Raw genomic sequence first — 63,315 nt, 5'->3', positions numbered from 1 at the left:
GCCCAGCATTGGTTACAGGAGCAACAAGGAAAGAAAGCACATGCTGCCCAGTGGCTTCTGGAAGTTCCTAGTTCACAAGGTCAAGGAAATTGAAGAGCTGCTGATGTGCAGCAAATCTCACTATGCGGAGACTGCTCACAATGTCTTCTCCAAGAACTGCAAAGCCATTGTGGAAAGAACAGCCCAGTTGGCCATCAGAGTTGCCAATCCCAATGCCAGGCTGCACAGTGAAGAAAATGAATAGTCAGGCAGCTTATATGCATGTTATATTCATGTTAATAAAACCATAAAACTAAAAAAAATGAACTTCCATTGGAACTAAAACCCATAAAAGAACCAACAACAATACACTACACCTAAACAGGACTCCTACCTGCTAAAATAGAAGATGTAAATAAAATTAAAAGATCCCTAACACAATAACCCAAATGTCCAGGATACAATAGAAAATCACTCATCATAGCCCAAACCAGGAAAACAACAATGTAAAGAAAAGACAATCAACTGTACCAATACTGATATGATTCAGATGTTAGAATTTATCTCACAAGGATTTTAAAGCAGTTGTAATAAAAATACTTCAACAGCAATTGCAAATTCTCTTGAATTGGAAAATCTTAGCAAAGAAATGGAAGTTATGAGAAAGAACCAAATGGAAATTATAGAAATTAAGAATTATTGTAAAAGTTAAAACTTGGATGAACTCAGTAGTAGAGTGAAAATGACAGAAGATCAAATCAGGGTACTTAAGGACAAATCAATAGAAGTTACTCAATCTGAACAACAGACTGGAAGAAAAAAAAGAAAGAAAAGGATCAGGGACCCATGATACAATAACAAAAGATCAACGTTTGTATCATGGGAATCCTAGAAGGAGAGGAGAAATGTGGAACTGAAAAGTATTCAAAGAATAATGGCTGAAAACTCCCCAAATTTGGTGAAAGATAGAAACCTACAGATTCAAGAAGCCGATAAACTCCAAGTAGGTTAAGACCAAAGAGATCCATAAGACACAACATAATTAATCTTCTGAAAACCAAAGACTAAGAAAAAATCTGAAAAACAGGGAGAAACAACCAGGGAGGAACACCAATTCAAGTTCTATTTTAGTATTGCCTATAAAGGAAACTATGGAGGCAGACAGAAGTCACGCAACATTTATAGAGTGCTGAAAGTAAAGAACCGTCAATCTTGAATTCTATATGTAATGAAATTACCCTTAAGGAACAAAAGGGAAATGAAGACATTCTCAGATGAAGGGAAACTAACAGTAGCACATGCAGACACTGAGCAGTAAGAGTGCTGGGTTGAAAATATGTAGCCAAGGGCTGGGGGCGCTGGTTAAGCTCAGCTGGTTAAATGGCTCAGCTGGTTAAGTGTCTGACTTGGGCTCAGGTCATGATCTCGGGGGTCCTGGGATCGAGTCTCGCATCGGGCTTCCTGCTCAGCAGGGAGTCTGCTTCTCCCTCTGCCCCTCTCCTTGCTCGTGCTCTCTCTCAAATAAATAAAATCTTTTTAAAAATTAAAAAAAAAATTATTTACTCAGGGAGAAGGAGAAAGAGAGGTAGTGAAGGATGACCCTGAGGTTTCTAACCTGTATGTCTAGAGGAAGAATCTAGATTGAGGTGATTCCCCAAACTGAGATAAACTGGAATCAGTTAATAATGAGTTTATAATTGGACATTTGATTTGTTCTTTAAACTTTTTATTTTGAGATAATTGCAGATTTACATGGGTTTAAGAAATAACGTAGAGATCCTGTGTGCCCTTTACCCCGTTTCCCCAGGGGTAGCACATGGTAAAATTATGGCACAGTGTCACCAGGATATTGATATATCGATATCAAAACACAGAACAGTTTCATCATTGATAAACTGGATGACATCAAAATTAAAATACTTTGCTCTATGAAAGACTCTGTTAAGAGGAAGAAAAGACAAATTACAGACTGGGAGAAAATGTTTTGCAGATCACATATCCAACAAAGGATTTGGTCTAGAATATATAAAGAACTCTCAAAATTCAATATTAAAAAAATGAACAGTCCAGTTAGGAAATGAGCAAAAGATATTCACAGACATTTCATAGAAGAGGGTATCCAGATGACAAGTAAGCCTATGAAAGATGTTCAACTTCATTAATCACTAGAGAAATGCAAATTAAGACCATATGAGATGTCACTATGCACATATTGGAATGGCTAAAATGAAAAATATCAAATGCTGGTGAGGATGTGGAGAAACTGGATCACTCATCCACTGCAGAAATGTAAATGGTACAGCCACTCTGTAAACAGATTTGTGGTTCCTTTTAAAATGGGCTTACCATACAACCTAGCAATTGTACTCTCAAGTGTTTATCCCAGAGAAATTAAACTTATTTTCATGCAGAAACTTGTAACATATATTCCTAGCTGCTTTATTCATAATAGCCAAAAAAGCTAGAAACTACCCAAATGTCCTCCAACAGTTAAATGGTTAAACAAACTGGTACATTTATACCTTGGAATACTACTCAGCAGTGAAAAGGAATGATCTTTTGATGTACACAACTTGGATGAACTGCAAGGAAATGATATGGAATTAAAAAAAGCCAGTCTCAAAAGAATGGATACATACCGCATGATCCCATTTATGTAAGACTCATGAAATAACATAATTACAGAGATGGAAAACAGATTAGTGACTGCTGGGGGTGGGGGGCAGTTAGGAATGGGAGGAAGAGGGGGGCTGTCACTAAAAGGGGTGGTACCATGGAGTCTTTTGATGATGGTATAGTCAACTATGTATCTTGAATGTGACTGTAGTTACCCAAAGCTACACATCTAATAACATTACATAGAGCTACACACACACACACACACACACACACACACACACACACACACACACAAGTGCACGTATAACTGGTGAAATTTGTATACGCTCTTTGGATTGTACCAACGTCAGCCTCCTGGTTTGATATCGTATTACAGTTACACAAGATGCTAACTTTGGGGGAAGCTCGGTGACGGGTGGAGGAGCCCCCCCCCCCCCGCATACATTTATTTGCAACTTCCTGTGAATCTAATTATTTTAAAATAAAAAGTTTATTTATTTGTGATGAGAACACTTAAGCTCTACTCTCTTTCAATATAAAAAGCTTAAAAAGGCTCAAACCCAGCACGACCGGTCATGGCAGTCATGCAGCGTTGTCTTGCCATATGTTTTGAGATACGTTTGACAATTTCACTGATGCTGTTCCCTATAAATGAACAGAGTACGCGGAAACTTCAATGAAGCATTCTTTTCCAATGCGCTGTATTCACAGAGAGACTAATGGCATTTGTTCTCTGTGTTGTCTGGACCTTAATCCTACCACGTGCTTCTGTTTTCCATTTTGACAGAGCTGTACTTGGGGCTGAGTCATCTTAACCCCACCTTCCTCCCCTCTAGGATGGTGGCAACGGTGTTATGTTTTAAAAAGGCGTTCCTCTCTCTTACTCTCTCAGAGAAACTTCTTTTCATAATCCCAAATAAAAATGCTTATTGCATTCTCCCTTCTTCATGCCCCACTCTGTCCCCATTTTGGGATGGGACTTAAAGCCTTTGGGTACTTTCAATGTAACTTACTCATTTTATGTTCCAAGCTTTATTGTAGCATCCTAAGATTAAGCATTCAGCCACTTAGGAGTGTCTTGAAATTCTAAGCAGCTAAGAAATCCTAGGGCTTTCTCTTGTATCTTTTCCATGGTGAGTAACCTTGTATTCAGGGAGAGGAGAGGGAGAGAAATGGAGAAACATCAATTATACAGAACTATTCTTTGGAAAGCCTGAGTGTCCATTTATCCTTCTCCCCAGGGGCAAAACACACACACACAACTTAGTCATTCCTAATAATGTGAAATAATACAAAATGCCAACACAACCGTACTTGAATAGTGACAGAGTAAAGTAACCTTGGCACAACAAGAAAGCCCCTTGAGACCTCCTGTTTACATTTTACTGCAACAAATCACTTCCCCTTAGACTCACGTAAAGACTCAAAGCTGATGACAAAAGCCAGCAGCCATTTCCTCCTCGTTTGGAGAGAGGAAACAGAGAGCTCTAAGTTCCCTTATAGTACAGATGGGCAAAAATCCATCCCTTTAACTGGGTCCCTTGTGCTCCATCTGTGTAGTTCTTAGGGCTTTGCTATCAACCATGATCACTGTATTTCCCAGTAAGAAGCAGCCGTGTTAAGACATACCTATTCATCTTGGGAGAGAAGATATCTTGTTGTATTTTTGATATAGCGCCTTGAATTCTTGAAGGGAAAAATCAGAAAGATTTATGTCAATGCCATGGGGCTGATACTAAAGTAGAAGGTCTAGCTCCTAAGGCTGGCTTAGGAAAGGCTTACAGACCAAAGCCAGGGAGGGTTTTTTTTTTAAAAAGATCGCAGAAGGCTTTTTTTCTTTTTTTCCTTCTTGAAGGGTTGTTCCTAAATGAAGGAAATCGTGTACCCTTCCTCCTTTTTGCTTGTACCTTCAGTATTTTTTTTTTTAAATGAATTAAAGCTTGAGGGAAGATGCTACCAGATAGTTTCTGAAACTGACGCATGGTGGCTTTGCTATCCAAGGAGCAAATGGATTAGCTCCTGGATGGTTCGCTCCTGTCGTTAGCTTTGTTTGCTCTGGGTGCTTTCTCTTTTACCAGTTGCTGCATTTTGCATGATCTCTCCCTCAGCCGCTTAGGGGGTCTCTTCTGAGACTGACTCTACTCTGAACACAGACGAACTGGGTGCAAGGGAGGAGCTCAGAGTAGCCACATGCCTGCCAGTCCATCTCGGACAACCTGCGGTCATAGTGGGGTTTGCGATCACCAAGCCTCTTCAGAATGCCCTGGTTTTCCACGGTGATTCTCACTAGTTCCCGGTTCCTTGTTTCTCTGTTTAAGCTGAAAAACACAAAATCCTGAGATGGCTGGAGAATAAAATTCCCCTCTTGGATGAAGTCGTGATGTCATAAACCAGGCTGCCTAAGTGCAGGGAACAGACTTTCCTGCTGAGCCCTGAGACACCCCCCCCGCTACACCTGTTGAACTAGACTACGCTCTGGGGTCCGTGCACAACATTGGCAGGTTTCTATCAGTGGTTCTCAACCCTGATGTCCACTAGAAGATTCTACTTTATTGGTCTGGGTGCACCTTGGGCATTGGCATTTTGTAAAAGCACCCCAGCAATAATTATGTGAAACCAGGACTGAGAATGTCTGGTTTATATGACGGGGGAAGGTCTTGCCTATGGACACATCACAAAAGGCTGGTGACGAGTTTTGCTTCACCTCATCTCACCTTTCAATGGTTTCAGATACACAGGATATAGGAAAGGCACCTTGACACGCCCTCCTACACACACACACACACACACACAATCGACCAAATTCTTTCCCTTGCATACACTTCTTTTGTAGCCCTGTCTACACTGCATTATTATTTACAGAAAAGTCTCCCCTAACAGGTCTTGAGTTTTTCGAGGCTAGGAAACATATATATCTCATTTCATCTTTGTATTCATAGCACTTAGCACATAGTAGTTCCTCAGGAAATATTTGAGGAACCGATTCTTAAGAATGCTGTGTCAAAGTCCCAGCTACAGTCACCATTTTACAAAAGCGTGCAATGTTTTCTTGTGACAAACTCTGAATAGAACTCCAAAAATTCTCTTAGGTGCAATAAAAGTTAGCTCTTTACCACTAGAAAAAGGTCCCCGTTTTGGATAGTTTTCATTCTCCTTAACCTGGTCTCTGGCTACCATCAAGATACCTTCTCTCGAGTACACCCCCTGCTCAGGAGAACCTCGCACTAAAATCCAACAAGGGGAAAGTCAATTTTGACTTCCCAAACATGAAGAGAGGAGAGAGAACACTACCTCTTGGAAAAATATTCATTCCAGCAATCCACCTTGGCAGGGCCACGATGGGCATTTGCGATTTTCTGACACAGTTGCTTGTTTTCATATTCGATTTTGTCGATTCGCTTTTGTTCACCCTGGTAAGAAACCGCATCCCCACCATGGTCACATCGTCCAACACCCAAAGGCTCCTCATCACCCTCCTCTGGGACGGTGGGAAAGGGGCAAATTGAGGGCCGCAGTGGAGCCTGGGAGGAGAGCGTAGGGATGGGTGGTGTGCAAAGGACAGGGAATCTTAACAAATCTCTGGGTGAGGAGGGTATTTATAAGTCTGGGAAACTGGGCCTCTTCAGGACATCGATAAAAATCAATAAAGTACATCCACAGATGGCAAGAACAAATACCTGTAGTTTGCTCAGTTTTAAAATGTGATGTGTGTGCGTCACTGGTGGTTTGGTATCGACAGTAGGCTTCACTAGAGGATAAAAGAGAGCCACGTTACTACACAGGGGTCCTCTTACCTCGGAAAACCTGCTCACGTTCCAGACAACTAACTGCCCCGACTAATAAACATGACGATTTTGAGTTCTGACCTTACTCTGGTTCAGGAATTTTAGGTTAGTTTAATTTCCCAAACTGACATCTTTGAAGAGTTTTCAGCACAAATAACAGAATGTGAGGACCAGAACAACTAATAAAACAGAGATAAATGTCCTTTGCATCCAATGAAAGATTCTCTCCCATCCTTTCCCAGTACAACTAGCCTGTTGGGAGCTGGAGTCCTACTCTCTCTCTAGCTTACTCTGGCTTTAAAGAGTTTAAGTGAGCATTTCCATCCATTGATAAGTTTTGTCACTGATGCCAACGTCCTCTTGACCCAACCCAGCAGAGAAGGCCATATCATCACAAAGCCATGTACTGGTCTGGTTTACTGTCACTATCTCTAAGGTGTGGACCCTTCCAGAACTCCTAATCGCAGTGTCCCGCCCCAACTGCCCACATACCTATTTGTATTCTATTCTTGTGAAATATATAGTGGCCAAAGTCCAGTTTCTTTCTGAAGGTTGTGCTCTGTCTGTGATTAGAAACAATTACAGGGTAGGCTAGATAATCCAGGGAATTGTTCATCTTCTCTTCCTAGTCTCACTTCAGAAATGAGGCACCCAGGCTCCTCTGTGAGGTACTTAGAGGTCCCCATGACAGGTTGTCATAGTTACCCCGTTATGACATCAGTGACAGGTCTTGGGGAAGGAAGAGGAGCGGCAGAGCATACTTGGCTGTCCCTGGGCTTCTGTTTGAAAGCTAACACAGGTCCAAATCAAGATGAGGGGCAAGACTCAGAATCTTTCCCACCTGCCTGGCATGCGGATGCCACCAACACCAGGGGGAAAAGGTGTGGTGTGCTGGGAGGGGTGGGAAGGCACCGGGTGGGAGGTGGGGGGTTGGGATGGAGAAATCCAGCCTTGGTTACACACCTTCAGCTATAAGCTAAGGGGTCTCCACCACAGTAGATCTTCTGGAGGTGTGAGACCACAAGCTTTTGGGGGGAGGTGAAAGATGACCTTAATGAGAATCTCATCCAGTGTCTTCATTTTGCAGATGAAGAACCTGAAGTCCAAAGCAATAGCCTGTTCTGCTGCTCAGGAACCAAGTTAGTGGCTGGGCCGGGCTCAGGATGGGGGGGTTTCCTAAATTCCTGGGACATTCGCTTTTTGGAGGAGTGGGGGTGGGGTGGGAATCTGCCATCGGCAGGAGGACAGAGATTGTTTTCTGCTTTTAGTGGGATTTCAGCAAATGAGGGGCTGCCAACACTGATGAGGCTCATGGTGGGCTAGCAGCTGCTCCTGGAAGGGCTGCAAAGGAGCCTGATTCATCTCCACGCTCGGACAGGTGTAGTAGCACCTAGTGGGTGATGTAGAGGGAGAACACCTACTGAGTGCTCGCCGGGCGCTTTCCTTGAGTGTCACATTTAATCTTTCAAACAACCCTAGGAGTTAGGTCCTAGTATCCCCATGTTTTCCCCCCAGCAAGCAGCCTCAGAGAGGTGGATTTGCCAGGGCCAGAATGCCAAGCCTGGTTGCACAGAGTCCAAGCTTTGAAGCCCAGTGCAGACTCCCAGTAAATGTTGGAAGAAATGTGCCTCAGAGTTGGGCTTCCCAAACTTTAACCTTTCTAAGGATCCCCGGGGAGGGGGGGGCTGTAAAATGCACATTCTCATTCAGCGGGGCTGGGCTGGGGCGGAGATTTCTCATTTCTGACCAGCTCCCGGGTGATGTCAATGCCGCTGGTCCGCAGCAGGCAGATCAGCTCACAAGCGGAATCGGGTATCCCGGTAATCCTGCAAAAACTAAGCGACACCTGTGTGTACCCCGTTCAGTGGGAACATTTATTGCGCTCTGCGTTTAATCCAATGAAGTTACTGCACTTCCCCATTTATAATGATGCAGGAAAGGCCTCAGCTGGGGGTGGGCCGAGGACCCCTGAAACTCCCGGGTGGCGCCATCTCCGCCGGGGGGGGGGCGGGCAACAGGCCCGGGGCCCCCCAGAGCGTCCGCGCAGCCCCCGGCGCCGCGCCTGCCTGCGGGGAGCGGAGCGCGCCTACCGTCCGCGCTCCGCCTTTTCCCGCGCCCGGCGGGCCCGCCTCCGGGGCGGGACGGGGCGGGTCCCGGCTCGGGGGGGCGGGTCCCGGCTCGGGAGCCCCCGCCCAGCTGACCCGGCGGCTCTCCCCGCGCAGGCTGCTGCCCCGGCGTGCAGGGCCCGGCAGCCGCCATGTCCGGCCCGTTCGAGCTCTCGGTGCAGGATCTCAACGACCTGCTGTCGGACGGCAGCGGCTGCTACAGCCTGCCGAGCCAGCCCTGCAACGAGGTCACCCCCAGGATCTACGTGGGCAACGCGTGAGTCGCCGCTGGGGCGCCCCGCCCACCCGAAAGCAGGGGTGGGGGCGTCGCGGGCGTGCGGGGGGGGTGGGGGTGGGCGGTGCGGGGCGTGGTCGCCCTGCGGGAGCACCGCGGGGACCGGGCAGGGGCTGGAGTCGCCGGCCGCCCCCGCGCGGGGAGCGGAAGGGCTAGACCCCGCCCCGGCCCCGTGCGGTCCTCCCCCTCGCGGGGGGCCCGGATCCTGGGACGCTGGCCAGCGCGGCGTCCGGCCCGAAGCCGTCGCCCGCTAGGGGCTCGGCTTTGGGCGGGGTCGGGCCACCGTGATCACTTAACAGGTGGCCCTCTGTCACCCGGCCGGTCTCCAGCCCGCGCGTCATGTGACAGCTGCCTGGTTCTGCAGTGAGGTCACCGCGGAATGTCTGCCTTCGCTGCCATGGCAACTGGCTGACGTCACAAATCGGGCGTGGAACTTTCCTGGCTGGGTAGGCTAGATCAAGGAATCCAAATACTCCAAATGAGGGATCCGGAGAGCTGGGCTGGGGTTCCCTCGCTCCTTCTCCTGCCTTCCAGATAGGGTTTGATTTACCGACGCCCTACGCTCTATGGGCCAGGGTCTGCGTGTTGGAAACCCAGAACTAACTTCCTTCTCTCCTTTTATCCAGGAGGAAATGGTGGCCCAGGGTGGTTGAGGGACTGTGAGGACAGGGTCAATGTCTCGTTCATGTCTGTATCCCCTGTCCTGTACTAGAACCTGCTGCTTACCCTGCTGAGGGCTGCCACAAAAACGGGGGTCCTCGCGGGGCTAACAGGGGTCCATAAGGCAGGTCCCACTTTCATGGGGGACAGGTCTCATCCACTCCATCCCTTCATTCACCATATTGAGCACCTACTCTGTGTCGGGCACTTACAGTGCACATTCATGGTGATAGTAATGGCAATGGTAACTTTATTGAATGTTGAATTTGTAATCCACAAGGGAGGTGAATGGGAGCTCACCTTCAGAGTTGTTTTTTTAATCAACCACTGCTTTACAGCCATGTGCAGCGTCGTGAGCAGGGACAGCTGCAACAGTCCCAGAGCCTCAGCCAAAGGGCTCAGGGAATTGCAGAGCTCTGAGGATAGCGCCCTGTCCAGACACCCAAGCAGCAAGTAGCCGTGGCACCCTCAGGGACCCTGTGCTCTCGGACAGTTTGGCACAATCAGCTGCCCCTACTTCCTGGGTGGAAACCGAGGTTGTGAATGTCTGGTGGCAGCCAGAGTGGCCAATGCTGAAGGCCACTGTAGAAAAACACATCCCCTGCCTAATTAATGAATCTGGCTTTGACCTGGCCAGGGGTGTGTTGGGGGGGGGCACTCAGCAGGGAGCCAACAAGTGCTCCCTGCCCATTGGGAGCCCCCTGAACCAAATCAGGGCTCACAGGCAGAGAGGAGCCTGTGTGAGCCTCATTTTCTAGAACTCAGGATATGCAGTTGATGTGGACGTGACAGGCAGAGTGGGGGGGGGACAGAGCAGGGCTGGTGTCAGGCGTCCTCCCAGCTCAGCCGCCAGCCGCCCGTGCGACCCACGGCTCATCCTCCCGCCGTCCTGTGGGGCCGGAGCTCAAGCCCAGGCCTTGCTTCCTCACAGGCTGCTGTGACAGGCAGACGCCATCGAGTCGGAGAAAGCGTTTTGTAAAGTATAAACTGCTGTTTGAATTGGGATGTTGTTGGGAGATGAAATAAAGGAGCCCTTTGACTATTCAGATCAAATGTTTTATAACCCCCAGAGTTCTGTTGGCGCCACTCGGTCCCCAAGTGCTTACTCACCCAGGAGGGCTTCAGAGACGTGGCTAGTGCTCTGTGGCGGAAAGGTCCCTCCGGGGGACTGGAGGGGCTGCCGTACTTTATGACCCAAGGAAGGAGGCTGCCTCGGATGCGCTGATGTCCTTCTTTTTCACTGATTCACTACATAGTCACTCAGCACCTACTACGTGCCACGTGCTGTAGCTGGTGCTGGGCAGGCAGACCGGGTTCCTCCCTCCAGGAGCTCAGAACAAATAAGCACAATCAGGCATTAGAAGAGCACGGACCACAGTGTCACGCTCTGTCTAGAGGACCGCTCATTTAACACAGCCAGCCCAGGGGGTATCAGCCCCATTTGACTGACAGGGAAACTGAGTCACCAAAAGGTTAGTGGCTTGCTCAAGGTCACCTGGCTGGTAAGTCTGGGGGTTGGATTCAGACCCAGGCAGTCTGGCCCTAGAGCCCATTTTGAGCCACTGGGTTGTACCACCACCACAGGATAGGGGAGCCTGACGCCAGATGGGATGGAGGGGCGATCGGGACATAGTGCAGAGGGTGGTGAAAAATGAGAGGGTGTGTGTCCATGGAGAAGCTCGAGAAGGGCATCCAGAGAGAGGGAACAACATGGGCATGAAACGCCCCAGCTATTTGGGGAAGCTGCCGGTAATTAGATATGCCTGGAGGGAGGGAGGTGGGTCATAAGATGAGGGGAAGCCGGCAGGGACTGAGCGTGGACAGTTCCTAGCTTTGCCAGGAGACTTAGAATCTTCTCCATCTTCCTCCCCCCGGGGCTGCCAGTTGGTGAGTTAATCATCCCCTGTTGCTGTCTCCTGTCCAGGTCTGTGGCACAAGACATCCCCAAGCTGCAGAAACTAGGCATCACCCATGTGCTGAATGCTGCTGAGGGCAGGTCCTTCATGCACGTCAACACCAATGCCAACTTCTACAAGGACTCCGGTATCACCTACCTGGGCATCAAGGCCAACGACACGCAGGAGTTCAACCTCAGCGCCTTCTTTGAAAGGGCTGCAGACTTCATCGACCAGGCCTTGGCCCAAAAGAATGGTAAGGCACCTGCGGTCCAGGGAACAAGGCAAGGCAGCTTTGACTAGACTTTTTTTCTAGAAAACAGGCCCACAGCCGGCTTCCTCTTGGCACCTGTCAAGAGGCCCCACGTTACACAAGATGTACAAACCTTTCTCCCAGTGGCAGCCTCCGGGGTCCTGGTGTTTGAGTGGACTTTGGGAGTTCATTTCTAGCCACTCCCCGCCATGCCCCCAATTCAAATAGGTTCAGCAATAACGATTTATCTTCCGTGATAAGAAGTGCTGAGGTGTTGGAGCTCTGGGGCTGGTTGATTCAGCAGCTCAGTGGCGGCATCTTCCCCCCTGCCACCTTCCGGGCTCTCCCCTAGTGGTCGCAAGATGGCGGTGGCAGACTCAGTCACCACACCCTGGCAGGACGAAGTACAGCAAAAGACCTGGCAGCCATCTCTTCCTCGTGTTTCTTCCTTTATTTAAAGAGCAAGTAGAAGGGCACCTGGGTGGCTCAGTCGGTTAAGCATCTTGCCTTCAGCTCAGGTCTTGATCCCAGGGTCCTGGGATCGAGCCCCGTGTCGGGCTCCCTGCTCAGCAGAGGGGGTCTGCTTCTCCCTCCCCCTCTGCTCCTCTGCCCGGCTCAGGCTCTCTCTCTCTCAAATAAATACATAAAATATTAAAAATAAGTAAATAAATAAAAATAAAGAGCAAGTAGAAGGGTCCTGAGAAACCCCTCAGTGGGGTTCCCCTCACATCTCACTGGCTGGAGTTGGCTTACATGAGTGCCCGGCCAGGGGAATGGGGCAGCCATGACTGGCTTAGGCTGGTGCTCAGCGAGCTACAGCCCACAGGGCACATCTTCCAGCCACTTTCTAAATGCTTCCTGCAGCACAAATCTAAGACTGAAGGAGAACTGCTGAGGGGGGAAGCCCTAGAAGGCAGAGGGCAGACATCAGTTGAGCGGGCCGGGCCACCTGCCCTTTCTGCTTTTAGCTTGTTCCTCTCAGTGTCTGCCTTTACCTTCAGGCTGCGTCCCCCAGCCTCTTCCTCCCCGACCCACAGCCTTCTCAGGGGAGGTGAGCCCCGTGAAGGTGCAGTCGGCCTTGTCCCCCTGCTTCCGGCCTGTCTCTGCTTCTTGTGCCCAGCAGCCTCCCCCTGGAATGATGTCCAGTGACCAGTGTGGACTAGACGCTGGTTATCTCATGTCTGGGGCTTAGGAGGGAAGTTTTATCACCCGGGAAATCTGCAGGCTCTCCTGTCAGCCCCTTCCTGGTCCTTCACGGTCTCGTGTATGTCACCCCCTCCGTTCCGGCTGTACTGAATTCCTGTGTGGATGGGAATGAGCGGCCCAGTTAAGGGGATGGATTTTGCTCTTCTTGTATATGGATTGGTCATCCACTCGGGGAACTTAGAGCTTTCTGACTTTGTTTCCCCTTCCCCTACCACTAGGAACAGACCTTGAATTCTTGTGACCTCCTGCCTTAGCAGGAGGTGGCGTGGGCTAAGTTGTCAGTCTGGAAAGTTCTCTGTGCCTCTCCCTCCCTTGTCTTCTGGCAAACTCCACCTTGTGCCTTAGCACCGGGCATAGTGTTCTGTGTTCAATGAAGCCTGCCCTCAGGCTGGGTCCACTCTGTCCCTGTCTGTCTCCCCAGCACGCGATGTAGCATTGGGCACATAGCACACACACTGCAAATAATTACCGAGTGAGTGACAAAAATGAATTCCGTGGGCTCTCATGCCAAGTGTAAATGCCTCTAGGATTGACTGGCTGAGTGAGTGAACAGAAAGCCACCGGCCTCCCGCAGGGTGCAGGGCTCGGGGGAGCCAGGCGCCCCTCACTTTGGAGAAGTGGGATGAGCCAGGAGTGCTCAGAGGAGGAAGCAGTCACTTCCTGGCTGGATCAAGGAGGCTTATATGGAGGAGGTGTTATCTGGGTGGGGCCTGGAGGGATGGGGGTCAGACCTTCTCCTTCCCCGTCGGCTCTGTGAGTCCTGGGCTGCTGAGTATCTACCAGGTGGTGAGGTGGCGGCTCTGCAGAGGGTCCCCTTGCCAGGGCCTGGGCAGGGAGAGCCCCACTGCGCATCCTTTGGTATACTGGCTAGAGAGGGAATGGGCAGGAGAGTGGCGGACTCCCCCTTCCTGCTTGGGAGACACGGGGAGAATAGAGTCCTGTTTTGGGGGTAGGGTGATGGGAACAGAAGAGACTCTGTTTGTTTCTGGGCTAGCAGATTTCCTTCAAAATAATGGCAGGTTGGAGGCATTGGTGGGTAATCATTCACTTGGCTAGTCAGCAAATACTTATTGAGCACCAAGTGCGTACAAGAGGTTGTAGGGCCTCCAGAAATCAATACCCCACAGCCCTTGCCCGTAAGGCACACGCAGTCTGGTGGAGGAGGGTAGATCTATGCGTGGCCAACAGTGGTACAGAGCCCAGGCCGCTGTCGTGGAAGGTTCTGGGCGCCACCAGACGACTCCTGTTGCTGGCTAGGAGTTCATTACTGAGTGCTTGCATATGCCAGGCATTAGCCTAAGGGCCTTATATGATGCTTCCTTCAATCCCCTAACAACACTGTGCAATGGGTAGTATTAACACGGATGAGGAAATCGAGGTGTGGGGGGTTAGGTGGGTCACAGAGTTCATAAGCAGTGTACTGGCCGGCAAAACAGAACCAATAGAATAAATAGGTATTTTTATTTTAAGGAATGGGCTCACATGATTGTAGGATCTGGCAAATCCGAAATCTGTAGGGCAGAGTGGCAGGCTGGAAATTCGGGGCCAGGCTTCTTTATTACAGCCTTGAGGCAGAAGTTTTTCTTTTTCAGCGAACCTCACTTTTTGCTCTTAAGATCTTTAACTGATTGGGTGAGGCCCATCCACATGATTAAGGGCAGTCTCCTTTACTGAAGGTCAGCTGATAGTTGGGTTAATTACATCCAGGAAATACCTTCTAGACCAGTGTTTGCCCAAGCAACTGGGCATGGTAGACAAGCCGAGTTGACACATGTAACCATCGCAACCAGCAAGTTAAAAGTTAAACCCACATTCATATGACTTCAAAGGTTTTGGTTCTTTTTTTTTTTTTAAGATTTATTTTTCGGCGCGCCAGGGTGGCTCATTCAGTTGAGAGTCCCACTCTTGGTTTTGGCTCAGGTCATGAGCTCAGGTTCCTGAGATCGAACCTTGCCTCTGGCTCTGCGCTCAGCAGGGAGTCTGCTTCCCCTCTCCCTAGCCCTCTGCCCCCCCACCTCCTAGCCCCCGTCCCTGGCTCACACACGCACGTGCTCTTTCTCTCTCTCAAAAAAAGATGTATTTATTTATTTATTTGAGAGAAAGAGTGTGTGTGCACATGTGCCCCTTGGGGAGGGGGGAGGGGGGAGGTTCGGCGCAGGACTCAGTCTCATGACCCTCAGACTGTGACATGAACCGAAATCAAGAGTCAGACGCTCAACCAACTGAGCCACCCAGGCGCCCCAAAGATTTTGGTTCTAAATCCCTATGCTGACAAAGGAAATACTTGAACTGGGGTTTTAAGGGATGAGTAGGAGTTTGCCAGGTGGCCAAGAGAGAGACTATGTTCCAGGTAGAGGGAATGACACGTGCAGAGGACAGGGGTGTGGAAAAGCATGGGAAGGTATCAGGGCTGTGGGCACTTGGCCTTGTAAGCCATACCTTGGAGACTAGAAGTCCTGCAAAGGGTGACAGGTTGTATTTGAATTTTAGAAAGCCCCTTCCGGCTTCTGGGGGCAGTGTGGATTGGTGGTGGTGAGGGTAAAGCGAGAGCTCTGTTTGAAGGTGTGGAGGGGGTGGAGGTGAGGGTGATGAGGACCTGAACTAAGGCTCTGTGGTGGGAGGGGTGATGGTCGAGAGAAGCCAAGGCTTGTGGGTCCCAGGGCCCCCCCCCGCCGCCCAGTGGAAATGCAATGTGCTGGGACTTGCTGATGCTTTCTTTCACCAAATGCTGGGGATGCAGCGGGGAGCAAAACAGTCAGATGCCCCTGCCCTGTGGAGCTTCCCCTTTTCAGGCGAAGTAGACAGCAAACAAGTGAAAAAAGATTTCCGGCCTGTGTGGCGGGGGGGGGGGGGGGGGGGGGCGCTAATGCGGGGGGGGGAAGGGCTGGGAGTCGGGGGGGTTGTGGCTTTAGAGAGGGTGCGTCGGGGAGCAGACACCTGGGGAAAGAGGTTTGCAGGCTGAGAGGCCCGCTGTCTGTAGAGACAGAGAGGAGGAGATGACTTCAGAAGGGGGGGCCGGATTGCGTCAGGCCTAGTGGGCCATGGGGGAGGGGCGTGAGAGGGTGTTTTTGTTTGTGTGTTTTGATTTTTCTGTCCCTGTGTTTGTATTTGACATGCATGTTCCTTTTATTTTCCTAAACTGCTTTGTTGAGGTATAATTGACATTCAACAAATCACAAGTATTTAAAGCCTACAATTTGGGGCGCCTGGGTGGCTCAGTCGTTGAGCGTCTGCCTTCGGCTCAGGTCATGATCCCAGGGTCCTGGGATCGAGCCCCACATCGGGCTCCCTGCTCGGCAAGAAGCCTGCTTCTCCCTCTCCCACTCCCCTGCTTGTGTTCCCTCTCTCGCTGTGTCTCTCTGTCAAATAAATAAATAAAATCTTAAAAAAAAAAAAAAAAAGCCTGCACTTTAACATTTTGACATAGGTCCACACCTGTGAGACCATCACCGCAAGCGCAATAGTGGGCCCGCCCGTCCCCCCCCAGCCCTGGCGTTTCCTAAGGCGCCTCTGTGACCTCTCCCCTCCGTCCCCTCCGCCTTCCTTTCCTAAGCAACCACGGCTCTGCTTTCTGTCACCAGACATGAGTGTACGTTTTGTAGACTTTTGTATACATGGAATTACGCGGCGGGTTCGCTTTCTTGGCCTGGCCCCTCTCGGTATAATTGCTGTGAGTTCCATCCGTGTGGCTGCACGTGGCCGTAGTTCTTTCCTGTTTAATGCTGACGAGTTTTCCATCTTGCGGGTGTGTCCCAGTTTGTCCGTTCACCTGCTGGTGGACATTTGGGTCATTTCTATGTTGTTGTTTTTTTAAGATTTTATTTTATTATTTGATAGAGAGGGAGGGAGAGAGAGAGAGAGCGTGAGTGGGGGTAGGAGCAGAGGGAGAAACAGAGACTCCCTGCTGAGCAGGACTTGATCCCAGGACCCTGAGATCATGACCTGAGCCGAAGGCAGAAACTTCACCGACTGGGCCACCCAGTGGCCCCGTATGTTTTGCTTTTGATGGAAATATCAAATTCAGGGGTGCCTGGGTGGCCCAGGCACCCCTCCTTCTTGTTATTTATCTGTCCTGCTATTGATGGGCCTTTGGGAGCTGCCAGTGGGGGCCGTTATGAACAGCGCTGCCCTCTGGATATTCTGGCACGTGTCTTTTGGGGACACGCGTGCACCTCCCCGCTGGGCCGTAGGGCTCGCATGCGTTCCACTTGAGTACGTACGGCCCCACCGTCGGCCAGAGTGACAGCCCCGCCCTGCCCAGCCGGAGAGAGAAGTCCTGCTTCTCCACATCCTCACTGATGCTCTGTGTTTTCCATCTTTTTCCATGCGGGTGGGGACACAAGGGCGTCTTGTTGTATTTTTCATTGGCGCTGCCCCGGAAGAGTTCTGACTCGAGTCGGGCTGTGTGCGGACGGCCCCAGCTCCAGCTCGCGTGCCCCTGTTTCTTTTTCAGGCCGGGTCCTCGTCCACTGCCGGGAAGGTTACAGCCGCTCCCCAACCCTCGTTATCGCCTACCTCATGATGCGTCAGAAGATGGATGTCAAGTCTGCCCTGAGCATCGTGAGGCAGAACCGTGAGATCGGCCCCAACGATGGTTTCCTGGCCCAACTCTGCCAGCTCAATGACAAACTAGTCAAGGAGGGGAAGTTGAAACTCTAGGGCACTCCTGCTGCCTCTTCTCTAGAGGCAGGGAGGGGAGGCCCTGGTCCAGGTGCCCCAAGCCACCATGTTTAGGAAACACAGTGTACCCTGCTCCCAGCATCACCAGGCACTTGCCCACAAGTCTGTCCCAACACAGCCCTGGGCCACTTTCCCCCTGGGGAGCATATAAAGAAGCTTGCTAAGGAAGGCATTGTCGCTCCCTGGTGTGTCCTGTGCCTACAGTTTATGATGCCCTCTCTCTGAGGTGGAGGCGCAGAGGGGGAAGGCCTGTGACGTGCATGTTTCTCCTGGATGGCCCAAGGCAGGAGGTCTGTGGGAGTATAAGGCTCGAGATGCCCCCAGGGGCCCCTCCTGACCTCCGTTGCCCCCTGCCTCCCTCCCCCGCTCCCTGGCACCCACCCCTGGGTCCTCTCCTGAGTGGGGACCTCAGCACCTCGAGCCCTGTAAGGGAACTATGCAAACGCAGGCCTCTCTCTCCCCACCATGCCTGTGTCCCCCGGCTCCTCCCCACCTGCCCACACCTTGTTCATAGGCAGAGGCACGTTGTGAGGTCTGAAGCTGGCCCCGTGGCCGGCAGTTAGTGGGTGGAAATTCCCATGAAGAGACTGCATTTTAAGTATTTCAGTAGGATTAAAGATACCCAAACAAAGAGGCCATCAGGTGGGCAGACATTCCCCTGGAGGACTCCTATAAGTCCATAGTTTCTAAAATGCGAATCTTTGGAGGCCTTGCATTCAGAATCCGCTGCTTTGGAATATTTCCCTTGGACTGCTCTCAGTCACTTGGATTGTTAGAAGAGCGATGCCTTTGGGCATGGTTTTATTCTATTCTATTTTGTTTTTATTTTTACTTTATTTTATTTTATTTTATTTTATTTTATTTTATTTTATTTTAGAAAACAGGGTGTTGAAGTTCCAGCCTATTTAAAAACCCCACCATTTGAAGAATTACAAAGGTTTTGTCCTGAATTACAGCGTTGGCAAGCTCAGGCCACTCATGCTAACTGCTTTTTGTCTTGGTTGCTATTCCAAGGACAGAAGGAGGAGGTTGGCCGATTACAGGGTGGGTGTGTGGGTGTGTAGGGGGGTGTGTGTCTCAGAAACACAGCCAGAGGATGGAGGAGCGGGCTCTCACCCCACCCACTTTTAGGTAGTTCTTAGGGCTCTGTGGTGCCAAGAAAGATCCTGGAGCCCTAAGAGCAAAAATGACTCAGCCAGGCCGAAATGAAACACGGCAGAGCCTCCAAATGGAGACTTTACTGGCGGTAGAGCAAACATACCAACCGGAACCACCTTTTTTTAGGACTAATTTAAGGATGACGTCAGAATGCGCTAGCACTCACGCTCACACGTGTGTGCACATTCGTCAGAATTTAGGAGTTTTGTTTTGAACACAGTCTTGTTAGGACTTCAAGTGATTGTTGCCATGGAAAGTGATGCATTCCTGTCGCCTTCAGGTTCCCCAACAGCAGGGAGGTGGTCCTCAGCCATCCCCCCCAGCTCCTAGCACAAGAGGTCTAGAACAGTTGGCTGAATTAAACATTTTTTTTTTTGAGCCCCAGATATATGCAGGGTATTGTTCTGGCAGGTGTATCAAGCTCCCAGAAACCTGAATTCATGGTAGGATCACTTGCAAGGATTTGCAAAAGGAGTCTTAGCAGAAGTGAAAAACCAAGGACTTTAGTCGAGTCTTTAAAATTCAGTGGTAAATGGAAATTCAGGCAGTGCTAACCTGTCAAGGTGGGGAATGTGCCTTTTTCAGAGTTGACCAGGGGCGTCCGGCTAGACGAGGAGAAGCAGGGTGCCACAGGGCCTCGCTCCTGGGTGTCGTGGCCTCTCCCGCCACAGGGCCAGCAGTGCGGGGCCTGGACGGTCCCTTTCCTCTGTGACCACAGCCACCCTGAACAAACCAGGATCTGTTGCCTTTTCCAGATACCGGACTGCCCACATAGACCCACCTCAGTAAAATGGCCATCCTCTAACCCGTGCACCTCACCTCAGTTTCCAGAGAACCATCCCACTTAATCTAACTTGATCCTTCCAATAACCCTATCAAGTTGGTAGAGCTTATTCATGTATTGTGACCTTTTAAGAAAAAGGAACTGGGGTTCGGACTGATGGAGGGCATGGCGCCCGGGCTGTGCCGGCTCTAAGGAAGAGCTGAGGCCGGATTTCAGGTTTGCTGCCCCCTGAAGCTGAATCCTTTGTCCCATACTACGCTCCTCGCCAAGGAAGGAGCCCCCTGGGAGTGTCCAGGTGCACTGCATATGCCCTTGACCCAGCCCATGTGCGCAAGAGCCAGTTTTGTAGATGGAGTTCAACCATTCAAGCTGGGGTGCCACGGCGGGGGGGGGGGGGGTCTGGAAGAGGGGGGGAGGGAGTTGATACAAACCCATCCCCGCTCCAGGAAAAGGAAGCAAAAAGTGTGGGTCCCCGATTCGGTTAGAATGTGTGGCTCTTCCTTCAGGACGCATGTAGGGCATCCCTAAGTTGGAGCTTTCCGCTCTACTTCTGGAAGAGGCTCCGGGACTGGGGCGAGGGCTCCCCCTCCCACGCTCAGGAAGTGGTCACTCCATAGGACAGCCGTAGCTACTCAGGCTAGTTAGCCAGGACCTCTGGAAGGCCTTTTTGTGGGGGCATGAGGGAGAACAGGCCATTGGGAGAATTACTGCCTTTACTTGGGGGCTACTTTTATGCTGATAACTGAGGATTTCTTGGTAGTCTTTGGCCCCAGAAACCCTATCTTTACTTCATGAGATCTAGCTCCTAATTTTTGAGTTAAAATAAAATTCTATTGTGTAAGAGCCAGCACGTGCCCACGGCCAGTGGAAGCTGTTTCTGGATGGCTTTCTACCCCTGGGAAGTGATGGAATAGGAACTCAGGGTGCCCTTACCCTCCCCCCTGACCTGATCCCTTTCTTTGACTAGCAGACCCCCACCTAGGTCAAATTAGAGCACCAAATGGTTTTCTTCTCAAGTCTAAAAGCAGTACACTCTCCACAGGCTGGTCTGTTTCTCTGCCACTCTGAGTTATCTGGAGAGCAGAAACCACCATCTGTCAGACCAGGGGACTCATCTAGAAGGCCTCTAAGGTCCCTTTGGCTCTGACACTGTAGGATTCTCAGAATCCCCACCTGGAATTTACCGCCACCTGGGAATTACAGGGGATGTAATAATATGACGACCAGCAGGTGGCACTGTGTTCCACCCATGGTGATGGATGCTTTTTGAAAGGGAATGTTGGTGCCTTTTTGTGTCACAAGTTAATTTTAAGATGCTAATGTTTTAATCCAAATAAGCACTGATCTTATAATAGGAAGATATGCGCTTTCCTCGCAGGAGATTTTCTGTCATAAAACCGGTGTCAAGAACCACTGAAGAGCCAACAGTGTGGGTCTTACCAAGTCAAGACTTTATCCTGATTGGAAGTAGAAGCCCTGTCCGGCTGAGAGAGCAGAGCCGTTGGAAGCTTAATTTATCTCCTGTCAGCTTTCAGGGTAATTTGATTGTGAAAGCGTGAGTTTCCTGGACAGAAAAGGGGAAGGTATTAAATTGGTTTTAAAGGAAAGTAAGTTTAACGTCTGTTGTATCACCAATCAGTGTTAAAGCACTAACTGTAACCAAAATAAATGTCTTACATTACATAGAAATGGTCTTTTTTGTCCTTCTTATCACTGCTGATTTTCTCTGATGCGCTTACGTTTGCTTTTGTCTAACTTTCAAAAATAAGTATCATCTAAAAATTAACCCTCCCGGGCGCCTGGGTGGCTCAGCTGGTTAAGCGTCTGCCTTCGGCTCAGGTCATGATCCCAGAGTCCTGGGATCGAGCCCCGCATCGGGCTCCCTGCTCCACGGGAAGCCTGCTTCTCCCTCTCCCACTCCCCTGCTTGTGTTCCCTCTCTCGCTGTGTCTCTCTCTGTCAAATAAATAAAATCTTTAAAAAAAAATAAAAAATAAAATAAAATAAAATAAAAATTAACCCTCCCGAACTCATTCTCAGTCCCTAGATGATTATATTTATGCAGTAGATGTTGATTAAACTTATCTTGCCAGTACCAGAAATTTCCCGTGATAGGAATAATCTTTTTATTTATTTAGTTTCTAAAAAACTGCAGCTTTTTTGAGGGATAATTGACTGGAATATTCTTGAATAGAGAGGCCCATCCTAAATGAGGGAGGTAGATCTATGTTCCTAAGAGAGTAGGAGACTGGGGGTGACAGTCTCAATCTGGCCTCACATGAAGATGATTAGGGTTTGAATGGTCCTGCAAATGGGCAGCCCCAAAACATAGCCCTGCCCCCAGATGCCTTAAACTCCGCCATTAGCCTTTATCTCCCTTATGGTAAGCATTGGCTTTTTTTCTCTGAATAAAAAACTCAAAAGAGAGTTGGGTGCCTTTTCTCCCTGACAGAAAAAAACCTCTTTGTGGGGCACCTGGGTGGCTCAGTCGGTGAAGCGTCTGCCTTCAGCTCAGGTCATGATCCCAGGGTCTTGGGATCGAGTCCCACTCCCTGCTCAGGGGGGAGCCTGTTCTCCCTCTCCTTGTGCTCTCTCTCTCTCTCTCTCTGACAAATAAATAGAATCTTAAAAAAAAAAAAGAAAAATCCCATGCATACGTAAGTACACATACATGTGTCTGTGTATATAGAGATCTCCATGGAAAATGTTCTGCATTTGCTTTTGTGCTTAACAAACAGTTGTTTCTTATAGCACCATTCGTTTTACTAGCTACCTAGCATTCCGTAGTGTATGGTGTGCTGTGATTTCTGTCTACTCTAATTTTAAAGGTCCAGGCTGCTTTAATGAGCACAGAATGTTGAAATGAGACTTATGAATAACAGTTGCAGTTTATCTGCTTAATATCCTGTTAATTTCTGTCATCTGTTGTGATGGCATTGTGTCAAAGCTAAGGAGGATTGTTCTGTGCTTGCTTGTGTCATTTTACCGGGGCGGGGGGCCTGGCTGGCTCAGTGGGAGTGTGCAACTCCTGATCTCTGGGTCGTGAGTTTGAGCCCCATGCTAGGATGTAGAGATGACTCAAAAAAAAAAAAAAAAAAAAGACAATTTTATGGGGGTGGCATGCCCAAGCCTAATATTTAGAAAGAGTCTCTGAGCCATGGCCTTCTGAATTGATGACCCATTTATAAGAAGTTCAAATGCACAGAGATTCCGTTTTGGAAGTCTACACTAAAATGAGTTAACCTAGAGGCAACACAATGAATGGGTGGTCTCCATTTCATTAAAAGCGGAAACACGCCACGTTCAATTAATGTGTGTTTTTATATTTTTATTTATTTTTATTTAACTTTTACTTAGGGGGTGCCTGGGTGGCTCAGCTAAGCGTCTATCTTTGGCTCAGGTCATGATCCCGGGGTCTTGCTCAGCGGGGAGTCTGCTTCTCGCTCCCTCTGCCGCTCCCTGCTCCTTGTGTGCGCTCTCTCTGTCAAACAAAATCTTTAAAAAAATAAATTTTATTTAGTTAACATAGAGTGCAATATTGGTTTCTGGAGTAGAATTCAGGGATTCCTCACTTACATACAACACCCAGTGCTCATCACAACAAGTGCTCTCCTTCATACCCATCGCCCATCTAGTCCATCCCCCACCCACCTCCCTCCATCAACCCTCAGTTTGTTCTCTATCATTAAGAGTCTCTTGTAGGGGCGCCTGGGTGGCTCAGTTGGTTAAGCGACTGCCTTCGGCTCAGGTCATGATCCTGGAGTCCCAGGATCAAGTCCCGCATGGGGCTCCCTGCTCAGCAGGGAGTCTGCTTTTCCCTCTGACCCTCCACCCTCTCATGCTCTCTCTCTATCATTCTCTCTCTCTCAATAAATAAATAAAAATCTTTAAAAAAAAAAAGAAAAAAAAGAGTCTCTTGTAGTTTGTTTCCCTCCCTCCTTTTTTTCTTCATTATATTTTTACATAATTGAAATGTACATATTTTAATAAATTTTTATCTATTTTGTGAAGATTTTATTTTAGAGAGCGCATGTGCATGAGCAGGGAGAGGGGCAGAATGAGAAGGAGAGAGACTCTCAAGCAGACTCAGCAGCACAGGGCTCGATCCCACAACCCTGAGATTATGACCTGAGCTGAAATCAAGAGTCGGATGCTTAACTGACTGAGCCACCCAGGCTCCCTGAAATGTACATATTTTTAAAACCATAAGACATCCTTGTGGAAATGTGGAGTTCTGAGAAACCTAGTCTGAAAGCCCATGAACTAGATGGCCTTCCAGTGGAATGTTCCCAGTGCACAGAGCGCTGGGGCAGCCGCCCTGAGAGGCAGGAGGGAGGAGTTGAAAAGGAGAATGGAAAGCAGAGGGCAGGTGCAACTGGGCTTGGAAGAGGGAAGCCAGTCTCCAAACCCACGGGTGACAGAGCCTCTCTTTCGCTAGACTTCATTCTTTTTCAATTAGGCCCGACTTTTGGACTTCCATGTTTGTCTCCTTTTGTCCCATTTTAGCCAGAATTCCCCCAACCTCCATATCTGATCATCCTCAATATCTAATCGGGTTCTTCACCCCCCACTGTCCCGCAGGTGAAGTCTGATCTCCCCGACTGCCTTCAGCAGGAATCAGGTTAGGTTGATTTAGCCAGAATCCCCCCTTACCTTCCCTGCTTCCTCGTAATAATTTTCCATCCACTGACCCCACACTGCTCCTGGGCTATAGATTCCCACTTTCTGTGTTGTGTTCGGAGCTGAGCCTGGTCTCTCGCCACCACTGCAAGACCCCCATGCCAACTCTCCTTCTGCCGCTCCCCCTGTTTGTGCGCTTGCTCGCGCCTGCCTGCGCTCTCTCTGTCAAATCTTTATTTATTTGAGAGAGAGAGAGACAGAAATAGTGACAAAGAGCATGAGTGGGGAGGAGAGGGAGAAGCAGGCTCCCCACTGAGCAGGGAGCCTGACGTGGGGCTCGATCCCAGGATCCTGGGATCAGGGCTTGAGCCAAAGGCAGACGCTTAACCGACTGAGCCATCCAGGCGCCCCTAATAAATAAATAAAATCTTAAAAAAAAAAAAAAAGACAGGCTGATTTGGACGTCCCTTATTGCAGACAACCGCCTATAAACAGATAGCTCTCCAAATCCAGATATTCCATTTTACCCTGACCTGTGGGAGCAAAGTCTGTGTAAAAATGCAGCCCCTAAGGAGAACCCTCCATTCCCATGAATTACAGGCAGGTGGCTTGAGAACCAAGTAGAGAGGTAGATGCTTCCGGAGGCTTCTTTCAGATAAAAGATTCTATAATCCCGAGGATTCAAAGGAACATAACTTTCTTTCCAAACTTGACCTGTCCTTCAAAGTGGGGTCCAAAGGCCACATCTTCCTGTGAGGATCCCAGATACACCCCAGGCAGAAGAGACTGTTCTCCCCTCTGCAGACTCATAACACTTTGTCCCTTTAAAAAAATGCATCTGAACCTTTCCTCAGTGGCACTAACCACTTTCTTTACTGAAGAACTGTTTTCTTCCCCAGTACAGGAGCTCCTGGAGTGCGGATCAGTTCACAGCTCCTGGCAGGGGTGGGTCTTGCTTCATGAAATGTTTGGCAAGTGGACATACGAACAGGCAGCTTGGTAGAAATGAGAACAAGCAAATCATCACGTAAAAAAACAGCCTTGCTAGAAATTTAGGTACAACTGTTAAATTATTAAATGCAATTTAAAGATTTTTAGCCCAAACCCAGAGTGGGTCACCTTGTGGAGGCACGTGCTGTCATGGGCTGAATTGTGCCCCTCCAAAATTCATATCTTGAATCCTAACTCCTAGTACATCAGAAGTGACCTTATTTAGAAGTAGGGTTGTAGCAGATGTAATTAGATAAGACGAGGTCTTTAAGGTGGGCCCTAATTGAATATGACTGATGTCCTTTTAAGAAAGGGGAAATGAGGGCATAGACAAACACACAGGGAGAACGCCATGTGAAGACGAAGGCAGAGATCGGGGGGCGGGGGGATGCTTCTATAAGTCAGGGAATGCTGAAGATTGCCAGTAAAAGCACCAGCAGCGAGGGCAGAGGCATGAAACAGACTCTGCTCACAAGCCCTCACAAGGAACCAACCCTGCCAACACTCTGATCTCACAGTTCCAGCCTCCAGAACCATGAGACAATGCATTTCTGTCGTTAGAGCCACCCAGTTTGAGGTACTTGGTTTTGACAGCCCTAGCCAACTTACGCACACGTCTACCTGTATGTCACTGGTGGGACTGGGGACCTGGCTGAGCTTTCTGGAGAACAACCCTGCAACGCACAGCCAACTGTTCACTCTCCCAGACCCCGTGTTCACTTCTGGAAATAACACTAAAGTTTGTTTTTTTAAATTATTTTATGGAATATTATCCAGCAGGAAAAAGGAACAAATCGTTGATACATGGAACAACCAGGATGAATCTCCAGGGAATCACGTGGAGCGAAAAAAGCTAGTCCTAAAAGGTTTACATACAATTTGATTCCATTTATATGACACTTCTGAAATGACAGATTAGTGGTTAGGGGGTTAGGGGGGCATGGGAAGAAGGTAGGTGTCCTTACCAAAAGGCAACAAGAGGGATCTTTGTGGTCACAGAGTTCTTCCTTATCTTGGCTGTGATGGATACAGGAACTTACACATATGATAAAGTGACATAGACCGAAACACACACACACACACACACACACACACACACACACACACACGTGCGCATGTGCACATGAATACAAGTAAAACTGGGGAAATTTGAATCAGATTGGTGGGTCGTATCAATGTGAATATCCCGGTTATATTGTACTATAGTTTTGCAAGATGCTACCATTGAGAGAACTGGGCAAAGAGTACATGGAATTTGCCCTGTTTTTTATTTTATTTTATTTTATTTTATTTTTTAAAAGATTTTATTTATTTATTTGACAGAGCAAGAGAGCACAAGCAGAGGGAACAGTAGAGGTAGAGGGAGAAGCAGGCTCCCCACCAAGCAGGGAGCCCGTTGTGGGGCTCAATCCCAGGACCCCGAGATCATGACCTGAGCCGAAGGCAGACGCTTAACCAGGGGAGCCACCCAGGCGCCCCTGCCCCGTTTTATTCCTTACAAGTACATGTGAATTTACAATGATCGCAGTTTCACTCAAAAAATTACTTTGTACAAGGAATCCGTTCATATCATCCCTACTAAGAATAGGAAAGCATTGGAAATAACCTAAAGTACCCGCAACAGACGTCAGCTAAAACCCTGGGGCTTTAACTCTGAACAATGATAAGCTCCCGAACTGAGTAAAATATAAAGTTGGATTAGCATGAAGTGAAAAAGCAGATGGCGTCATAGCAGGTTCTCTGTGAGCCATTCTGGGAGGAGCAGGCTGTACCTTGGCAGGGAATAACTCAGAAGGATGGACACACTTCATAGGTTCAAATCCACTGGATTCTTCTCTTTTTTCTTTTAACAATGACTTCAGTTCCAAATAAAACAATGAAATGAAATAAAACCCTTCGCCATCCTCCGGCCGCAGGCTCTTCCTTCTGCGTCCAGCAGGTGGCAGCAGTGCTCCGAGGATGAGCCCCACGGGCTCGGGTTCCGGCGGCTGGGTCCGTAGCCCCCACCAGCAGGTGGGGCTTCAGCGTCCCGATCGCGCCAGCTCAAGGAATCCGGCCTCGGAACCGCCCTCTTCCAAATCCAGGGCAAGAAGGCCGTTGTCCGGCCACGATCGGGTTAACGGTCCACATTCCAGAGCAAGGGAAAAGGAGGCTGGAGGGTCAGAGACAGGGGGAGGGGGCGCAGAGGGCCAGCTTCTCACAACACCCACGGGCTCTGTTGGGAGAGATAGATCACCTCCAACAATGGCCACAGCTGTTTTCGTCTGCCCCGAAGGAAACTGACTTAGGAAGCAGGTATCAGAGAGGGCCCTTCCTGCAGGGGCTTCTGTCTGGCTTGTAAAACTGTCAGAGCAGCTGCATTCATGTGTGAAGTGATGGATGGTGGAAAGGAGGGACAGACGGCTGCAGATGGACACCGCGGCTTACAAGTCAAGGCAGGTGGCAAGTGCCTCCTAGAGGCTCTGCAGGTGGGGCGCGCTGATTCATTGCCCAGTGAAAATACCAAGGGGACCTGGGCCACAGCCCTCTTCCCAGCCTCCTTCAGGGCCAGGAGCCCGTGCGCCTCCTCCTTTATCTGCAGGGAAAGCTTTCGCTGGCTCTCCTTTCTTTTCCTGCACCTCAGGTGTGAACCTTCCTCCCCAGTACCCTACCCCTCCCAGGCCCCTCGTTCTGCTCCAGGGCTAAGGTTGCAATTCCTTTTGGCTTTTTTGTGGCTAGCTGGACCTGGGATGGCTTCATGGAATACACCCCATAGCATGCACCGATAAGGCTTTCCATATAGGACTCAAAGCTCTTTTTGAAAAATGTAATGGTCCGAGAGACCAAAAAAAAAAAAAGGAGAAGAAGAGGATGTCAGCACCAAAAATGCTGGCCTTGGCTTTTGCTAAGAAAAGGGATTTTTGTGCTCTCCATTCCTAGCCACACCCTAGCCAGGGAAATAAGTGCCTTTGGCACATCAGTTCCCCAAGCGGCTGTGAGCGTCTTGGCCAAGAAGTGCCTGTCATGGTGCACAGAAGCCCCAAGATTTCCTCCTTGGGCTCCATCACCGTTGACTTGCTCATCCTGGCCTTGTAACCAGAATCCCCGCCTCCTGGTGCAAGCAGACGCCCTCCCCGTGGCCTTTTGGTTTTCTCTCTTGCCTTCCAGAGGGTGCCAACAAGGGGCTATCTTGGTCAGGATAATTGATGCTGAGCCTCATGGAACTGGGACCGATGACATTTCTTAAAAAGCCTCCTTCTGCCTCTGCCTGGGTCTGTGGGGGTCAAAGATAGAGCCCTTGGGCCATTTGTTGGTGGGGTAACAAATGAACTTGGCCTGAGAAAGGGACTTGGCTGGGCTCAGCCCTGCAGAGGGCTCAGAGCTGTCGTTTTCTTTGTGACACTGGTCCACAGTTTGTTTTTGAGAAAGCCCAAGGGGCCCAAGGAGGTAAAGATTACAAGCTGGAGCTCATTTTGATATCTGAAAACCACAGCCGCCTGCACGTGGGAGGGGCTGGAGGGCAGGCTTGCCTCACACACCCACCTCCCTCTAGGTCACCTGGGAGCACCAGCAGCAATTTGGGAGTTTGCTGTGCCTGGGAAGTCTTTGGGGAGGGCTTGCCGTGAGCACACCCCGTTCCCTCCCCCTGGGTTGAGAGAAACATGGGACCAGCCCTGCCCCAGCCTGTCCTCATTGGTTGGCATCAGGCAGAGGGGGCTTTAAAAAGGCAAACGTGTCCCAGGCTGGAGGCCGGAGCCTGTGCTACTGGAAGGCTGGGTGCCCTCCTCTGGCTGGCACCATGCAGCTCTCTCTCGCTCTGTGTCTCGTCTGCCTGCTGGTGCATGCAGCCTTCTGTGTGGTGGACGGCCAGGGGTGGCAGGCCTTCAAGAACGATGCCACAGAGATCATCCCCGAGCTGGGCGAGTACCCCGAGCCTCCGCCAGAGCTGGAGAACAACAAGACCATGAACCGGGCGGAGAACGGAGGGAGGCCCCCTCACCATCCCTTTGAGACCAAAGGTATGGGGGAGAGGAGAGCATTTTTCGCACGAGGGGCCTGGAGGGTTCTCTCTGGGAGGTTTTGAAGACTGGGGTGGCCCGTCCACAGCTGTCAGCTCTAAGGGAGGGACGGCCTTGCCTGGAGGCAGGGGGAGGGTGACAAGCCTGAATAGCCTTGGCGATCCAGCACGGGGGCATGAGGCTGGTGGGGGGGGGCTGGCAGCAGGAGCCTGGGGCAGGAAGGAGGCCAAGGTGGTGAGGATACCACTCTGGGACAGGCTCAGAGCCTCAGAAATGAGACAGTTTCCAAGAATCCCCTCCTGAGAATATAGGAGACAGGCCCGACAGCTGGCATCCCTGGACAGGGGACCAGACAAGGGAGCCTCCTATCTGTGAGCACCTGCTGGAGGTAGACGCTCTACCCAGGCTGTACCTGAACCCTACCCCCCGGGATCCGCCGCAGGGGAGCCCCAGGGGTGCACTCCCAGTTGGAAAGTGAAGAAATCTCCAGACACTAAGTAACTTGGTAGGGAGTAGAAGAGCTGAGATTTGACCCCAGTCTGATCCCATTCCAAGACAGCCCTGGTGGGGGATTGTGTGGGGGGTGCTGGGGACTGAGAGCCAGAGCAAGTCCCCACAAAGCAGTGGGAAGAGGACACTCCCACTGCCCCGAGTCTTCCCAGTGAGCTGACACTGGAAGGCACGGAAGTTGTAGACAGAGTTTTAGCCTCCGACCTGGGTAGCAACTTGGGTCCAGGCCCTGGAGGGGAGGTAGCATCCTCTGTGCAGGGAGTGGACACAGCTGGCCCCATCTGTCCCCAGGTCCCCACCCGAGACCCAGCCTTGCCTCATTACTAGGGAGGGAGCCTGACCCTCGTGACAAGGCGAGGGCCGTGGTGGAGGGCACATCTGGGCGCCTGGTCAGGTGTGCCCGGAGAAGCCTAGGGGGCGATGTGCACAGCTGGCCCGGCAGCCGGCAGGAGCGGCTGGGGGTGGGGCCGGAATGACACTTCAGAGGGAGGGCCTCACTGCCCTCCAGTCATTGTCCCGGTGGGAGAGGAGTCCCCTGCCCAGGCCCCCCACAACCAGCTGGGAATGTGGGGCTTGGCAAAGGGGGCAGCCCCACAGGAGCCCTGGGACCTCAAGTCTTCAAAAAGGGAGGACAGGAGCTCACCACCCTGCCATTCCCCCCAGGCAAAGTCGATTAAGCTCAAGGGACTGCTTCCTGGGCTCTACGGGGCCCAAGTACAAAATATGCACCTCCCTGGGCTCCCACGAGAGGCCACAGGCCCCAAGGAAGCTGTGAGCTCAAAACAAAGTCACCTTCTGTAGAGGAAGGGCCTGACCTGGGGGCACTATTCTTGGAAAGCCCAAAAAGCCTCCTTCCCTGGGCAAACAGGCCGCCTCCACACACTACCCCTGCGGCCTGGGAGCCGGGGTGAGGATGCCAAGCCAGCCCAGAAACCAGAAGCTCAGCCACTGGAGGAAGGCAAACCCACCTCTCCCCTGCTATGCTTGTTCTCCAAGGCCTGGGGAGTGGAGGCCTGGCCTGCTCTGCCCTCTCTCTGCTTCTGGTCCCAGGACTATTTTTCATCTCCTTGGGTGACGGACAGGTGCTCACATGAGGACCAGCTGTTTAAAAAGCTCCCACCTGTTTAAGCCCACAGTAGGAGAGTTGATCGCGGTGTCTTCAGGGGACCAAGCCAGGTCCAGAGCCCAATCCCCCCCACCCCAACCCAGGAGCAAGGCTGGGTCACCATCCGGGATCCATTAAAACGGCACAAAACAAGAGATGTGCCCAGCAGCGTGCCTGGTACACAGCAGGTGTTTAATAAGTGTTTGTGGCAGCTGAACCTGTAGATTTTCAGGCAAAGCTCCATTCCCTCTGGTAGGGAAGTCACTGCAGTAAGAGGCAGCCCTTTGCCCCCACCCCCAGCGCAGCCTCCCACAGGGGTGCTCAGTCACACAGCGTCCACCCTTATGGGAACCCAGAGGCGCTGGGGCCCCAGGAAAGTGGAGTGAGGACGCCCAGCTCTGCCTTTGGGCAAGTGCTTTTCCCTCTCTAGGCCTCCTGGTCCTCACTGATGATGAGGGGGTTGGACAAGCAGCGTTTGGTTCTTTTCAAGTCTAATGACTTCTCCTCCCCACCTCCGCTTCCATCTCTCTCCTCCGCAGCAGCTGCCCTGATTTATTACCTTCAATTAACCCCTACTCCTTTCTCCATCCCTCGCCATCCCTCCCAAGTGGCTGGAAAAAGACTTTGGGAGAAGCCAAGGCCATGCAAAGGGTGTGGCAAGTACCTACCCTGCCTAGACCAGGCATTCTGTTAACACAGATGTAAGTTACATGGGGGAGAAAAAGCCCCCCTTGGAGAAGAAGAAGAACACATAACAACAGCCTATACTTCCAGCTCTTACTATGTGCTCACCGTGTCCCCTGCATTATGTATGCAATGGATTCACTCACTAACTCCTTAGGACAACGCATTTTACAGATAGGAAGCGCAGAGAGGTTAAATGATTTGCCCAAGATCACACAGCGTTGGAGCTGGTATTTGAACCGCAACAGACACTCGGCTCCAAAGTTTTAGCGGGGAAAGGGTGGGCCAGAGGTCTTTCCACCCGGCTCAGAATACCCGGGCCCTTCCCGGAAGGGATCCCCAGGGGCAAACGCATCTGGAAAGGGGCAGGTTTGGAAAAGGCCGGGGCGTGGCTTGGTGGCGTGCAGGGAGCCGGGCTGGTCTCAACGCGCCCTCTCTCCGCAGACGTGTCCGAGTACAGCTGCCGCGAGCTGCACTTCACCCGCTACGTGACGGACGGGCCCTGCCGCAGCGCCAAGCCGGTCACCGAGCTGGTGTGCTCGGGCCAGTGCGGCCCGGCGCGCCTGCTGCCCAACGCCATCGGCCGCGGCAAGTGGTGGCGCCCGAGCGGGCCCGACTTCCGCTGCATCCCCGACCGCTACCGCGCGCAGCGGGTGCAGCTGCTGTGCCCCGGGGGCGCGGCGCCGCGCGCGCGCAAAGTGCGCCTGGTGGCCTCCTGCAAGTGCAAGCGCCTCACCCGCTCCCACAACCAGTCCGAGCTCAAGGACTTCGGGCCCGAGGCCGCGCGGCCGCAGAAGGGCCGAAAGCCGCGGCCCCGCGCTCGGGGCGCCAAAGCCAACCAGGCCGAGCTGGAGAACGCCTATTAGAGGCCGCCCGCCGCGCCGCGCTCCCCGCCCCGCGCCCCGGCCCAGGCGCCCGGGGTTCTGCCCTCTGCGCGCGGTCCGATCGTTTGTATCTCATTGTAAATGTCTGCAACCCCGGGCGGGGCGCTGAGACCTCCCGGGCTTCGGCAGGAGGCAGCCAGGCCCTGCGGATCCCGGCGCGGGGAGGGCCAGAAGAGCCCCCGCCCCCACTGCCCCGCGTCCGAGGGGGTCCCGCAGGGCAGGGGAGGGCGCTGAGAGTCACACACACTGAGCCACGCAGCCCCGCCCCCCGGGGCCGCCCACCTTTGCTGGTCCCACTTCAGAGGGAGGCCGGAAAGCAAAGCCTTTCACCGCCCAGGGGTTCTAAGGGAGCGGTGGGGAATGAGAAGAGTCCGGGGACTGGTTAAGAAAGTTCGATAAGATTCCTCCCCCACTCCTCTGCGCCTCATAAAGCCTTTAGTGCCTTGTTGTGCCAAGAACACAGGACTGGGGTCCGTAGATAGGGTTCTCAGTCGGGACTCTGCCACTAACTTGCTGGATGACCTTGGACCACACTCTTCTCTTTCTGTCCCGAGTCTGTCCTCCATTTCCTCTTTGGAAAATGAAGGTGGGGCTGGGATTTGTATCTCGAGGAATCTACTGTCACATGATTCCAAGGCCTTGGGTGCCTTTTGAATGGGCAAAGGAGAGAGAGAGAGGTTGGATTGGATTACCGCCATGATCACCTCCAGAATTCAGAGTTGTAATCCTCTGATCTGACAACCAAAGATGAAAAACAAGTGTGGTGGTGGTGGTGGGGGGGTGAATCTTTTTTATGGCTGACAAAATCCTGGAAGAAGCTGTGTTCTTTCCAGCCTGGCCTCCCCAGATGTTTCCCTACCTCGACCCCTCCACCTCAAAGGATGCAGAAACAAATCCACCAATTGGGATAGAGAAGGAGAAGGTCCCAAGGCTGGGGGGGAGGGGAGGCCGGGGGGAAGGGCAGGGAGTAGAGCGCGGACAGAAATCACCCCCCTATTCTGAAAGAACAGCACCCCCCACCACGGCCATATTTTAAAGTCACCTTCTGCAGAGAAGCTCAAGGTCCCAGGACACTGGGCTCGCAGGCCCAAGGGAGCAGCCAGCACCCATTCGAAGACCAGCAGATCCCTTTGCAGGCACCTCCTCCTGCCTACCACTTACAGACACGATTCTGTCTAGAAGCTTCTTACTGCTGTTACCTGTGACAGCGCACCTTACGTTAAAATACTACTACTTGGGGAAAAATTACAAGTGCTGTACATATGCTGAGAAAACCGCAAGACCAGTTAGCTGTCATCCAAGAATCTTTCTGAGAGTCATTTCCAGACACCTCTTACTTTCTGTGTAGTTTTTAATTGTTAAAAGAAAAAAGAAACTTTTTTTTTTTTTTTTTAAACAGAAGCACATACCACGTGAAAGCCTGCCGGGCTGGCCATTTTTGCAATCCTTTCATGTGGGATTTGTCCACAAGAATGAAAGTCGTGGTTCTTAAAAAGAGTTAAGTTACATATTTATTTTCTCACTTAAGTTATTTATGCAAAAGTTTTTTCTTGTAGAGAAATGACAACGTTAATATTGCTTTATGAAATACCAGTCTGTTCTTTCCGAGTCCAGAGGCATTGTTAATAAAGACAATGAATCATTTCCGAGAGGATGTGGTCTCATTTTGTCAACCACACGCAGTCATTCTGTCAAAGTTAACATCCTTCTCTTGGTCACTAGGACCTCGACCTCGGAGGCACCTTTGACTGGGCCGTGGGGGCCCTTGTGGCAATTATGTCCTCCCTTTGAAAAGTCCCGTCTGTCCCTTCCTTTCCAAACCTAGACCTCATTCCTTCGCCGCGGCTGTTGTCATAACTTCAGCCTGGTCTCCCTCAAGCAGCCTGCCCTCCACACTGTCTTCCAGAAACACCGTTCTCACCGTGCCACACCCCTGCTCACAATCCTTCCGCAGCTCCTCCTTGCCCAGGATTGAGTTCTGGCTTCTCACCCTGACGCGAGGGGCCTTCCCCTGCTTGCTTCCCAGCCCCACCCCCACCCCGCTCTACCAAACTTCCTTCCTGATGCCCAAGGGGCCACGCTCTCCTGCTACACTCGTCCCTGCCTTAGTTTACCCCCATGCCTACAGACCACCCCCAACGACTCCTGCTCTTGCTTTAGGGTTCACGTTCCTTGTCACCTCGGAGCCTGAACCTTCCAGGCATGTTGCAATCCCTGCTGAGCTCTCCTCAGATGCCCCAGTCCCTTTGTCCGTGCCACGACCTCGGTTTCTGATTCTACGTCTTCCATTCAATATTCGTTCGTGGATCGGTGTGTCTCACCTGGCCAAGCCCTGCTCAGTGCTGAGACCGACACAAGCCACGTACAACTCAGTTCCAGCTCCCAGGCAGCTCCATCAAGTGTTTTCCCAAAAGTGAATTGTATGCCTCCCCGGTGAAAATGTGAGATCACGAACAGGGACAATGTCTTGTCCTTCTCTCGGTCTTGTCTCACCAAGGTGTCTCACGGCTGACACGCAAGAAATACTCTTCAATCGCCACAGGGAGAGATGAGTCAAAGCTTTGAATCCAGTCCAGCCCCTCTTGGGGTAACCCCACCCCAAAGCCCTCCCCAGCCCCGAAGCCTTTTCACTTTAACTCCCAATGAATCCTCCTAAATTCCTTATGACCATCGGCAAGTTTCTGATAGTTGTCAGTGGGTGTTGTGTCTCTAGGCCCCCAGGAGGCCCCAGCGAGAGCCTTCAGGGAATCCACGCACCGAGAGGAGTGTCTCAGAGCTGGGAATGAGAACAGGTAGGAAATGGATACACGGCCCAGCCCCCAGAGGCCATGTGGCACAAAGGATGGGGACATGGGCTCTGGAGCCAGGCTTGTGTTTGGATCTAAGGAAACTGGGGCACCCAGGGGTTAAATGTTCGCCCACAGCCCAATGTGGGATCAGTTCCTGTTCTGACGCTCACTCAAGCTGCTCAGAACCTGGTGGGCACGTGGGCAAGTCATCAGGTCACATTGTCTGTACAGAGTGTTAGGGGATCAAGCGCAGGAGTAATTCACTTTGTGGTAGGAATGAGGGGAAACTCTTCGGGAAGGTTTCACAGAGGTGGGTGTTGCTTAGAAGTTCGCCTGGTGGAGAAGGTGGCACGGGGTTCTAAGCAGGGGGTGTGGCCCAAGCAAAGGCACTGGGGCTGAAGGTGCACGGCTGTGTTCGTGGGGGCATGAGACTCGATCGGCCACATTCCTCAACATGTACTGAGTCCTCGCCATGTGCCAGGCGGCATAGGGGGGTGGGGAACTGGGCATCCCAAACAATGCCCAACCCCAGGTACACCTAGGGTCTACTTTCTGGGACCCCGAGACCCAGGAGGGATCAGCCCAGGCTATAATCCCATTACCACGAGGGGAAAAAAAACCCAAAGCCTAAATTGTAGGTCGGGCTAGGGGTTATTTATGGAAAGTTATATTCTACCTACATGGGGTCTATGAGCCTGGCGCCGATCAGAAACAGAACAGACAACAGGCTCAGCTGGGAGGGGTGGCATTCTGCTGTGGGGAGCTCATGTTCTGGTGGCTCGGCCAGACATGGGGTTTGTATTAATAGTCTTGAGAGTCAGACAGACAGAGGAGCAGAGAGAAACAGGTTTCTCTCTCTCTCTCTTATACACACACACACACACACACACACACACACACTCCATCAGGCCCTACCTATACTCCAAGTACAAATCAAGCCACCTTTGCACAAGGAGGTAGAGTGAAAGAAATTCAAAGAAGCCACAGGAACCCAAACTTCCCCTGCCTGTCCTCGAGCAGGCAGGACTTGGGCAGCTGGGGAGGGGGACAGCTCACACGCCAAGCTCAGAGTCACTGCCACTGGAAACTGGTGCCACCCGCCCCCCTCCCACCTGTTCCCTGACACAGGCCTGTCCTCGTTCCTGATCATTGGTTCTAGCTCCGGGGGCCTGCGTAAACTTTCCTGCCTGCCCCCCCAACACACACACCTCATTCCTGGAGTGCATCCTCTGCCTTCTCCCTTGTCCAAGGGCAGGCGAAAGCTCAGGCTTCCGGCAGCTCTGACCAGGGGTTGAAGTTCCTTTCATTGCTAGAGGGACAGGAAGCAGGAAGATTGTCACTCTTAATTCATGCAACCAGGCGCCTGATTTGCCCTGACACTGACACCTATTGGCCCAGAGAAATTATTAACAGCTCCCACTTTCACTCTCAAAAATATCCTATTCAAGCAATAAATTACATGGTTATTACAGCTGCAAGTATAGGAGATACAGCTTTCTGCGGAATGGCTGGGACTCAGATGCTGACCCCTCTGGGATGCTCCCTGCATGCCCCCTCAAGGCCTGTTCATCCTTCAGGTCTCAGCCAAGTGTCACTTCCCCTGACCAACCAAACCATGCTTTATCTTTCATGAGCAAGGCCCCATTCCTCCAGAGATCTCACCTTCGTAGTGATGCAATGCTAGATTCATTCATGTAAGTGTTTGATGAATCTCACCCCTCGCCCTGACTCTAAGACCCAGGAAAACAGGGACTCTTGGTCTATCACCACTCACCAGGGCACCCCCAGTACTCAGCATACAGCAGGGGCCTAAGTCACATTGTGGTCGCATCGTTGTTCAATGTATTCAGGATTTCTTCTCCCATGAGTTTAGGTGGATAGAATGGACTGGGATGCATGGACGATGGTGGGAAGAGGGAGGGGAATATCTGGCTTCTAACAAAAGAAGCTGTTCTCCTGGGTCCTTGTAGATTGGGTCTCTGAGTTTAAGACACAGCTCCTACCTTCAAGCAGTTTGTAATCTGGCTGGGGAGTCACGTGGAAAATACCACGGTGGAGTATGTGATCATTTGCCACCAGAGTGGTGGAGACCGGGGGGGGGGGGGGGGGCTTCTGGGGAACAAAGTAGTGGTGGGGTCCGGCTGAGCTGAGCTTTGCAGGCTGCCAGGATGAGGAGGGGCAGTGGAGGAAAAGGAGCAAGGGGGGGGTGCACACCAGGTGGGCTGGGGCGATGCTGGCCTGGGACCTGGCACATGGCTGGCTCTCCCTATCCAAGTTTATTACACAAAGAAGCAGAAGCCAGGAAGGAGAGAGGAGTGGGGGTGAGGTGGAGTCAGATACTGTGTGGATCAGGGCGGTGGGGAGGAGGCATCCAGTAGCAAGAAGAAGGAGGCTGAGTTCCTACAATGGCAGCGCTGACTCCTATGGGAAAGGCAAGAAGCTGGGTCCTGGGTACTAAAGGATGCCCCGAATGACCTTCTATTCTTTGTGACCTGGCAGCCCTGCCTTTCTTACAATCTTCCCTCCAGCCCCAATTCCCAACTTCCCTACAATCATCTGAGGTGCCTGAGCCTGGATCCTGCCCACAGAGAAGGCCCACGCTGGCGGGGGGCAGCTGCAGGTGGGAGAGAGGTACCCATGAAGGAGGGTGGGCAACGGACACGAGGAGAGGAGCCATGGACCTCACCTGCCTGACAGCTTCCTGAGGGCTGATCCTGCCAGCAGGTTTAAGATGGAGGCAGGAGAGATGGGGGCAGGAGAGGAGGTCGGGGAAAGGAGAAGGTAGGCATGGAGAGGAAACGAGGGGTGCTCAATTCATTCGTCCCACTAATACAGACAGAATGTCCGCTCTGTGTCCGGCACCGCCCTAGGCTCTGGGCATGTGGCTGTGATGATGGGGCCTCATGAAGCTCATGGTCTAGGACCCACAGGGAGATGGATGCTGGGTAACAAAGAGATGCACAGCATAATGTCCAGGAATGAAAAGTTCTGGGAAAAAAAAGACAGCTGGTAAGCAGATAGAGAGCCTTGGAGGTGGCCAGGCTGGGCCTCTCTGAGGAAGTGGCACTTGAGCTGAGACCTAAATGCAGGGAGGGAGTGAACCACAGAGGGGCCCGGGGGACGCATGTGCTAGAGAGGGGACAACAAGTGCAAAGACTCTGACAGTATGTAGGGGGTGGTGAAGGGACACCACTAATTGCCTTGGGTGCCTTTCAGGCGTCTCCAGGCCAAGCCTATTAACCCCTGATCTGGAAACCAGCATGATAACGATAATTATAGTGGGGAGGTGTGTGTGTGTGCGCGTGCGCGCGCGTGTGTGTGTGCACGTGTAAAAGAGAGTGAGTCTCTCTTTGCATGTTCTCCTGGCTCTGTATATTAAAGACCAAGTGATGGTCCCCAGAGAAGAATGATTTGCATATTATTAATTATGTCTATGGATGCCTTTGTTCTTAGAAAGCATGATAGGTTTGTTTAAATAAGGCTGTGGGCATCGGGCAGATATATTCCTTCTAGGATACACCTAAGTCATGAAATTCATATGTAATGGCAGAAAAGTCACAGTTTTCCTTTACTGGATGCCCACAAAATCCAGGCTGGGGTGGAAGCAAGGATTAGCTTGGCCCAGGAAAGCACAAACATAAATGCATCGATTCTTCTTTCCTGCCACGGCTCTAGCCCAGACACATAAATATATGTAGATGCACATACATGTTTATTGTATTCCCACTAGGTCAGGGGATGGAAATCTGAATGGTAAGTAGTTGTCTAAAAATGAATTCCTTCTGGAAAGATTCATTCTTACTTCTCTGAACCGTATAAGAACATTCCCATCAGGGAGCACACTCGAGTCACAGAATCTACTGCAAATCCCTTTCCAGAAGATTCGCTTTCACCCTGCTCCTCGGTTTTGCACATGCAGTCACACGTGTATGCATGCACACACACACACACACACACACACACACACACACATCTCTACTTTGAGCATACAATGTCAAACGTTCCCAGGTATTCTAAGAGCCTCCTGTCTCTGCCCCTTGGTTAGCAGGTGTCCAGGAACAGTACTGGCATCCAGGGACTGTGAACCATGCTTCACGTCAGATCCAAACGGTGGCCAGGTCTGGACGAGACCGAGTCCCACATCTTCCAGGGACACCAGACAAGAGGCCAGAACTGCACATCAGCCCTGCCCAGAGGCTAAAAGCGGCTCAAGAAGGTGGGGTGAAAAGATTTCCTTGTGCATTGCCCTTGGGGGCTCCCCAGATCTGCCCCCAGCTCTCCTCCAATCAGGAGGCAACAAGGCTGGCTTGGGCTGCCTTCTCAGTCTCTCCTGTCTCCTCCTCGACAGCACCACCAGATGGATCTTTGGTTTTTTAAAAAACAAAGTTCAAGTTTTTTTAAATGCCAGGGAATTTACTGTTTTAGCATTTTTGCTCCATTATTTCTTTTCTCGTAAACACAAATAGAACATTCTAGATAAATTTCTCTTTGTATTTCTCCCCTTCCTCATGCCTTTCCCTCACTCTCCAGAAGCAACAATCCATGTTTCTATGCTTATCTACATATATATTATTTATAATGATATACAGACATGTGGTTTTAAATTTTACATGCATTTTACCATGCCATACATATTCTGAAACTCACCTTTTTTCTACTCAAAACCATGCTTTAAAAAAAAAAGAATTTATTTTTGTTTATTTGAGAGAGAGCAAGAGATATCACAGGGGAGAAGAAGAGGCAGAAGCAGACTCCCCGCTGAGCAGGGACCCCAGGATCATGACCTGAGCCGAAGGTAGATGCTTAACGGACTGAGCCACCCAGGCGCCCCTCAAAGTTATGCTTTTAAGATCTGGTCATGCTGGATCATTTTAACTCTTGAGCCTTATTACATTTTATGATTACACCACTATTTGTTCATTTTTCTACCACTGGACGTTTATTTCGTTTTCGGGGTTTTCACTATCATACGCAATGCTGTAAAGAAGTGGCCTGCCTTAGTTTCCTGATATGATGTACGGTAGAGTTTTTTTCAAGACAGAAAGGAGTGAGTGTTCTAATACAAAAATCTAATCATATCACTTCCCTGCTCAAGATTCCTCCTCGGCTCCCTATTACCTAAAGGATAAACCCTAAACACCTTAGCTCACAAAGGTGTGATGCGGTTCCTGCCTACCTGTCCAGTCACACCATCGACCACTGACCTCCTTAGCACTTTATTCCCTGCAATAGTGTATTTCTTTTAATTTCCAAAGAGTCCAAGTAGTTTCGAAGCCTCTGTGCTTTTGCAGCTGCTGTTCATTCCATCTAGGACGCCCTCTTTCCACTTCTCTGGTATGGAAAGTCCTCTTCATTTCCAAGTCAAGTCAAACGCTACCTCCTCCGTGGGGGCAGACCCCTGTGCCAAGTGCATACTGCATCATAGCGTCTGCCACATGGGCTGAACTTGGCTGCCTCCCCTCCAGATTCAGTCTCTTGAGGGCAGGGCGCCAGCTTTTGCACATCTGTAGCCCCAGTGCCTTTGCACAGGCCGGGCCAATCCGTGCTCAGTAAATATTTGTTGAATTAGTAGGCGTTGGGTCGGTGAAGCATGGTTTGAGCGGCAGGAATGAAAAGTCCAGCTTCCTTGGAGCTCGGCAGCAAGCAAGAGCTCTGGAACAACCTTTTCAAAAGCTTTCCTTCCATTTGAGTCCCTCTGAGCTTTGTCGCATTGTTGCGGGGAGCAGAGCTGCTCCCAAGAAACCAAGTCCCTGGCTGTTTACCTAGGATGTTACCAAGCGCCCAAATTACAGATATCTCTATCACTTGGCCAACAATTTGGTGTTGCGGTGTTAAGTTATTTCTATGTCTGAAGAAAACAGCTCAGCTCTGACTAAAGAAATAAATGATATCATTTTTCATTCAGGCAACCAGATTCCTCGGTACAAAAGGCTCCCTGGGGAGGAGCGCCGGGACAGTGTGTCTCCTCCGAGGCTATTTACATCTGTCAGCTTCTCTAATCTCTGGCCTTCCTTCCTCTGCCTGCTTCCTTCCCTTTACACAGAGGCCCATGTTGAGCCCCGGACTTGCAAGGAGGGCGGTGAGCCAGCATCCTCACGTATGTGCTGGGGGCGCGTGGGGGTGAGGTTTTGGCCAGTGGCATTTGGGTTTTTTCTTTTTTCTTAGAAACCAGTCTCAATTTAAGATAATGACTCTCCTTATTTGCCAGTGATCGCTATTTGTGGGGACTTATTTTTCCCTGGTCAGCTTGGCTAAGAGAAGTTGAATTTAAAAGGGAACTTTTCTAGAACTGTTGCTGGACAGTTTGCAGGGCACTGAGGGGTGTGTTCTAGGTCACCTGTTTCAGGAGAGCCTGAGTGCCCCCTCTTCTCAGCAGACTCCCGAGCCTGTTATGACGGAGGGAAATCAGGAAGAATGTCCTTGAAGCCTGGGGTGACAAGGGCCCCGAGGCACCATTTGGTCCAGACTTTACTAGAATATTCCAAGCCCTGCACAGTCAGCCCCCACCTCCTTTCCAGCCCATCTCCCTCTGTCGGTGTCCCCAGCCCCCACCCAGCCTTGGCCCCCCTCCACCCACACTGCCTCTCTTTCCATTCCTCGAAAGCATCACCCCTGGTAGGGTGACGCTATTCCCACCGCCTGGAACCCTCTTCCTGAATTCTCTGCCTTCCAATCTCAGCTCAGATGTCACCTCCTCAGAGGCCTGACCTCTCCCCCTCTGAAACAGGACCCCGCTGTTCTCTTTCCCAACCCTTATCATGATTTGTCATTTTGTATTAGTGTCCCCTGCTACCACTGTTAACCCACCACGGCAGGTGTCACTGAAATACCGCATCCCGAACACTTTCGAGCCTCTGTCGGCCCACATGGCCCTCCTCCTGGAGCAGGGGTGAGAGACCCCAGACCTGGAAAAATGTTTTGAACTTTTCTATTTCTCATTCTTAGTCTCTTCATGCACGAGATGCTTCCCTTCCCTCAATCACCTTATTTTCCCTTTTTTTCTGATAGTCATGTCTTCACTAGAGACTTCATTTTATCGACGATACTGTTCACACTGCGGCTTCTGCTCTCTGGGCGGACCAGCTGGGCACCTGCAATCCTTCAGGGACTCCAGCCAGACGCCTGGGGTCCCCCATGACTCCTCCCGCCCCCCTCATCCCCTGCACCCAACCCACCGATCACCATGTACATACATGGTTTCTTCCTCCTTCCAGCTGTCTAATGTCCCTCTGATCCCCTCATTTCTCTCCAGTGCCACCCCCTGGTTCAGCCACCTTTCCCTTGTCCTGGCTTCTGAGGTTCTCTGGCTTCTGGGCTCACCTCCTCCAAGCCAGTTTCTCAGAGGAGCAGAATCTGGTTCTGCCCCTCCTCTGCTTAACACTCTGGCCCCCGAGTGGTGAGCCCTCACCTCAGCCAGGCCCTGGGCCAGACCTGGTCAGACCTCCCAGCTTTCCAGCTCCTTGTCTTCCCACTGCCTGGCAACCTCCCAGGTGCCTCAGTGGGCCCCATTCAGTTCCCCGCAGCCCCAGCTCCCCCCCACCTCATTTGAGTTTAGAGGCCCCTGAGGGGAAAAGGAGCCCTAGACAACCTGTTGTCTGATCTTGTCTTCGAGCAGGCCTGACGGCTTTCCAGAAGTACAAACCAGAGCAAAGCCCCCCAGGACTTCTGGAGAGGACCTGAAGCTGAGGAAGCCCCTCCACTGAAAGCCACCTCCTCTTCCTCCTGGCGGGTGGCCCGAAAGAGGGCACAGCTCTCCTAACACGTGAGGGTGAGGGGGCCTTCTCCTTCTTCAGCCCTGGATATTAAGAGATCTGCCCCAGGTGAGCTGCGTGTGTGTCAGGGGGGAGGGAGATGCTTACAGAGATGCTCCTAAAAAGGGATTCATGATAAGGACTGAAAAGGGTCCAGCCAGGGCAGCAACGTATATGGGAATAAAGGAATTATTATAGGCATGGGACTTTACCCAAATGTGGGGCGAGCTGAAATCAGTGATGTTTCTGAAAGGAGATTGGGGCAATCAGGGAAAGTCTTGCCATGGGCCACAAGTTGGAGCTTGCAGAGAAATTTGAGAAGCCAAGCATGTCCAGCTGCCCAAGGGGGCGGGAGGGCAGCCGATGGAGAGGCTGTGGAAGCCGTTGCTCAGCAAAGCCTGTGGGTGGGACGGGGCCCAGAGGAGGAGAAGGACGAGCTGCCACGGGGTGGTGGGGGGACACCCCGCCTCTGTCTCTGGCAGTACCCGCCGGAGACAACCCTCAGAGTCGTGGTGCTGCCTCTCTTCTCTTTTCCAAACCTCCCGGAAGTTCCTCTTCTGAGCAACTCTGCCCCAGACCCCTATGGAGAAGGGGCTTCTGGGAAGCTTAACGGAACCAGTGCGCAGAGCTGCCCCCACCCAGACCCCAGCCTCCTCTGCTCACCCCCCTCCCCTTGCCCTGGCCCTGAGCGATTTACACTTTCCCAGCGTGTCCCCCGCGCTGTGCCCTGGATCCAGAACACCCTTGCTCCCTTCTTTAGCTGGTCACCTCTACTTCCCCTTCGGGATGTGGTCCCGAGACCTCTTCCCCCAGAGGTCTTTCCTCTCTCTGAGTCCCACTCTCTCTTGTGCTCCCAGAGGACTGGGTACAAACCCGTAATGCAGCTCCCATTGCTTGCTGCATCTTCCACAGCCCCAGATCTCAGAGTCTCTTGGGGACCAGGAGTGCCTGCCGGCTCAGGGTGTGCGGCCTCGGCCAGGGAGCCAGGCTCCCTCAGCCCAGAAGCCACTCAACCTCTGTCCTCCAGAATGACCTGGGGAGCTTGCTAAAAATTCAGGTTCCTAATCCTCACCTCCCTGAGATTCTGATCCGGTGGCTCTGGAGATGAGCCCGGGAATCTGCATTTTTGCCAAACGCCTTGAGTGATCCTGAGGCAGAGAGTCCACCATAGCAGGTTGACTCTGACTGGGCTGAATCTGCTTTTTATAGTTTGAGTTGGATTCTTTAATAGAAGAAACTTCTGTTTCTTCTAACAGAAAAATGAATGACTTTTACATAGTTTATTAATAATAATTACTATAAAAAATATTTGTAAGTTCCTATAGGTCATCTTTTGCTTTCACTGAAAGCCCTCAAGGGGCTTTGAAATCCTATGGGATTTAAATGTTCCCACATTCCCTAAAGGGTTGAAGGTGGGCCGCCAGGGAGAAGGCAGTGGGCATAAGTGTAGAGGTGAGGTGTGGAGCCCTGCCAGGGGCCTGGCCTGGACACAGAGGCCCAGCAACGCCTTGGCCCCAAGAAAGTCTCCTTGCCTTCCCGGGAATGCTGCGAAGAGCTGAGGGGATGGCGGGGGGCTCAGGCCCATGAGTGGGGTGCCGCCGCGGTCCATGCTCTGAGGACCTCCCCTGCAGGTCTCCCGAGGAGTTAGAGCAGGATGGAGATTCCTTCCAGCACATCAGTGAGAAAGACGCTTTCCTGGAGGCACCTTGGGCCTGATTGGCTGGAGAAGTGGGCATGTGTGGGGTGGCGGTGACCCGCCTCAAGGCTGCTTTAGATTGACCGCGAAGGAGCTGGAACCGGGACAGGAACCAGAGCATGCTGGCTTCCACACAGCCGCACCTTGCCAGCTTCAAAGTCTGCCCCTAATCCCTGCCTGGTCCCCCAAGGAAGGTGGCTCAGGGCCCCAGGAGAGGGAGAGAGAGACCCTCAGCCGTGTTGTGGGAATTTGGCGTGCCTGGGCTTCTCCCAACGGGTCTGAGGGCTGCTGGATGAGATAGGGACTCAGTTATCCCTGATTTGTGCCATTATTTTATTTTAAAATACTGAACAAAGAAACCCAGCCACAATTCCACCTCTCTCAGTCAACACAAGCACGGCTTGCATTTAGGTGTAACTCCTTCTGGTCTTGCTTCCTGTGCGTACAAGCATTTTTCATGTTGCTGCAGAGGCTTCATAACCATTATTCCTAACAGCTGCCTGGGCCATTGAGCTGATGGGCCATGGTTTCCTTAAGGGTTGGCCTTGGTCTTCTGCCCCCCACCCTTAGCGCACTGTGTCCTATCCTGGGGCCAGGCCCCCACTCCAGGCACCCAGCCCTATTCGAGCCCCAAGTCCTGATGCTCTCAATCCTGTCCCTTCCTCCCTGACCTCTTCCTGAGTCCTCACAGCCGCAGACTTTGTGCTTTGTGTCCCGGTTTGTACATTGCACTCACCCCTCAGATCTGACAACTTAGAGGATGCCTTCTCGAAGACTGGAAAAACCTGATTTACCTACCATTTTTGAGACTCTTGGTGTATCATGAAATGAAGGGATGCCAAAAGAGGGTTATAAAGATCTGCCAGCTATTTTAATATTTACATTGAACAGCTGGATACTCTTATTAGACAATAATATGGTGAAATACGATTATGAAACTCACAAGAAAAGTACAAATTCATAAGGCAGCGCAGGTGGTTCTGACTCTCCGGGGGTACTAACACGATCAAAGCCAAGCGACAAATGTCCTCTTTGGGTCTTGTCAGACTCGCTGTCTAGGACTAAGCATGTGAATGCATTTGAAAAGAATGGTAGAAGGCTAAATGTGAGACCCATTGAAATATTAGACTCGGACCCCTGGCCCTCCAGACAACCACCCGCCCACCACCCGCCGTAACCAATTAAAAAGAACAAGTGATCCAGAATGCTTCTCTTGGGCCTTGTCCTGCCATCCTCAGATCTGATGCCTTGTTGCTTAGAGTACCTCCCTGCTTCAACCCCAGCCCCTGGGATCCTGCCCTGGTCTTGCACTTGGCTATGCAAGAGGACATTTGTAACATCAGATGGTTTGTAATATTTTCATTATTGTAAATACAGTGGATGGGACTCTCTGGCCCTGTCAGCCTCTTTCCCTTCTCTATCCTCATCCCTGCTGGAGAGGGAGTCTTGGAACATCATAAATCATTAGAGTGGCACATTGAGGATCTACCCTCACCAGAAAGAAGCTGGTTACAGTACGTATTGCCCACTCAGGCTGGGGGGATGCAAGGCAGGTGGTCGTGCCAACGCGGACATTGAACATCTTTGCCCAAATTGATTTGTCTGTATTTAGGATTATCTCTTTTCCCAGGAGGGGAATATTTCTGTGGCTCCTGATGTATATTGCCTGATGGCTTTCCAGAAGATAGGTACCGCTTTGTAATCCCGTGACCCACACAGGCTGAAAGAGGGTGCTCTTTCTGACATTTATTAATATGCAATAACTAAATATTTAATAGCAAACAGAACAGAAAATCCCTCAGGCTGTGGCAGCAGTGCTATTGTTGGAGAGAGAACCTCCAGATGTTTAACCCCTGGGGCCACTCTGAATACATTTACACAGGATTTAAGGATCATTAGTAGATGCTGCCAAACTGAATCGATAAGTGAGTATCACACAGGCCGTCTGCAGGTCTTACACCCGGGCCAGATGGGGTGTGGTTCTCAGAAAGCCCGCAAGGCCTTGACATTGCAGTGTGCTGCCCGTGGCAGGAATCACGGCTCTTCCCCATTGATGACTCCCTCCAGATCCAAATGCCTGGGGGACAAGCCTGATTGCTCTGGCTGGGTGGTGGAAAAATTTTTAATTGTAGTAAGACACGCACCACATAAAATTCATCAGCTTCACCGTTTTTAAACATACAGTTCAATGGTATTAAGTACATTCAGGTGGCTGTACCACCATACTCACTGTTCTTCTCCAAACTCTTTTCATCTTGCAAAACTGAAACTCTAGATCTGTTAAACAATAATGTCCCATATCCCCATCCCCCTGGCCCCATCATTCTACTTCTGTCTCTATGAATTCAACTACTCTAGGGACCTCACATGAGTAGAATCATACAGTATTTGCCCTTTTGTGGCTGGTTTATTTCACTTAATGTACTGTCTTCAAGGTGAATGCATACTGTAGCATGTGTGAGAATTTCCTTCCTTTTTAAGGCTGAATAATATTCCGTTGTATACCGCATTTTGTTTACCCATTCATTGGTCATTCATTTTGTTTGTCTATTTATTTTGTTTACCCATTCTGAAGATTGTCTTTTTAACTTTGTTCATGTGTCCTATGATTCACATCAGCTTTTAATCGTGACGTAGTCCAATTGACCTATTTTTCTCTTGTCATGCGTGTTTTGGGCGTCATATCCAAAAAACTCATTGCCAAATCCAGTCACGAAGCTTTTCCTCTGTGTTTTCTTCTAAGAGTTTTATAGTGTTAGTTCTTACTAAACTGTAGTTTAAGTCTTTGATCCATTTTGCGTCAATCTTTGTGTATGGTTTAATGTAAGAGTCAAACTCCATTCTTTTGCGCGTGGGTATCCGATTTTTCCAACACCATTTGTTGAAAAGATTGTTCTTTCGTCATTGAATGGTCCTACTCCCTCATCAAAAATCGTGTGACCATGTATATGAGAGTTTATTTCTGGGCTCTCTATTCTATGCCATTGCTCTATATGTCTGACTTACGCCAGTACCGCATTGTTGGATTACGGTAGCTTTGTAGTAAGTTTGGAAATCAACAAATGTGAAACCTCCAACTTTGTTCTTCTTTCTCAAAATTATTTTGGCTATTCAAAATCATTTGGGAGGGGCACCTGGGTGGCTCAGTCGGTTAAGCGTCTGCCTTCGGCTCAGGTCATGATCCCAGAGTCCTGAGATTGAGCCTCACATCGGGCTCTCTGCTCGGCAGGGAGTCTGCTTCTCCCTCTGCCTGCCACTCCCCTTGCTCTCTCTTTCTCTCTCTGTCAAATAAATAAATAAAATCTTTAAATAAACAAATAAACAAAATCATTTGGGAGATCCATATAAATTTTAAGATGGATTGTTCTCTTTTGGCAAAAAAAAAAAAAAGCATTGGAATTTTGATAAGGATTGCACTGAATCTGTAGATTTGCTTTGGGTAATATTACATCTTAATGATAGTAAGTCTTGTGATCTCTGAATACAAGATGTCTTTTTATTGGTGTCTTCTTTAGTTTCTTTCAGCCGTGTTTTGTAGTTTTCAGTGTACAGGTCTTTCACCTCCTTGGTTACGTTTATTCCTAAGTATTTTGTTCTTTTTGAGAAGGGTGCCAAGACCATTTCATGGGAAAAGAATAGTCTTTGTAACAATTGATGCTGGGACAACTAAATAGCCACGTGCAAAAGAATGAATTTGGAGCCCTACCTCATACCATATACAAAAATTAACTAGAAAATGGATCAAAGACCTAAATGTAAGAGTTAAAAGTATAGGGGCACCTGGGTGACGCAGTCGGTTAAGCATCTGCCTTCGGCTCAGGTCATGATCTCAGGGTCCTGGGATCGAGCCCCATGTCAGGCTCTCTGCTCGGCAGGGAGCCTGCTTCTCCCTCTCCCTCTGCCTGTTCCTCCCCCAGCTTGTGCCCACTCTCGCTCTCTGTCAAATAAGTAAATAAAATCTTAAAAATAAATAAATTTCAATAAGTAAAAGAAAAAAAAAAGAATGTCTATAAAGTTTTTAGCCATGTGTATCAAAAGTCTTAAAAATGATTGGGGGTCAGCCAGGTTCATAGCCAGTTTAAGCAGGTAAAAATTAAGGATTGGAAGGAGCTGGCCAACTCCCCCGCCCCCAGGGGGCCAGAGACCAAGTCCCCCTGGGGGTAAGACTCCTGGCAAAAGCCCATTGCAGGCATCAGATCACACTGCAGCCTGGGCCCAGGACCCAGAAGCCAGGAACCTTGAAAGGTGGTGGCCCTCACTTGCTCCTTCCTGCTCCCCCCAGAGCAGACTCTGCCGGGTGCCTCCCCCTTCTCTGGCTCTCCTCTGAACCACCCTTGCTGGTGCATCTCAGCAGCGGAGCGCAGATCACAGCCTTGACCTTTAGCTTCAAGGAACTCTGAGAAAGTGAGTTTGGGTTTCTACCGGGGGAGATGGAGCTCACAAGGTGGGAAATTGATCAAATATAAGAAGGTTATTCAAAAGGTGCCAAGCAGCCCAAAAGCATGAAAAACATTCTGTAACATCATATCTTTTGCCTCTGTAATTTCACTTCTAGGAACTGCTCCAATGACGTCATCAGGGATAGGGAGCTGAGTAGATTCAAGGACGTTCCCTGGAGTGCTCCCTATAATAGGGAAGACAAGAGGAGAGGAGGTAAGCAAATTGTGGTTCATATGCATGATGGAATGTTATGCAATTAGAAATCATATTATAGGAGAGTTTTTTTAAATGACATGGGGAAATGCTTGCAATGTAATGCAGAGTGCAAATGGCAAGAGGTAAAGCAGCGCTCGTCGACCTTTACTACACACAGAATTCCCTCGTTAAAATGCAGATTCTGATTCTGTAGGATTGGGGCAGGGTCTGAGATTCTGCATTTTCAACAAGCCCCCAAGTGATGCCTCTGGGCTTGCTGGGACCAAGAGCAAAGTCTAGAGAGATAATCCCAGGTAGGTTCAAGCACATGTGTGTGCATAGAAAAAAGACAGAGAAAACACGCCAAAATGTTAACATCAGTTATCTCTAGACCATGAAATTATGGGTGCTTTTTTTTTCTTCTTTATACGCCCATATTTTTCGAGTTTTCTCTGATGACCATTATTTAATACAAAGATTAAATAAAAAATGCAAAGAGCCTGCTGCTTCTGGGAGTGCAATTAAACCTCTTGATGAGCATCTCTCTCAAAATTTTTTCTCATCAAATTCGATGAGAAAGTATAGTTCGTGGAAAGAAACAGCTGTAAGCCATCAAGGTCTAACACCGTCAGTAAGTCAAGGACACCCCAATGGGACTCTTGGGATCAATGACAGACCTGGATGGACTATTTGGACCGGCTGAGTTATCAAGAAATGAATGATGCTAGAAACAATGAAATACCGCATGGAAATGAATTTATAGCACCTTTTGTGTTTGTGGTTGGAATGACCGCGGATGTGGTGAAGTCAGAATGTGTATCGGCAGCCACAAAATAGATTTAGGTTTTTGTCTTGCAAAACCCATCCAAACTTCGTGGCTCCACTCACTCGGCCCAGAGATTAAGTCATCTCCTCGGGTAGGGTTTCAGTGAAGGCTGAATCAGGTCCAGTGAGGGGGAGCATGCAGCGCTAAGCCCAGCTTGCTGAGGATATTCAAGAAATGTCGAAATACAGTTTCCCAGCGCTTAGCTGTCGCTGGAAAGAAGCAGGCTGGAGAACACAGGAAGCTTAAGAAAAGGGGCTCCAGGTGTCCCATATACCCAAGGGGAAGCTGTAGCTTGATTTCTACTGCTACACCCCTTGTGTTTTTAATTTATTTTTGTGTGCGTGTGTGCAAGGGAGCGAGAGAGAGAGAGAGAGAGAGCATGAGCGGGGGAGAAGCAGGCTCTTGGCTGAGCAAGGAGTCCGATGTGGGGCTCCATCTCAGAACCCTGGGATCATGACCTGAGCCGAAGGCAGATGCTTAACCAACTGAGCCACCCAGGCACCCCAAGACCGTTGTGTTTTAAAGAGAAGCCTTGGGCTGGGTCTGCATCCAGGACTCTTAAATGAGCTTTGATGTCCGCAGAGTGTGAACCAGGAAGAAGCAACGGCACTTCTGCTCCCAGAAGTGAGAATTTGGGGCAGCTTCTTGGCTGGACTACCCGAAGTGGTTCCAAGGCTACCAATGTATGTGGGCTGCCTTGTAGCTGCTCCTTATTTTTGGAAAGGAAGCATCTCGGGTAGCCAGCATTTGCATACCCGCGTTGAGACTGGATGCCTGGGATTCAGGTAGAACTCTGGCCAGCCTCAGTCTCTGCTGGATTATTCTTCCAGAATCCCAGTTACTAATCCTGACAATCATCTTCTCATAAGCCTATGATTCCCAGCCACCAAGCAAATAAGGTCCAACTCTTGAATCAGGCATTCATGAATCTAGCATCACAATACTAAATGCAATTCAGCAGTACCTGGAATTAGTGTTAGACTCTGCTGGTTAAGGGCCCCAAGAAGACTGCCCTCACTTTGGACAGTAGCCGCAAGTTTGGGGGGGGGGGGTCTGCAGGCCACCTGCACTTCTGACCACCTGGCTATAAATTTGGAGTTTCCCTCAACCCCTTCGTATTTGATAATTTGCTAGAATGACTCACAGAAGTCAGGAAAGCACTTTACTTACAATTACAGTTTTATCCTACAAAGGATGCAAATCAGGACAAGACAAATGAAGAGATTCAGGAGGGTCCTGCACACAGAGCTTCCATGTGCTCTCCCCATGGAATCAGGATGTGTCACTCTCCCAACACAGCGATGTGTTCATCAACCGGAAAACCTCAACCAAACTTGTTCTTACTCCCCAGAGTTTTTATTGGAGGTTCGTTACATCGGTATTAATGATTGGATCATCGGCCACATGACTGAACTCAATCTACAGCCCCCTTCCCTCCCCAGAGGTCAGGCAGGTATCACATGGCTCAGAGCCCCAACCCTTTCAGGTGACCAGCCCCAAACCCAAAACTATCAAGGGTCCCCATGAATCACCTTGTTAGCAGAAACTCAGAGTGATCTCAGGGACCTACTAAGACTCCTATCACCAGGGAAATTCCAAGGGTTTAGCAGCTCCCTCCCATAAACCCAGGACAAAGACCAGACAAATTCTTTATTATACAACAAGTGGCAAACTACCTTTACCGGTGTGCGCGTCCCATGACCCCTCTCTGCGTGCTCTCGGCTCAGGTCAGAGAGCTTCTTGCCATTTTCTACATGGACCTGGGTTGTATCTCTCTCAAACTCTTATGTTGAAAGCCCAGGGTAGTTGCGGGGCCTTGGATACCCCATTCAACCTCTCTGTGCCTATTTCCTCGTCTGGAAAATGAAAATGTGAAGAGCACCTCCTTCGTGGGGCCGTGGTTTGTGAGCTTTCAGAACAGGGCCCAGGGCCCAGTGGTGCTATACTTCGTCGCTGTTCCTGTGATTAACGTGCTCAGAGCCTGCTCTCCTTGGGAGCAGGGCTTCTGCTTTACAACCAGCCTTCTTAAAGGGCACCTCCTTTTTTTGGGCTTCAGACAGTTCAAAGACATCCAGCAGCTTGGAACAGCTTTAGAGCAACTTTTAACCAGAGTTTCTCCAGGCAACCACCCGCATCAGAATCCCCCGGGGTGCTTTTAAAAACACCCTTGATTCTTCTGCACACTGAAGTTTGAGAATCCTAGTGTGGAACTCCAGATAGGAATTTATTATCTGAACAAGGAGGGAGATCCCATGAGGCTGCCCCGTTCCATCGTCCCCTGCAAGGATAGCACTCCCCGCAGGGCCAGGAATGGAAGTCCTCCTGGGAGGATGTTCAGCAAGACCAGGGCCTTCTTTGGGGTCCTGTCACTGAGTGCCAGAGAAGGTCTTGTCTCAAGAACAGGGCTTGGGGCAGGGAGTGGGTGGGAGACAGGGAGACATTGACCATGTGGCTGGTGGCATTTATTCCTCAGGGGTCCCCTGAGCCCTCTGAGAATCGGATGAACGTCACAGGTCTTTCACACAGGGGGCCAGATACGAGCAGAGAGGTCTGTGATCATCTCCAGAAAGAGGAGAAGAAGCTGGAACCCCTGGTCAGACCGCGGTCCAACATGTCCCTCATTGGCCTCAGTATGAGCAGAGAATGGCAAAGCCAGAAAGAAGCCCAACCACCAAAGGTCACGAAAAGGACAGCTTGGTGTGAGCTCAGCCCCCATCCTGAGACCCCTCAGCTGGGGTCAGGGAAGCTTCCAAGTCCTAGATCCTGCAAAGACCCCAGGTCCTGCTATTTAATGAATGTGAAGATTGTCCTTCCCTCCCTCTGAGACATTCCAGGCCTTTCTAGAGTCCACCCGGAACTGAAATAAGCTCCCCATGGAGATGGTGAGACTCCAGAACTAAAATAAACTTAAATAATATCCCAGAAAATTGTAAATTGTGTATTTAGGAATTGGAATGTACAAGGCCAGGCTTTCTCTTCCTCTATTATAGCTTTCACGAAAGGGAAACAAATAACAAAGCTCCCCCAGGATAAAGTTAGAGTCGACATATAGTTTACACCAAAAAATATACAGTTAGGTATCAATTTGGAATGCGTGTACTTCCAGTGTGAAATCCTCTCAACGACCACAAGCTCCTCAAAGCCAAAGCCAAGAGCAGGGGAGGCCTCTGTGTGGTCCGAATGCTCAGGGAGGGAGGGAAGTCGAATTTATTGAATGTTCACCATCTACCTGGCATGTAACTAATGCCACCTTACAACGTCCCTACAACGACCCTGTGAAATAGGTTTTATCAGCTTCATTTTACAGGTGGGGAAACTGAGTTTTGGGATGCACAAGTAAGTTGTCCAATGTCATGGGAATCAAACCATTAGCCTGCCGCCAACTTATCTAATGATTTATGTGCCTAATCACCTGCCTGCCTCTTTTAGTGTCCTAGCTTTCTCTCCCCTTTTGGTTATTCTAAAGACTGTATAAAAAGGATAAAACATAAAAAATATATTTTTAAAAATGTCCTGCCGATTATTTACCAAAACTGCTGGATCCCCCTGCTAGTGAGTAGCAGAGCTGGGCGTCACATCCAGCCGGTCTGATTCCCCTGCCCAGAGGAAGATAGGATTTCCCCTGGAATCCGAAATAGCTGGAGGTGGGGGTCAGAGGCGGAGGCTGAGTGTCTCCATCGCATCTGCCTCCCATCTGCCTGTCAAGGGCCAAAGGCTGAGGTTCTGACAGAGGTGAGGGCGCTGTTCACAGTCCTCCTCTGACTTAATTTCCTCTTCTGTCGGCTGCAGGTGCGCTAGAGAGGATGCTCTAAGGCAGGGGTACCCAAATGCTGGGGTGTGAACCCTGTGTGTCCGAACCCGGGAGGAACTCAAAAATACAGGTGCCTGGCCTTCACTCCAGACTCACTGAATCCAAATCTCTCCAGGTGGGAGCCGAGCGTTTTGACCTGTTCTCCGGGTGCTTCTTCCACACCCCAAAGTCTGAAACCACTCTCCTGTAGGATCTCCGGGCAGTCTGGGCCTCCGACCGCAGCTCCAGATGCTGCCCCTGGCCGCTGGGACTCAAAATCAAGGCATGGGTTAGGTGTCCCGGCTATTCCTGCCCGCATTTAACAGGTGACCAGTGTGACGCCCAGGGACTTGCAGAGGACTTAGAAGCTCCATCAGCCCCGCCCAGGAGAGGACGACCTCCTCTTGGGAAGACAGGGGTGGCCCTGCTGGATTAACAAGCACCTGCGGCTTCCCGGGGATTCATGCTGCTCCTTCAGAGGCAGCCAGTCTGAGGGTGCTGGCCCAGCTGTCCCTCCCAGAGCCAGCCCAGTTGGTCATTTGTGCCTGGGCTTTTCTGATGACACTTGAGGGCCCTGCTTGGGCTTCTTTTCAGTCTGATGTCTCTCCCCTGCTGGGTGAGCTTGGGAAGCTCACTTAACCTCTCTGGGCCTCAGGGTCCCCCTCCAAAATAGAAAGGATAATACTCACCTTAGGAGGATGTTACGAGAATGAAGTAACTCCCCGCCCACTCTCAGGATGCCCTACACTTCTCATTCAAGGCATGTGCATTAAATAATTATTTAATGTTTGTCTCTTGCTGGATGGGCCTGTGTCCATGTCCCAGAGTCTAAGTGCCAGGGCCTGGCCCTTAGTCGATGCTCAAAGACCCCTCGTTGAATAAATGAAAGGAGGATGGCCAGGGCCAGGAACGGAGTGTGTTGCCGGTCAGTCTCACTTCTCTTCCCTTACTTCCCTGAGATACTGCCAGGGCGCCCTCTCCAGAATATACATCCTTTTGTTACCACCCATGCACGGCAACAGCTTCATTCACCCAAGTCCCCGAAAACAAGGGTCACCATCACACATTCGCTGGCCTGCTGGTGGGAGCAGATACGGCTTAACCAGTGGGTTGGCAGAAGCATGGATATGAGAGACCAGATGATCCCAATAGGCCCAGATGGCACCCTGTCTCAGTTATCCGTGGCTGAGGGAGAAAACCACCCCAAACCTGGTGGCATAAGACAACAGCCATTTTATTAGGCTCAAGACTCAGAGGGTTAGGAATCTGACTGGGGCCCAACGGGGTGGCTCGTCTCAGCTCTCCAATGTCTGTGGCCTCAGTTGGGAAGACTCAGATGGCTGGAGGTGGCTCGAAGGGCCGAGGGCTGAAATCACTGGGGGCTTCTTCTCTCAAATGTCCGGTGCCTGGGCTGGGATGGCTCAGCAGGGACTGTCAACCACAGGGCCTTCACATGTGGTTTGGGCTTCCTCACAGCATGGCAGCCTCGGCATAACTGGACTTTTTACTCAGAAGCTTGCGCTCTAAAGATAAGTGTTCCAGGGGCGCCTGGGTGGCCCAGTCATTAAGCGTCTGCCTTCGGCTCAGGTCATAATCCCAGGGTCCTGGGATCGAGCCCCTCATCGGGCTCCCTGCTCCGCGGGAAGCCTGCTTCTCCCTCTCCCACTCCCACTCCCCCTGCTTGTGTTCCCTCTCTTCCTGTGTCTCTGTCAAATAAATAAATAAAATCTTAAAAAAAAAAAAAAGATAAGTGTTGCAGGTAACAAGCAGGAGCTGGGGGCCTGGGATGGCCTAGACTTGGAGGTCACATGGTGCCACTTTGCTATTCTCTAATGATTGAAGTGGTCTCACAATATTCAAGGAAAGGAGACATAGACCCTAGATCTCAGGAGGAAGAGTGTCAGAGAATTTTGAGTCATGGTTTTAAAAGGTGACACATACCCTGCTGGTTGCAGTTGAACATGCTAGAACCTGGGACAGGGCCTGCTTCGGGAGGAGGGCTCAGGAGTGATTTATCAAGTCCTGGGCTCTTGGCCTGATGCTTTATGGCCTGGGGTGAGTCCTTACTGCTTTCTTGACCTCCAGGGTGACATTCAGGGGATTAAATGCTGCCAAGTCACCTGTGTTCCCTCCCCCTGCATTTCCTTGTGGCTGGTGACCTTCCCCTTCATGGGCATTCACAGCTCAGACTGAAGACAATAGTCAAGTGGGGTGGGAGCACCAACGGAATCCTCCTAACCAATTTGGGAGAAGAGGCCACTGTGCCCCCATTGTCCATGCGGAACCCCGAGTGGGGAATAGCCCTATCCTACCATGACATCCAGGGGCAATGAGGGCCTCCCTGGACCCTAGGGTAATGAGGGGTCTGCTGGTCTTCCCACACTCTCAAGGAGGCCATGGAAGGTGCCAGACAAGGATGAGTGGTTCTGGAGGGCTTCTTGGGCAGGGTGAGGAGGACACAGAGCGTGTGGACTGAGGGCCACGGAGAAAAGACATGGGTTTAGTAGCAGATACCAGTGAGGTAGAGTGAGCTCGTCCAAGAGACAGGTGAAGACAGATGCCGGTAACCTTGGCTCAGCACTCCCCCGTGATGCCACAGAAGCCTCTGGAACTAAAGAGCTGACCTGCAGAGGGACATGACAAAACCCTGAAGAGACTGCATTTAAATCTGAAATGACTGAGTTTAGCTGACATTGATTGAATTGCTTGCCGCTACCGGGCAGAGTGAGGGTCTCAAAGAGAGATGGAGGAAAATGAAGTTGCATTTTTTAGAAGCCTCTACATTGTAGCTCATTCATTTTTTCTTGCTGTCCGGTCAGGGGCCCGCTGGGATCTCAGGCCTTTCCAGCGGTGACGTCTGCCGCGGGTCTGACTCCGGGGCTTTTTGACCTTGTCGCTGCGCCCCCAGCAGCTAATGTTACCGCGGCTGAAGGCACTACCAAAGGACGGCGGGGTCAGGCCTCCGTGGGGCTCGGCCAGACCAGCCCGGGAATGTGGTTCGCCCCCAAGTCGTCCGGTCAACGACTACTGTTAAGAAACCACTGCGTGCAGGCCCTGGGCTGGGCAGCATGCCCGGTTCTGGGGACAGTCAGTTGAATAAGACACTGGCCCCAATCCTTATCACATCTACCATCTTGTGGCAACAATTCGAAGCCACTCGTTCTAGGACCTCAACCAGGAATTGCTCCTTATTGCTGCTTTTCAGACCTGGCATCTGCACGTCTCCGGCTAATCAGTCAACAAATATTTATTGAACACCTACCAGACACGAGGCTCTGTTTTAGGTGCTTGGGTTACATCAGCGAACAAACAGTAGAAGAGTAAATAAAAGGGCCCTGAACCTCTGTTTTTATCTCTGTCCGTCTTGGTCCTGCAGAAACAGGTGTTGGTGCTTCAAGCCGAAAGACCACATGTGAAATTCTGTTATAAGGCACTTCCCATCCCCACCCTCACCCGCTGAACGCCCATCCCCTTTCGATCCACAGTCAAGGCCAACTTCAAAAATCCCTTGGTGATCAGCTGGGAGCTTGTAGGGCCCAGACAGTCCTTCAGCAGCCTGTGGGAATGTCCCAAGAGGAACACTTTTTGTCAAAAGAATGCCAGGAGTTTAATTACCGTGTGGCCCGTATGGGTGATTTCCATTTGACAGAGCTGAGCCCAGACAGTTCCTAGGAAGGCCCTTTGTGCGAGGCCGTGGCCGCTGGGACCTGCTCTACCCAGGGCAGGAGGGAGCCGGGAGCCTGTGCCCCGGGCGGGGGCAGCGGGAATGCTTTGAATGCCTCCTCTGCTTGTGGCCGTGGGTTTTACCGCTGGCTACTGGGGGCGGCTTAATTAATCACGTCCACTACTTGTCATTTATCATTAGCAAAACAGGAGGGGTTTGGGGTCGGGGCAGCCGAGAGGGCAGGGGAGGCTCTCTCAAAGCAAGGTGCCTAGATAAATTAAAGTTTTACCCATTCATCTCATGGGGTGGCCGCTGTTGGCAGCCCCACGTTGTTTCCTCCTGTTCGGCGGCCAATCTGGTTTTTCTGTCGGGCCTTTGCAGCAGCCTATTGGGGGTGGGGAGGGGTCATCAACGATTGTGTCTTTCCCCGTCAAATCTCAGCAAAAGACTGTGTTGGTGATGCATGTGGGAAGGAGAGAGAGGGAAATGTGTCCTGGGGATTGGTTGCCATTGGAGCTGCAAACCAGAACTCTAGGGTAGATCCAGTCTGTTAGGTTTTGTTTCGCCTTGATGGTATTCGACAAATTGGGAAATTCTACATGAAAATCTGAGCGTCTGGCTTTTCTTGAAAAAGCAAGATGTAGCAAAACCAAGCTCTCTTCTTCAGCAGGGAGATATGCCGCTGATGGCCAGTGTGGGCAGTCAGGACAGCCACGTGGGGTTGTGTGGGCTGTGCACTGCACAAACGCACCAGGCAGATGCGGCAAATGGAAGTTGATTCCAGACCAGGCTGTCTGCCCAGCAGAGAGGCTCTGTAGGTAGGATGTGGGCCTTCCAGTTCACCACCTCCAACAATCCTTGCTGCCTTAATCCTGCCTGCCCATTCACTTATGTTACCTATCTGAACTCGGTAAGCACTCGACGTTTTTTGTTTGTTTATGTTTTGTTTTTTAAGATTTTATTTATTTGTCAGAGAGAGAGAGAGTGAGAGAGAGACCACGCACAAGCAGGGGGAGCGGCAGGCCGAGGGAGAAGCAGGCTCCCCCCTGAGCAGGGAGCCCGATGCGAGACTCGATCCCAGGACCCTGGGATCATGACCTGAGCCGAAGGCAGACACTTAACTGACTGAGCCGCCCAGGCATCCCTGCACTTGACATTTTGACTCCTAGTGTATTCAGGACACTGTTCCATCTTCTCTGTGTGAGAAACTCCTCTTCAACCTTCAATGTTCGGCTCAATTCAAACTTCATCTGAGTACTTTCCTGGGCTTCCCATAAGAAGTGGTGGTTCCCTGCTTTGTATTTTCTCAGCCAGCCCTGCACATGGCTATTATGGAACTCAGCACACTGTTGTGCTCTAATTTGTTTCCAGGTCCTTCCTTCCCATGGACTTTGAGCACCTTGAAGACAGACCCTACTCATTTCTGCTTTCCCGCTGCCTGGCACATAGCACTTAATCAGTGAGGGCTGAATGGACACCTTTGGGGCCAAGTTGACTTCAGATGAGGGAAGTCCCCTGGATGCTGCCAAATTCTCAGGCCATGAAAGTTAGGAAGAGGTAAAAGATTTTAGCTTTGGGATGTTGAAATAAACTTGAACTCCTAACTCTCTTGGGTGTTCTCTGGGGCACTTGAAATCTCTCTTCTAATTAATTGATTAATTAATTAATTTTTAAAGATTTACTTATTTGTTTTAGAGAGAGAGCACAAGTGGATGGGGCAGAGGGAGAGGGAGAGAGAATCTCAAGCAGACTCCACACTGAACACGGAGCCCGACGTGGGGCTCGATCTCACAACCCTGAGATCATGACCTGAGCCAAAACCAGGAGTTGGACGACGCTTAACTGACTGAGCCAGCCAGGTGCCCCTTTTTATTTTTTTAAAGGAAGCTCTAGGCCCAATGTGGGGCTTGAACTCATGACCCTGAGATCAAGAGTCACATCCTCTACTGACTAAGCCAGACAGGCACCCCAAAAATCTCTCTTTTTAAAGATATATAGCCAATCTCTTTTTCCAGCTTCATTGAGATATAATTGACAAATAACATTGTGTAAACTTAAGGTGTCCAACATGATGATTTGATACATGTATATATTGTGAAATGATACTAGGATCAGGTTAGCTCACACCTCCATCACCTCCCATAACTACCTTTTTGTGTGATGTAAAGACCTACTCTCTTAGTCACTTTCAAGTATACAATACAGTGTTGCTAACTCTAGTCATGCTGTTCATTAGATGCTCCACAGAACTTACTCATCTTATAACTGGAAGTCAGTACCCTTTGACCAACATCTGCCCATTTCCCTGGCCCCTGGTAACCACCATTTTACTCCCTGATTCTATGAGTTCAGCTTTTTCGGATTCCACATATAGTGAGATCATCCAGTATTCATCTTCTTCTGTCTGACTTATCTCACTTAGCCTAGTGCCTTCAAGGTTCAGCCATGTCATTACAGATGGTAGGGCTTCTTTCTTCTTGTTATTGAGTAATATTTCACATTTTCTTTATCTGTTGATGGATGCAAGTGATTTCTATGTCTTGGTTATTGTGAATAATTCTTCAATGAACATGGGAATGAAGGTATCTCTTCAAGATAGTGAGCTCATTTCCATCGGCCAGAGATCCAGAAGTGGGATTATTGGGTCATAGGGTCCTTCTATTTTTAATTTTTTGAGGAACCTCCATAATGTTTTCCACAGTGGCCGCACCAGTTTACGTTCCCACCAATAGTGCACAGGGATTCCCTTTTCTCTACATCCTCTCCAACACTTGTGATCTCGTCTTTTTGAGGAGCACCTGAATCTTGAGCCATGCTGATTTTAGGGTTTCCTCTGAACAGCAAACTGAGTGTTTGAAATTTTTCACATTTTTCTTGTTCTGTTGTAAGGAGCTGGCAAGAACCCAGCCTTGCCTCTGCCTCTCGGAGCACCTGCCAAGGAGCAACAGAGATGGGGTTGCCAGCAGAGCCTCTGGAGAGAGGGACGGCTGCCTCCTTCTGTAGAGCAATGTCAGGGTCCTATCACATCCCCTCCCCAGCCAAACTGCAGCTTGAAATTCCTTTAAGAACAAAAGGTCAGCCTTCCTTCTGTGACTCAGAGAGGGGGCTGAACATGTAACTGCTCTGGGAGAGGAGACACACAGATCTAAATTATTTCTCACTAAGGTGTAAATGACTGATAAAGGATTCTTTCCTAAACCCTTGCTGCTGTGGCGAGAGGGTAAAAAGAGCTATAAGAGAGAACCAAATGGTGGAAGGGGGCTCCACGAGGAGGAAAGAGGCACAGAAAGGAAAGTCTGGAGTTTAAGAAAGACCAGAGTTAGCTCAAGACTTCACCTGGATCCTGGAGAGGTGGGGTTATATAGAGATAAAGGAGCATCAGGCCCAGTCAACCTGGAGCTGACACTGAGACCCTGGGCTTCAGAGGAGCAGACTACACCCACTAGGGACATCAGAAACAGCCAAATTGTGTGAACGAATGGTCTAGGGATGGAGCAACAAAGGGGTGAATGAAGAGGAGTGTATTCATCCCACATACATTTGCCATGGATTCTCCGTGTGCAGGAAGTGGTACCAGCCCTGGGTACAGACTTGCTACAGAGTTTCATCAGCGCCCAAGGAAGGGCCAGATTTTCAGAAGTCATGTCAATTTTGCTTACTGTACTGAACCTTGGGCTCAAAGCTGCTCACGGTGGGGTAATTAAAGCACACTATCTTTTTCTAGAACCTGATAATGAATCTCTCCATGCCTTTTCTCTAAAGGTGGCTTCAAAAAGGCTTCTAAGCTGGGAGTACAGTTGAGGGTGTGTTTGTGTGAGGGCATGGTTGTACTCGCCCTTCTCGGGATGGCTTCCCTGGACCCCCTTATCTTAAATTGCAACCCCAAGCACTCCTGATCCCCTTGCCGTGACTGATTTTTCTCAGCACCTCTTACCTCCTTCTGATATGTATTTTATTTATCTATGGATTTATTTTCTGTTTTTCCCAGTAGAATGGTTCTACATAAGAGCAAAGATTTTTAAGAACCAACTTAATTGAGGTATCATTACATATTATAAACATCTATTCCAAATGTACATTTCTGAGTCTTGTTGGATGTAGATACCTGTGAAAATACCACTCCTACCAAGATACTGAACATTTTCCATTACTCCCCAAAGTTGCAGCCATCCCCCATATCCCCCTTTTCCCACCCCCACCCCCCACCCCAGGCAACCACAGATGTGCCTTTGTCACTACAGCTTAGTTTAATCGCAGAGATTTCTACCTGTTCTATTTATTTCTGTGTCCCCAGCCCATAAGAAGGTGCCTGGCACATAGTAGGCACGTGATAAATCTCTGTGGAGTGATTGAAGGAATGGGGAATCAGAGACGATAAAGATCTCCCTCGCTGGGTGCCTGGGTGGCTCAGTTGTTTAAGCAACAGCCTTCGGCTCAGGTCATGATCCTGGAGTCCCGGGATCAAGTCCCACATCGGGCTCCCTGCTCAGCGGGGAGTCTGCTTCTCCCTCTGACTCTCCCCCCTCATGCTCTCTATCACTATCTCGCTCAATAAATAAAATCTTTAAAAATAAATAAAAATCTTAAAAAAAAAAAAAAAAAAAAAGATCTCCCTCGCTGTCAAGCAGCTCATAGCCCAGGGGAGGAGACAGGTGTCAACATTAGTTACAGCCTGGTATTGCTCTTCACAGGTCCTCCTCGGGGACACACCATTGAATGGCAGAAAGTCCCAGATCTCTGGCATCAGACCGATTCGAGCTCAAAACCCAGCTGCACCTCTCTTGACTTTAAGAGCTCAGGCAAGCCCCTAACAGTCCTCTGAGCCCCTTTCTCTTTTGCAAGCTCTCCGTGACAGTATCCATCCAACCACGGTGCTGTTGAAAGGATGATTCAGGGCTAACGCCTGGAAAGGGCATAGCACAGGGTGAGCACAAAATGAACGCTCAACAAACCTTAGCTTTTTTTTTTTTTTTAAAGATTTTATTTATTTGACAGAGAGAGAGACAGCAAGAGCAGGAACACAAGCAGGGGGAGTGGGAGAGGGAGAAGCAGGCTTCCTGCCGAGCAGGGAGCCTGATGTGGGACTCGATCCCAGGACCCTGGGATCATGACCTGAGCTGAAGGCAGACGCTTAACGACTGAGCCACCCAGGCACCCAACAAACCTTAGCTTTTAGTATTATCAGCGTGTGAAGCCCGGGAAGAGAGGCAGAGGTTGTAGAAGTCAAGATCAGCTGGTTCGTGCTGCAGTAGCAGATGATTCCAGGGTCTCAGAGGCGTCAGGCACCGCGGTCAAGTTCATTTCTCTCCCACACTTCATGTGTGTCATGTGTCGGCTTCTGCAGCACTCCACACTTGCTTCGCCCCCGTGCCAGGCGGGCAGCGAGGTTTCTGGCTGGGGCCCTGCCGTCCTCATAGCAGAGGGAAAAGAGAGCATGGTGAACCATTCTTGGCCTTAGAAGCTTCCTCTCCCCGAATTCTTAATCTCAGGAAACAAACTGAGGGTTGCTGGAGTGGGGGGTGGGGTGGGAGGGATGGGGTGACTGGGTGATGGACACTGGGGAGGGTATGTGTTCTGGTAAGCGCTGTGAATTGTGCAAGACTGTTGAATCTCAGATCTGTACCTCTGAAACAAATAATGCAATATATGTTAAGAAAGAATAAAAGAAGGGGCGCCTGGGTGGCTCAGTCGTTAAGCGTCTGCCTTCGGCTCAGGTCATGATCCCAGGGTCCTGGGATCGAGCCCCACATCGGGCTCCATGCTCAGCAGGAAGCCTGCTTCTCCCTCTCTCACTCCCACTGCTTGTGTTCCCTCTCTCACTGTGTCTGTCTCTGTCAAATAAATAAATAAAATCTTTAAAAAAAAAAAAAAAAAAAAAGAAAGAATAAAAGAAGAAGAAGAATGTAGCAGGAGGGGAAGAATGAAGGGGGGGAAATCGGAGGGGGAGAAGAACCA

The 63,315-nt window shown here is 50.3% G+C and overlaps 3 protein-coding genes and 1 long non-coding RNA gene across 5 annotated transcripts; 3 read left to right on the top strand and 1 right to left on the bottom strand.

Moving 5' to 3' along the window:
* Positions 1-3,633: 3,633 nt before the first annotated feature.
* Positions 3,634-6,999, bottom strand: CFAP97D1 (CFAP97 domain containing 1). Of its 2 annotated transcripts, none has more exons than XM_036071303.2 (5): positions 6,876-6,999; positions 6,276-6,346; positions 5,890-6,008; positions 4,228-4,284; positions 3,634-3,740 (listed from the first exon to the last, which is right to left on the bottom strand). In XM_036071303.2, the coding sequence occupies exons 1-5, from the start codon at positions 6,997-6,999 to the stop codon at positions 3,650-3,652; spliced, it is 462 nt and encodes a 153-aa protein (XP_035927196.1). In that variant the 3' UTR covers positions 3,634-3,649. The 2 variants fall into 2 exon arrangements, with proteins under 2 accessions (XP_035927196.1, XP_035927195.1); XM_036071302.2 differs by lacking the exon at positions 3,634-3,740 and adding an exon at positions 4,793-4,916.
* A 1,562-nt stretch (positions 7,000-8,561) lies between these two features.
* DUSP3 (dual specificity phosphatase 3) lies at positions 8,562-21,108 on the top strand. Its single transcript, XM_036071301.2, has 3 exons — positions 8,562-8,765; positions 11,368-11,594; positions 17,251-21,108. Exons 1-3 carry the CDS (start codon positions 8,641-8,643, stop codon positions 17,454-17,456), a joined length of 558 nt encoding a protein of 185 aa, XP_035927194.1. The 5' UTR covers positions 8,562-8,640; the 3' UTR covers positions 17,457-21,108.
* Positions 21,109-28,762: 7,654 nt separating this feature from the next.
* SOST (sclerostin) lies at positions 28,763-32,191 on the top strand. The gene is made up of 2 exons (XM_036071304.2): positions 28,763-29,026; positions 31,770-32,191. Exons 1-2 carry the CDS (start codon positions 28,807-28,809, stop codon positions 32,189-32,191), a joined length of 642 nt encoding a protein of 213 aa, XP_035927197.1. The 5' UTR covers positions 28,763-28,806.
* An 8,857-nt stretch (positions 32,192-41,048) lies between these two features.
* Positions 41,049-58,829, top strand: LOC118522316 (uncharacterized). The gene is made up of 5 exons (XR_004910566.2): positions 41,049-41,095; positions 42,007-42,183; positions 42,614-42,818; positions 49,001-49,098; positions 58,732-58,829. It is a non-coding gene; the product is annotated as an uncharacterized LOC118522316 (long non-coding RNA).
* The last annotated feature ends 4,486 nt before the right edge of the window (positions 58,830-63,315 follow it).

Source organism: Halichoerus grypus, chromosome 2, assembly GCF_964656455.1.
Source record: "Halichoerus grypus chromosome 2, mHalGry1.hap1.1, whole genome shotgun sequence".
NCBI classification, from domain to species: Eukaryota; Metazoa; Chordata; class Mammalia; order Carnivora; family Phocidae; genus Halichoerus; species Halichoerus grypus.
Note: the sequence above shows the minus strand (reverse complement) of the source record. Positions and strands in the feature narration are given on the sequence as shown.

What these genes read in the sequence shown, in the direction of transcription:
- CFAP97D1 (XM_036071302.2), bottom strand. Translation starts at nt 6,999, where the DNA reads ATGAACAATTCCCTGGATTATCTAGCCTACCCTGTAATTGTTTCTAAT. An exon ending in CAAGAATAGAATACAAATAG is followed by an intron (nt 6,347 to 6,875) that starts GTATGTGGGCAG and finishes TTTATCCTCTAG; the next exon opens with TGAAGCCTACTGTCGATACC. An exon ending in TAAAACTGAGCAAACTACAG is followed by an intron (nt 6,009 to 6,275) that starts GTATTTGTTCTT and finishes GTTTCTTACCAG; the next exon opens with GGTGAACAAAAGCGAATCGA.
- DUSP3 (XM_036071301.2), top strand. Translation starts at nt 8,641, where the DNA reads ATGTCCGGCCCGTTCGAGCTCTCGGTGCAGGATCTCAACGACCTGCTG. An exon ending in AGGATCTACGTGGGCAACGC is followed by an intron (nt 8,766 to 11,367) that starts GTGAGTCGCCGC and finishes TCTCCTGTCCAG; the next exon opens with GTCTGTGGCACAAGACATCC. An exon ending in GGCCTTGGCCCAAAAGAATG is followed by an intron (nt 11,595 to 17,250) that starts GTAAGGCACCTG and finishes TTTCTTTTTCAG; the next exon opens with GCCGGGTCCTCGTCCACTGC.
- SOST (XM_036071304.2), top strand. Translation starts at nt 28,807, where the DNA reads ATGCAGCTCTCTCTCGCTCTGTGTCTCGTCTGCCTGCTGGTGCATGCA. An exon ending in CCATCCCTTTGAGACCAAAG is followed by an intron (nt 29,027 to 31,769) that starts GTATGGGGGAGA and finishes CTCTCTCCGCAG; the next exon opens with ACGTGTCCGAGTACAGCTGC.